The sequence below is a fragment of the Artemia sp. Qi Xiang Cuo genome, chromosome 18 (genome assembly GCF_049724085.1).
Source record: "Artemia sp. Qi Xiang Cuo chromosome 18, ASM4972408v1, whole genome shotgun sequence".
Lineage (NCBI taxonomy): Eukaryota > Metazoa > Arthropoda > Branchiopoda > Anostraca > Artemiidae > Artemia > Artemia sp. Qi Xiang Cuo.
In genome coordinates this window covers 44891682-44963770 of record NC_142811.1, presented here as the reverse complement: position 1 = coordinate 44963770, position 72089 = coordinate 44891682, and the positions used below count along the sequence as shown (strand labels likewise).

The 72089-nt window shown below is 36.3% G+C and overlaps 2 protein-coding genes across 2 annotated transcripts; both read right to left on the bottom strand.

The window, feature by feature from the left end:
* Positions 1-28744: 28744 nt before the first annotated feature.
* LOC148941542 (uncharacterized) lies at positions 28745-29233 on the bottom strand. Its single transcript, XM_089104194.1, has one exon. The coding sequence runs from the start codon at positions 29231-29233 to the stop codon at positions 28745-28747; it is 489 nt and encodes a 162-aa protein (XP_088960320.1).
* Positions 29234-32117: 2884 nt separating this feature from the next.
* Positions 32118-32789, bottom strand: LOC148941541 (protein CFDP2-like). The gene has a single exon (XM_089104193.1). It carries the CDS (start codon positions 32787-32789, stop codon positions 32118-32120), a length of 672 nt encoding a protein of 223 aa, XP_088960319.1.
* Positions 32790-72089: the final 39300 nt, after the last annotated feature.

Genomic DNA, 72089 nt, shown 5'->3' with positions numbered 1-72089 from the left:
GAAACTTCGAAAAGGGCTCATTCGATTGGAAATTGGAGTGGCTAGTGCCCTTTTTAATAGTCAAAAGTAATTGGAGGGCAACCAGCCCCCCCCCCCTCCCACATGCCCATCATTCCCCCAAACACATCGAATCAAAATTTTGAGATAGCCATTTTGTTCAGCATAGTTGATTTCCAGATCGAAATATGTTTTTGAGCAGGACACTTCCCCACAACCCTCAGGGCAAGGGTTTTAAGTTATGCCCTGGGGGCGTATAAGGTTTTTATAGAAGGCGTTGTCGTAGAAACTTCAAAGCAGGCTCATTCGATTGGAAATTCAAAGGGCTAGTGCCCTTTTTAATAGTCGAAAGGGATTGGAGGGCAACTAGCACCCCCCCACGCCCATCATTCCCCAAACACATCCAATCAAAATTTTGTGACAGCCATTTTGTTTAGCGTAGTTGATTTCAAGATAGAAAATTTGTTTTTGAGGAGGACACTCCCCCACAACCCTCAGGGCAAGGGTTTTAAGTTATGCCCTGGGGGCATATAAGGTTTTTATAGAAGGTGTTGTCATAGAAACTTCAAAAAAGGTTCATTCAATTGGAAATTCACAGGGCTAGTTCCCTTTTTAATAGTCAAAAGGGATTGGAGGGCAACTAGCCCCCACCCCCCGCCCATCTTTCCCCGAAACACATCCAATTAAAATTGTGGGATAGCCATTTTGTTCAAAGTAGTTGATTTCCAGAAAGAAAATAGTTTTTTGAGGAGGACACTCCCCCACAACCCTCAGGGCAAGGGTTTTAAGTTATGCCCTGGGGGCATATAAGGCTTTTTTTGAAGACGTTGTCATAGAAACTTCAAAACATGCTCATTAGATGTGAAATTCAAAGGGCTAGTGCCCTTTTTAATAGTCGAAAGTGATTGGAGGGATACTAGCAACCCCCCCCCCCTTCAAGCCCATTATTCCCCCAAACACATCCAATCAAAACTTTGAGATAGGCTTTTTGTCAGCGTAGCCGATTTGCAGATAGAAAATATCTTTTTGAGGAGGACTCTCCCCCACAACTCTCGCGGCGAGGGTTTTAAGTTATGCCCTGGGGGCATATAAGGTTTTTATAGACGATGTTGTCGTAGAAACTTCAAAAAAGGCTCATTCAATTGGAAATTCAAAGGGCTGGTGCCCTTTTTAATAGTCAAAAGTGATTGGAGGGCAACTAGCCCCCCCCCCCCCCTCCAACGCCCATCATTCCCAAAACACATCCAATCAATCTTTTGAGATAGCCATTTTTTTCAGCGTAGGCTAGTTGATTTCCAGATAGAAAATATGTTTTTGAGGGGACACTCCCCCGCAACCCTCAGGGCAAAGGTTTTAAGTTACGCCCTGGGGATATATAAGGTTTTTTATAGAAGATGTTGCCGTAGAAACTTCAAAACAAGCTCATTCGATTGGAAATTCAAAGGGCTAGTGGCCTTTTTAAAAATCGAAAGTGATCGAAGGGCAACTAGCCCACCCATACCCATCATTCCCCCAAACACATCGGATCAAAATTTTGAGATTGCCATTTAGATCAGCGTAGTTGATTTCCATATAGAAAATAAGTTTTTGAGGTTTATACTCCCCCAAAACCCTCAGGGCAAAGGTTTTAAGTAATGCCCTGTGGCATATAAGGTTTTTATAGAAGGCGTTGTCGTAGAAACTTCAAAACAAGCTCATTCAATTGGGAATTCAAAGGGCTAGTACCCTTTTTAATAGTCGAAAATGATTGGAGGGCGACTAGCCCCTCCCCCACGCCCATCATTCTCCCAAACACATCCAATTAAAATTTTGAGATAGCCATTTTGTTTAGCGTAGGCTAGTTGATTTCCAGATAAAAAATTAATTTCTGAGAAGGACATTCCCCCACAACCTTCAGGGCAAGGGTTTTAAGTTATGCCCAGGGGGCATATAATGTTTTTATAGAAGGGGTTGTCGTAGAAACTTCAAAAAAAGCTCATTCGATTGGAAATACAAAGGGCTAGAGTTCTTTTTAATAGTCGAAAGTGATTAGTACTATTTTTGTTGGTGTTTAGACCAGGGCACTTCGTATCGAAGGAGTTGTCGTGGGAACTTCGAAAGGGGCTCATTCGGTTGAAAATAGAAAGGGCTGATGCCCTTTTTAATAGTCAAAAGTGATGGGAGGGCAACTAATCCCCCTTGCAATCCCACCCTCTCATTTGCCCATTACGTTTAAAAACTAAATGTGGCCTTAAGATTAAATCAAAATACACTGTGATAATTCTAGTTCCTAATAAGGTATCTCAGCAGTATCCCAAGAACGACTGAGGGTATTACGTTCAAATTTTCGAAGCTACTTCTGCTCTTAAAATTTAACCAACTCAAAATAGTGTAGGTGTATCAAAGCTAACAAAGAAATTTAACGGATTTTTTTTGCGAATGGTATCTCGTTTTCCATTTCAGGTCAACTAGAGGAGGTATGAAACTAAGTTAAACAGTACTATTTGTGTCCAGATTTTTAAAATGGTGTATGTTGTTAAAGATTGCTGAAAATTTTTCTCAAGCATACAAATAGCAGGCCAAACTATAACGTCTTAAAAAACGAAAAGATTTAAAGTGTTATTTTCTTTTCCCCTGAAAAGACTATGTCAATATAAAACGAACAGAAATTACTTAAAAAACTTTTTCACAAAATAAATTTTTCAAAGAAAAGTAGAGAACTCCATTAAACAAAAAATGAGCAAAAATAAAATCAAATAATCTACCAAGCTCGAAACTACCACAAATCAGCATCGATAAATAAATGAAACCCAACACGAACAGAAATTAAAATAAATAACCGAGTCAAACTCAAAACGATCAGAAACTAACAAAAGTTGGGCGCAAAACCCCTATGCCTTCCCAAGGCCAGAAAAAAATTTGCACTCTACTGAAAAAAATATAAATGTTTTTACTTTTATAACTTTAATAAATCAAATGATTTTAACATTTTGATTACTAAATATCAGTATATGTATATTAAACTGACAATGCACATTCATTTGTATTTTTTCAGTACAGTGAAAATTTTTTTCTGGCCTTGGGAAGGCATAGGGGTTTTGCCCCCAACTTATGTTAATTTCTGCTCGTTTTGAGTTTGACTTTGTTATTTATTGTAATTTCTGTTCATTTTGGGTTTCATTTGTTTATTGATGCTGATTTGTGGTAGTTTCGAGCTTGGTAGATTATTTGATTTTATTTTTCTCATATTTTGTTTAATGGAGTTCTTTACTTTTCTTTGAAAAACTTATTTTGTGGAAAAAGTTTTTGTAACTAAAATAAATTAAAAATAAAAATAAATTATTATTATTAAACCAATTTAAATATCTATAAGGAGTAGTATCATTGAAAAGAATAGTGAGCCAAAAGCTACTTGTTTTTATTTACACATAATAGTTCATGGTTCATGGAACGAATAATAGTTTTCGAGTTTCCATAGTGTTTGCCTTATCTTAAGTTTTCAATATTTTTCATAGTGTTTGCCTTACCTTGAGGTTTGAATAGTTTTTATAGTGTTAGCCTTACCTTGAGTTTTCAATAGTTTTCCTAGTGTTTGCTTCACCTTGAGTTTTTCGATTTTTTCCCCAAATGAATTTTTCCGGATTTTTCCCAAAAATATTTTGTGACTTTTCACAAAGACTAGAGTCTTTTAGGCTAATTTCTTCAAATGTTCTAATTCTATCTACGCATAAATTATTAAAGAAAAGGAAACTGGTGGAAATTATAAAGTTTGGGAGAATTTTGAGGTGGTAACTTCTGTACATACGCCTAAGAATGTTATTCACTTATACTATTCCAAACTTTTTTAGTGAACAAACACATTTACGATTGTAGTAAATGATTATAATGAAAAAAGAAGCCATAACCCAAAACCTCGGGATTTCTGCGACTTCTTTTTAATTTAAATGAAATAACTTCCCATAAAATTTGCTGGTTTAGGAGTTTTTCTAAGTCCCAAAGCCTCATTATGTTGCGCCCTATTCCTTATCTTCTTCCGCTGCTACGAAATCCTATGTAAACTCTCGGTCAGACGTTACTTTTATTTTGATGATTTTACTTTTTTATATATAGGCTACATGTTTCTTTTTCATTTTCTTCTTTGATCGTTGCAAATTGTTCGGTGATCTTTTGACTAAGACTGCGTATACAATCTATTACTACTACTAACACCAACTCACCGCAGCAACTAGCCACCTGAGGCTAACATTTCTACGGACTCTCCTCCTCCATTCGAATATATCCAAAGTCTCTCTCTTTACATCTTCTAATGAAATTCCGATTTCCCTTGAATCTTTCCTTACGACATCATCCCACCCCAACCGAAAATAACCTGGTTTCCGTTTTGTCCTAGACGGTTGGCCGAAAAGGACACTTTTTTGCCATATGCCATTCCTTATCCACAGAACGTACCCTAGCTGTCTCAACCTTTCTCTCACTATAGCCATAGAAAACGAGATTGAACCACACTTTTCGTTCAGCCTGTTATTTGAAATACGGCCAGTTTGTCGGGTACCGATAAAAAGGTCCGTAGGCAATTTCTCCGGAAAACATCTAACAAATCTTCCTCCGTTTTTCGGAACACCCATGCTTTAGAACCATACTTCACCACTGTCATCACTGTAGCTTCCAATATTCGAATCTTGGCTTGCAGACATATCTTCCTGTTCTTCCAAACTTATTTCACGTATGAAAAAACACACTGCGCCTTGGCTATTCTACTTTTAAGATCTTCACTTTACACACCGTCTTTACTAATAATACTACCAAGGTAAGTGAAGCTATCCACTTGATTGATCTTTTCGTTGCCCAGTGTCACCTTTTCATTTTAACCTATTCCTAGTCTTCACGACATAGTCTTCTTAATATTAATTTTCAAACCTTTTCTAACACCCTGAACTCGCAAAACCTCTATAAGTTAGTTCATTTTTCTCGCACTATCACCTAGGATGCATAAAACCTACTTTTACAAAATATTACAAAACCCACTTAAGTGCCGTACAGGGGCATTTGAACCTGATCGTTCACTTTCTATGAGTTTTACACATTATCTGGAGATTTGCCTATGTTTCTTTCTTTTTCTTAATCAAAATACAAAAAAAAAGTAAGTTACAACACTAATCGAACTTACAAGAAAGAAAAAGTACAATAATACAAATTTGTGAATGATAAAAACCGAAAACCGACAAACAATGGAAAACCGACGACCGACATGTGCATGTCACAGGGGGCGTCAATTGGCCGTTGGACCAGGGAGGCATTTGTCCCTCTAAATTAAAAAAAAAAAAATTTGTATTCACTAAATATGCTGCTTTTGTCTTCTCACTGAAAAATTTAAGAAACGACAAGATTGCCTTCCTCATCTAAATTTTTAAAAACAAATTTGCCCCTCCCTCCTATATTTTCGCTAATTGACACCACTGCACTGATGCCCATAAGGCGATCAGTAGGGAAATTTAATACTTCTTATTAAATTAGTTAGTTTCTAATAAATTAATTTCTCATGCATTGTCAATATACGAATGTCTTCCTCTGCTCGAATGTACATTTTTATTAGTTGACGTCCTTTTTTTGATGACATCCTCTTTTTGACGTCCTCTCTTTTTGATGACAAAAGAGAGCGATGACAAAATGGGTAAATGCACTGGAAAGGAGCCTTATGGTACTTGTATATTAGGGGAATAATGTACTCACTCCTCTTGCCAAAACAAACCCCTTTCAGTGGCCCCCATCTATTGACAAAAAAAAAATACAACCGACATGAACTTCCAATTTAAACGAATTTAAATCTGTTTATTTGAATTCAAAACATTCCATCCAATCCATTTGGCATTTTGTTGAAGCCTCGCTTTAAAAGCAATAAAAACGACAGTGCCTTGAGAAAGGGATACATTATCCTTCATTACAATGCAAACCAGACTTGGAACTTTGAAACGTTTCCCTCTCTCCTGGGTACTTCCTTTTTCCTATTTTGTTAAAGATGAGCTAAAATGCTTTGCTTTCTTAATTGAATGGATTAATGAGATGTAGCGAGTTAAGCCAATCTACCGTGACTTTTGTGTTTCAATTGACTTAAAAATATGTTAAACATGTAATAAATTACAATTTAAAAAGATAATATAAATTTTAAAAATTTTAATAGGAAAGCAAGAAAAAAAATAGCTTCAACGAAGAATTGAAAAATACAAAAATAGTCTGCACAAAAAACAGTAAATATCAAAAATAGCGTTTAGTTTAGTACGTTAGTAGTAGTAGTATATGTTAAATAAATATAATACATTATATTATTAATGGTAACACGCCTAAACCTGTTCTAGGAAAAAAAAAACTTCACCGAGCAATTGAAGAATACGAATATAAAATTTACATTAATGTCGAAAGTCTAAAAAGGCAGTAGAATAACATAAACAATTTTTACTTTTCTATGGTTTTGAAGAGTAGCCTATGTTGAGCTATATGGTAAGGCTATGAATTGGGACATTTGTTCAACATTTTGAAAAAAATAGTTGGCATCAAGAAGGACGAGAAAATTGTTTAAATCATTTTCCCATTTTCCCAATATGTAATCTCCGAAGCAGGTAGAAACCATAACATAAAACATAAACACAAAACATTCACATAAAATATAAACATAGAATATCTGTTAAGCTTCCCATGCTTCATGGATTACATGATCCTAACAAAATGATATTCTGTTATCCTATAGGGTATGACTGAGTCACGGATTCAAATCCAATGAGTCAAATTTTCTAAATAAAAGATAACAAAAAATAGTAATAAAAAAGAGCCGTTATAAACGAGGAAAAAGAGCAAAATAGGCCGAATACATTTTTGGGGGATGTATTAATAAAGGTGATTAATTATTTCCTTAATTAAAATATCTACAAATAAAGGCTGTTTGTCTATATCCATGCCCATAGTACATTCAATTATGTATGCTCGACTTAAAAGTGCTGAGCCAAAGCCTTTAACATAAAGAAACATTTAAAAGAAGTAAAATAAGATAAAGTAGAAAAACATTAAATGTAATTCAGCTTAAAAATGTTGCACTGGAGCTAATTTCTAAATTATATTCTGCAAATATACATAGAGGTAAAAACTCTTTAAGCCGCGCTGATCAGCCTTGACAAAAGTGTCAATGGGAAGATTTTCCACGGGTAGAATTTTCTGTGGAAGGGAGGTTTTCGGGGTTAACTTTCCAGGGTAAATTTAACAAGGGAGGATTTTACACAGTTCCAGCACGAAATTCACTTTATCTGTCTTACCTCTTCTTTGGCGACTAAATTATACCTGTGGAGATGTTCCAGAGGAACTACCTGGAGAAATTTTCAGTAGGGTTGGAATTGACGGGAGATTTTTCCAAAGGGAATTTTTCGTGGGAGAAATTCTCCATAGGGGAGTTTACACGTTAGAAATTTTCTAATGGGGGGGGATAATATCCGAGAAGGATTTTCAATGGAGGGATGACTTCCGGCATGAGTTGAAAAACGATAAAAAATTAAATAAAAAACAAGTCTCTTTAAACGAAAGTATGCCAAGGAGAATTTTTCTGGCAGAATCGTCCACAAGCAACTTTTGTCGGGGGGGGGGGGGAATAAATTCTCAGTGAAGATAGGATTGTTCGGATAAATTTTCCGGAGGGTGGATTTTAAGCAGGAGGAACTTTCCATAAAGGAACTTTTCTTTGGGGGGGGGGGAGGTTTCAATAGAAGGGGGCAAATTTTTCGGCATTATCTTAAAAACGATCAGAAATCAAATAAAAGAAACAAGTTTTTTCAACTGAAAATAAGAAGCAACATTAAAACCTAAAACCACTGTATATATATATATATATATATATATATATATATATATATATATATATATATATATATATATATATATATATATATATATATATATATATATATATATATATATATATATATATATATATATATATATATATATATATATATATATATATATAACAGTACGATCACGACTTATGATTTTTGGCTACTAAATTCTTGGCACGTACAAACAACTCCTCTCATTAAATCTATCATCGGTGGTCCAGTGTACATTACCCTGGAACGCGTATTTTCGCAGAAACTTTCCCAAAATACCTTTGAAACCAACTCGAGACTTCGGAGCCTACTTGTAATTCCTATGAACATCTAATAATAAAATTGCACTACTAATTACCAATTTTCATATATGTATTGGAATAAATAAATTTAAAATTACATTCTTTAAAATTTTGTGTTACAAAGGTGAAGCCAAGTTTCGCGTTCAGGAGAAATCTGACTTGTCTACCCGTGAAAAAATCTAATGTCGCTTACGTTTATACTTGTTAAAATGTTCTCCGGAGTACTTGCACCTCGGTCCGGCTTAGTATAAACATTAAAAAAAAAACAAGTTTTTTACACTGAAAGTAAGGAGCGACATTAAAACTTAAAACGAACAGAAATTATTCCGTACATGAAAGGGGCTGTTCCCTCCTCAACGCCTCGCTCTTTACGCTAAAGTTTTTTATTGTTTAAAAAAATAAAGTTGTGAGACAGAGTCAAACTTTAGCGTAAAAAGCGAGGCGTTGAGGAAGGGACATCACCTTTCATATACGGAATAATTTCTGTTCGTTTTAAGTTTTAATGTCGCTCCTTACTTTCAGTTTAACATACTTGTTTTTTTTATTTAATTTCTGATCGTTTTTTAGTTAATGCAGCTGTTATTTTGGCTCACCGTCATTGAATAAGTAAACAAAATTTGCATAGAATTTTTAATTTCATTTTGCTAAATGGCTGCCTCTTAATTTGGTTCTGACGTAATTTACAAATTAACTTACATAACGAATTTCTATATTCGTATATTTTTCTTCTGGTAAAAAATACAAAGTTGCAGATTTTTGCAGATATGAGCTTGAAACCTATGTAATAGAGTTTTCTGATACGCTGAATCTAACGGTGTGATTTTCATTAAAATTCTTTCACTTGTAGGGGATGTTTCCCCCCCCTTTTAAAAAATCAGCTAAATTTTCTCAGGCTCGTAGCGTGTGATGAATAATACTAAACTTAATAAAATTTATTGAGCCGTAGCGCTTGTTTTTTTTTTATTATTGTTTTTTTAGTACGTATATGTTATTATGTATATGAGGGGGTTCTCCCCTTAGTCAATACCACGCTCTTTACGTTAAAAGTTAAAAAAAATTTTAATTCACAAACCCCTGAATCACAAAGGCCGTTTAATTAGAATAGATAGCTCTTTTGAAAGCATAAAAAAAAGAACTGTAGCGTAAAGAGCGAGGTATTGACTTGGAGGAGAACCCCCTCATATACGTAATAATTTCTGTTCGTTTTAAGTTCTAATGTTGCTTCTTAATTTCAGTTGAAAAAATTTGTTTTTTTTAATTTAATTTCTGATCGTTTTTTAAATAATCCTTGGAAATCTGGCGCCCCCTTCCTAGAAATGCCCCTTACCCCAAAGAAACATCCGCCACAGAAAGATTCTCCCGAGTAACCCCCTCCTCCAGCCCCTCCCCCCACCAGAAAAAATCATTTTCAAAAATGTCTGTATACTTCCCAATAACCAATACAATATGTAAGCAATGGGCAAAGTTCATAATTTGCTGCCCTTTCCCTGGGAACTGTGGGGGATTAAGTCATCCTAAAAGACATATTTATTAGATTTTCAACTATGCTGAACAAAATGGTTATCTCTAAATTTTAATTAGGTGATTTTGAGAAAAAATGAGCGTGGGAGGGGGCCTAGTTGCCCTCAATTTTTTCGGTCACTTAAAAAGGGCACTAGAACTTTTAATTTTCGTTCCAATGAGCCCTCCTGCGATATTCTAGGACCACTGGGTCAATACGATTACCCCTGGGGAAAAGAAAAATAAAACAAAAAAAACAAATAAACACGCACCCGTGATCTTTCTTCTGGCAAAAAATTCAAAATTCCACATTTTTGTAGATAGGAGTTTGAAACCTCTACAGTAGGGTTCTCTGATACGCTGAATATGATGGTGTAATTTTCATTAAGGTTCTATAATTTTTAGGGGGTCTTTCCCCCTTTTTTCGAAATTAGCCAAATTTTCTCAGGCACGTAACTTTTGATGGTAGAATTAAACTTGATGAAACTAATATATTTGAAATCAGAATTAAAATTTGATTCTTTTGATGTATGTATTGGTATCAAAATTTCAATTTTTTAGAGTTTCGGTTACCATTGAGCCGGGTCGCTCCTTACTTACAGTTCGTTACCACGAACTGTTTGATAAATTATTTCGTATTTGAAGGAGGCTACCCCCTCCTCAATACCCCGCTATTTACGATAAAATTTGACTTTTTTTCTTAATTCTTTAAGGATGACTCCTGAAACACTAGGGTCGTTTAATTAGAATCAGCTTTAATTAAAAGGGCTTAAAAAAAACTTTAGCGTGAAGAATGGGTTATTGAGGATCGGGCAGTCCCCTCGTATACGGAATAATTTCGTTTGTTTTAAGCTTTAATGTCAATCCCTACTTCAGTTGAATAAAACTCTTTCATTTAGTGCTTTATAGATTGGACCAAAGCAATTCTGTTATATTTGTGGTAATTCATTTTTTTGGTTTTTAAGTTGAACATTGATTAATTACTGATCTTTTTAAATCTGTCATTTTCTCTTTTGTTTTTAGTTTTTCACTTTTAATTTTTTTAGGTTACGTTTTACAGATTAAGGGTGATAGGTTGCGAGATACACTTTTTGGCTACTTAAGGCGAAATAAAAAAGCAGGACGTCCTTGAATATGCCGAAAAGGAAATTAGAACTTAATGAGAAGGATTAAACAGTGAAGCTTTAAACTTGTTGGGTAAAAGAGGACTCTGTGTAGCTGTGATGTGCCTGGTGATACAATAAGGTATTAGTAGTAGTAGTGTCAATTCCGTTGTTTTAATTTTTGTTAATTTTTGCCTCCTTCAACTACTACCCTGTATGCTCAGGTTTTGGTTGTGATTTCCCAAAATCTTTTTTTGAACGCAAAAATGTGACCGGAGGGTAATTCCATGTTTCTACCAATTTCTTATCCAAAAATTTAAATCGAGAAATTTATTTTTAAAACAGAAAGGATATGATGAGCCTTATAATTCAAAAAGTATATGAAAAGAAGAAAAAAATTAATATTTATTACAATGCTCTTATATCTAAGCATTAATTCCATGAGTTTTTGGATATTGGAAACTTCAATAATTTATTATTAAATTATTTAGTTTCTAATAATTTAATTTCTCATGCATTGTCAATCCTAGCTAGTTCGAATTTCGCTATTTGATATTGGTTTTTGTAGATTTGTGGTTTTAGCAGTGGTTTTATATTTCATTTTATTTCTATTTCATTTTCATTTATTTTCTATTTTAGAACTCAATAGTTGTTTATGTCACTTTTTTCATTGGCTTTTCGAAATGTGAATTTTGTTGCATAAGAAAATGAAACTCAAGGATATCTTTCATTCTCGAAGTGTTGTGGAAGAGCTTTTATCCCATTTGCTTTTTTAGTTTTCGTTGTTTTACTTTTGTAACTCCTTCTTCGCTATTGCTACCCTCAACTTCTGCCCTTCACGCAGCAGCGTCAGTTCATGGGAATTAGGGGAGGAGGGTGATTATTTTTTCATTTTTTTTCTGCAAAAATAAACGAAAAAACATTTGTCAATGAAAACACAAAAAAGGATATGATAAAAGTGTAGAATAGCGACTTATCAGAAGGAGACGTGCTAGAAAAAAACGAGACAATTTTAGGTTGCTAATTTTATGCTTATTTTTATAGTTTTGTTCACGTTTTTGAACATTTACAACAAATGCAGCAGATAAGTAATGGCTAGGGCTCTATTTATCGACTTCCTTTCAAATATTCGAACTAAAATTTAGAATTTATTCTGCATTCTTCCTGCTGAACAAAAATAGGCGTGTTGCGTCCTCTGCTTCTGTTCTCATTTTATAAAAATTCTCCCTGTAGACTACCCATCATCTAAAACCATCGGGAGTCTGTCGTTTGACTATGAAAACTGATTGAAAAAATAACGAAATTTTACGTATTTTTCGGCAAGCTTGTCAATCAAAATGTGTAGCACCACCAGGAACTCCCAAAGCAGCCACGTTGCTCAAGTGATATTTCCTTTGAGCTGATTTTTAGTGTTTTTTAATCAAGAATGCTAGAACATTTTCAGGGACTGGATTCTGATTAATAATTCTTCTGGTTTTTGTTTGTTTTGGTGTTTTTTTTCTTCCTAGCTAAGTTACCCATCACGGGCTATCTCCCCAGTATAGTATAATATTTGTGAACATAAATATATAAGAGTTAGAGGTAATAGACTTGAGATTTTTTGTGCATGACGTCAACTCTTTTTGATTGAAGAGCATTGCCAAGTTAGGAAAATGATGTTGATATCAATATTGTTTGTGCATGTTTGTGCATGTTTGTGCATTGTTTGTGCATGTTTGTGATTGTTTGTGCATGACGTCAACTCTTTTTGATTGAAGAGCATTGCCAAGTTAGGAAAATGATGTTGATATCAATATTGTTTGTGCATGTTTGTGCATTGTTTGTGCATGTTTGTGATTGTTTGTGCATGACGTCAACTCTTTTTGATTGAAGAGCATTGCCAAGTTAGGAAAATGATGTTGATATCAATATTGTTTGTGCATGTTTGTGCATGTTTGTGCATTGTTTGTGCATGTTTGTGATTGTTTGTGCATGACGTCAACTCTTTTTGATTGAAGAGCATTGCCAAGTTAGGAAAATGATGTTGATATCAATATGGGCCCAAGATTTTACAAACCTTCTATTGAACTGGAGGTCCCAGGGACTCGTTCCTTTCCAGTGCTAAACCAGTATAAGCGCTTCGTGTAAACTTGAGAATATGTACTAGCTCCTGACCGGCACTGGTGGGACCTATTACTCTCCCCTGAAAAAGTCTGTATACTTCCCAATAACCAGTACTATATGTAAACATTGGGCAAAGTTCATAACTTGCAGCCCGTCCCCAAAGGACTTTGGTGGATTAAGTCATCCTCAAAGACATAGTTATTATATTTTTCGACCATGCTGAACAAAATGGCTATCTCAAAACTTTTGATCGGGTGACTTTGGGAGAAAGTGAGCATGGGAGGGGGCCTTGTTGGCCTCGATTCTTTGGTCACTTAAAAAGGGCACTAGAACTTTTAATTTGTGTTCGAATGAGCCCTCCTAAGATATTCTAGGACCACTGGGTCAATACGATCACCCCTGGAAAAAAACAACAAATAAACACGCATCCGGGATCTTTCTTCAAGCAAAAAATACAAAATTCCACATTTTTGCAGATAGGAGCTTTAAACCTGTACAGTAAGGTTCTCTGATACGCTGAATCTGATGATGTGATTTTTATGAAGGTTCTGTGACTTTTAAGGGGTGTTTATCCCTTTTTTTAAAATGAGGCAAATTTTCTCAGGCAAGTAACTTTTGATGGGTAAGGCTAAATTTGATGAAACCTATATACTTGAAATCAGCATAAAAATTTGATTCTTTTGATATATCTATCGGTATTAAAATTCAATTTTTTAGAGTTTCGATTACTATTGAGCCGGGTCGCTCCTTACTTAGAGTTCGTTACCACGAACTGTTTGATGAAAGGCATATCTTAGAACCTTTGTTTATTAAAACTGTTCAGGTGGTGGGACGAAAACTTTTCTTTTGCCTCGGCTTGTCTTTTATCATTATGAAAGACATATGGCAGAACATTTGTTTCTTTTAATTGTTCAGGTGGTGGGACAAAAACTTCTATATATATATATATATATATATATATATATATATATATATATATATATATATATATATATATATATATATATATATATATATATATATATATATCTATATATATATATATATATATATATATATATATATATATATATATATATATATATATATATATATATATATATATATATATATATCTGATAAAGACGTTGATATCGAATTTATTCACTCTGATACTTAGATTTTGTCAATTTTATCCGATGTATCTGACAAAAGATGTTGATAAAATAAATTTATTCACTTTGTATCTGAGAAAAGGATGTTGATATAGAATTTAATCACTCTGATACTTAGATTTTGATAATGTTATCCGACGTATCCAGCAAAGGATGTTGATAAAGAATTTATTCACCCTGTCACTTACATTTTGTCAATGTTATCCTCTGTATCCGACAAATGATGTTGATATAGAATTTAAACACTCTAATGCTTAGATTTTGATAAAGTTATCCGATGTATCCAGCATAGGATGTTTATAAAGAATTTGTTCAGTCTGAGGCTTCGATTTTGTCAATGTTATCCTATGTATCCGACAAAGGATGTTGATATTGAATTTAATCACTCTGATACTTAGATTTTTATAATGTTATCCTACATATGCAGTATAGGATGTTGATCAACAATTTCTTCACTCTGATACTTAGATTTTGTCAATTTTATCTGACGTATCCGACAAAAGATGTTGATAAAGAATTCATTCATTCTAATATATTGTTTTTGTCAATGTTATCCGACGTATCCGACAAATGATGTCGATAAAAAAATGTTAATAAAGAATTTATTCACTCTTGCACTTAGATTTTGTCAACTTTATTAAAAGTATCTTTCAAAAGACATTGGTAAAGAATTTATTCACTCTGATGCTTAGATTTTGTGAATGTTATCCGACGTATCCAACAAAAGAACTTGATAAAGAATTTATTCACTCTGATTCTTTGATTTTGACAATGTTATCCGACATATCTGACAAACGATGCTGATAAAGAATTTATTCAATCCTATACTCAGATTTTATCAATTTTATTCGGATAACTGATGTATCCAGCATAGGATCCTGATAAAGAATTTATTCACTCTGATACTTAAATTTTGTCGATTTTATCCGACATATCCGACAAAAGAAGATAAGGAATTCATTCATTCAGATACTTAAATTTTGTAAATTTTATACGATGTATCTGACAAAGATGTTTATAAAAAAATTATTCACTCTGATACTTGTATTTTCTCAATGATATCCTGTGTATCCGTCAATAGATGCTGATAAGGCATTTAATCACTCTTATACACTCTGATACTTAGATTTTGTCAATGTTAACCGACGTATCCAACAAAGGATGTAGATTAAGAATTTATTCAATCTGATGCTTAGATTTTACCTATTTTCTCCGATGTATCTGACAAAAAAGATGATGATAAAAATTATTCACTCTGATACTTAGATTTTGTCAATATTATCCAATGTATCTGATAAAGAATGTTGATAAGGAATTTATTCAATCTGATACTTAGATTTTTTCAATTCTATACTATGCATCTGAGAAAGGATTGTTGATAAGGAATTTATTCACACTGATACTTATAATTTGTCGATTTTTTCGACGTATCCGAAAATGGATATTGATAAATAAATTATTCATTATAGTACATAGATTTTGTCAATTTTATTCGACGTATCCGACAAATGATGTTGATTAAGAATGTTAATAAAGATTACATTCCCTCTGATACTTAGATTTTGTCAATGTTATCAAACGTATCCGTCAAAGGACATTGATAAAGAATTTTTTCACTCTGATGCTTAGATTTTCTTAATTTTATCAAGCGTATCAGACAAAGGACGATGATAAAGAATTTATTCACTCCAATACTTAGATTATGTGAAAGTTATCTGATGTAACCGACAAAAGAAATTGATAAAGGAATTTATCATTTTAAAACGACAAAAAATCGTTGAAAAAAACAAACGACAGCACTGGATTACCGCTAGGACCCTGTCAATAGCCGGTGAGCAAAGACAAAAGATGAGCGGCCCTAAAGAAGAAACAAAAGAGCTGCGCAGACAGGTAAAACGCTCGGTTCGTCTGGACCGCCACCAAATGTGGGAAGATGCTACCGTGTCGTTAGAGAAAGCAGCACGCTCACATGATACCCGCAAGCTTTACCAGATCCTGAAAAAGTCCGTTGGTAAGAAAGCTGCTGTCTCAGAAATTGTCAAAGACAGATCAGGAAAAATCATCAGTTGTCAGAAGGAGTGCTTAGCAAGATGGAAGGATCACTTTCAGATCCTCCTAAACCCATCCTCATCATCCGCTTCTGATGCTTTCCCACCTGCCGTTTCTAAAGAACCCTGCGATGTCGAGCTGGATACACCGACCAGAGCCGAAATACTAAAAGCGATCAAGACCCTGAAGAACCACAAAGCCCCAGGTGAAAACGGCCTCCCCCCGGAAGTGTACAAACAATGCCCTAAGGTCACTGCTGAACAGCTCCATGGCATTCTCGAAGAAGTGTGGAGGACCAATTCTTTCCCAAAAGATTGGAAGACATCAGTCATTCTCCCTTTCTATAAGAAAGGAGATAAAACCGAATGCAAAAATTACCGCGGAATAAGTCTTATAGAAATTGCCGTCAAAATATTCGGGATCATACTCTTGAACCGCTTCAAAGGGACAAGGGAGGACAGAACCCGAGGAAATCAAGCCGGCTTTCGGCCAGGTAGAGGCTGTACTGATAATATCTTAGTTTTTTGCCTCATTATCCAGCAGTTTGAAAGGTACAATCTACCCCTAATCTTGATGTTCCTGGACTTCATTGCCGCCTTCGACTCTTTCACTCGCCAGAAACTTTGGAAGATCCTAGGGAATGACGGAATGCCGCTGAAGTTTGTTGAACTTATGAAGGCATTCTATGACGCGTCAGTGAGCCGAGTTCGAGTCTATGGTGAAGAAACTGAAAAATTCCTTGTTGAGTTCGGAGTAAAACAAGGGTGTGTCCTCTCTCCGACTCTGTTCAATTATTGCGTCGATTGGGTACTTGAAAATGCAATGTCGTCCTATCCAGGAGTTCAGATTGGACAGAATCTTTCACTGACTGATCTCGATTATGTGGATGATGTTGGCCTCCTGTCAGACCCCGTAGAAGCTCGAAACATGCTTGACAACGTGGTGGCCTGGGCAGACCTGATCGGCTTGAAAGTCAGCACAGAGAAAACGAAATTCATGGCTATTAACCACGACACAGGACCATTCACACTAACTGTCAATCAAGTTCAGCTGGAAAAAGTCAACTGTTTTACATACTTAGGCTCCCAAATATGTATTGACGGATCTTCCGACGCTGACATCCAACAGAGAATACAGAAAGCGCAGACAGTCTTTGCCTCCCTTCGGAAACCCTTCTGGAATCGCCGCGAAGTCAGTGTCCGAACGAAAGTTCAAATCTACATGGCACTAGTGAGCACCATTCTCCTTTACGGATGCGAAACATGGTCGGTAAAACTACAGCATGAGAATACATTGAAGGTGTTTGAGCATACCTGTCTGCGAAGAATTCTAAGAATACAGCTGCGTGACCGTATCTCCAGCGCGGATCTACGTCGAATGTGCAATATTCAGAGAGATGTTGCGCTCACTATTAAAGAACACCGTTTGAAATGGTTGGGCCATGTATTACGGAAGCCGCCAGAATAGTTGCCTCGCCAAATACTTCTAGTCGAGCCTATTAGCTCCTGGAAGAGACGCCAAGGTGGACAGAGGAAGAACTGGTGGAACCTGGCCAAATCAGACCTTGAACCTATCGGGCGGTTCAGAAAGTTCGGACACAGATGGTCAACTCAGTGGCTCGCTTTTGCAGAGCAGCTGGCAGAAGATCGCTCAACATGGTCCAAGAAGGTCTCCAAGATCATCGATGCCGGGCGAGGTGGAAACGCCTGATTCCCGCCACAAGTAAGTAAGTAAGTAAGTAATGAATTTATTCAATCTGACAGTTCGATTTTGCCAAATTTATCCAATGTAACAGTCAGAGATGTTGTTAGAAAACATTTATTCTCTCAAATGCTTAGATTTGGTCGATGTTATCCTATGTACCCTAGAATAGATGTTGATATAGAATTTAATCACTCTGGTAGTAAGATTTTGATACTGTTAACCGACTTATGCAGCAAATGATGCTGATAAAGACTTTATTCACTATTATACTTAAATTTTCTCAATTTTATCCTACGTATCTGACAAAGGATGATGAAAAGAATCTATTCATTCTCATACATAGATTTTGTCGATGTTATCCGACGTATCCGACAAATGATATGGATAAATAGTGTTTATAAAGAATTTGTTCACTCTGATACTTAAACTTTGTCAGTGTTATCAAACGTATCTGTCCAAAGACATTGATAATGAATTTATTCACTCTGATACTTATATCTTCTCAATTTTATTAGGGATATCTGACAAAGAATGATGAAAAAGAGTTGATTCACTCTGATGCTTTGTTTTAGTGAATTATATTTGGTATATCTGATAAAAGAAGTTGATATAGAATTTATTCACTATTATATTTAGACTTGGTCAATGTTATCAAACATATCTTTCAAAAGACATTTACAAAGAATTTATTCGCTCTGTTGCTTAGATTTTCTCAATTTTATCTAACATATCTGACAAAAGACGATGATAAAGTATTTATTCACTCTGATGCTTAGATTTTGTAAATGTTATCTAATTTATCAGACAAAAGACCTTGACAAAGAATTTATTCACTCTGATACTAAGATTTTGACCATGTTATCCAACGTATCCGACAAAAGATGTTGATAAAGAATTTATTCAATCTGATACTTAGATTTGGTCAATTTTATCCGATTTATCTGACAAAGATGATGATAGAAAAAATTTAATCACTCTAATGCTTAGATTTTGTTAATGTTATCCCTTGTATCTGACAGTAGATGTTGATACAGAATTTAATCACTCTGAGACTTAGGTTTTGATAATATTTACCGACACATCCGGCAAAGGATGTTGATAAAGAATCTATTCGCTGTGAGACTTAGATTTTATCAATTTTACCCCAACCTATCTGACAAAAGATGTTGATAAAGAATTTATTCATTCTAATACATAAATTTTGTCAATGTTATCCGACGTACTCGAATGGGCTATGAATATAGATCAGGTGTTGATACTGACGGTGAATGAACTTCTGCAGTGACCCAGGAGTATCATCTAGTTGGAAAATTAAATCATGAGATATTTAATATATCCTAATGGTTACCTCCCAATGTGAAGATTGACATAAAGTTACAACTAGCTCCATCAAGTTTCATTTTGAGAAAAACACTTGCTGCAGCACCTAATGCAAATGTCATTATCACTTCAGCAATTGATTGAATGATTGAATTGAATTTATTTATAACCCGTTGAAATACAATGATGAACGGAGTATAAAAAAAGAAAAAAAAAAGAAGAAAAGAAAAAGCAAAAGAAAAAGACGGATAATGACAAATAAAACGAAATTAAAACTCATATAGAAAAATCGCACAAGCTTTGTAATAAACCAGAAAATGACAGCACAAGCCAATGTAACAAGCAAATAGACAAGCAGGAATAAAACAAGGATATAACTTATGGAACCAGCACACAAGTATAATAATAATCCGAACAATTATACAGTATATATAACAAAAACAGTAAACGTATATATATATATATATATATATATATATATATATATATATATATATATATATATATATATATATATATATATATATATATATATAGGGGCGAAAGCTTCCCTCATATGGCGGAAGTAATCGTTCATTTTGCATAATTATGCTTTATTTCGAAAAGCAAATACACTAAATATGATCACTTCCCAGAAATTTTGCTGTGCAAAAATTAAATTTTAAAACTGTTCGTGGTTACGAACTGTAAGTAAAGAGCGACCCGGCTGAAAAGTAACCGAAACTCTAAAAAAAGAAATTTTTATACCATTATATACATAAAAAGAATCACATTTTTATGCTTATTTCAAATATATATGTTTCATCAAGTTTAGTCCTACCCATCAAAAGTTACGCGCCTTAGAAAATTTGCCTTATTTTCGAAAAAAGGGGGGAAAAACCCCTAAAAGTCATGGAACTTTAATGAAAAACACACCATCAGATTCAACGTATCAGAGAGCCCTACTATAGAAATTTTAAGCTCCTACCTGCAAAAATGTGGATTTTTGTATTTTTTTTGCCAGAAGAAAGATATCGGATGCGTTTTTGTTTGTTTGTTTTTTTTTTTTTTTTTATTATTTTCTCAGGGGTGATCTTATCGAACCAGTAATCCTAGAATATAGCGAGAGGGTTCATTTGAACGGAAATTAAAATTTCTAGGGCCCTTTTTAAGTGATCACAAAAATTGGAGGGCAACTGGACCCCCTCCCACGCTCATTTTTTCCCGAAGTCAGCCAATCAAAATTTTGAGATAGCCATTTTGTTCAGCATAGTCAAAAATCTAATTAATATGTCTTTGAGGATGACTTAATCCCCCACAGTTCCCAGCTGTCAGTTATAAACTTTGTCCATTGTTTACATATAGTAAGTAGTGTGTCATCTATATATTTGAGGGGGGTTGCATAATGCGAACAAACACGCTATATTTTGGAATTATAACGTGACCAAACATACTATATTTTGGAACTAGATATTCAGGGACGAGATGCTATAATGCAACCAGACAGGTTTCCGAGTCAACGCCCATTCTCATGGACCAATCAGCGACAATGGATACGGAGGGTACTCAATATATGGTGACTCAATCAGCATGGCTATGATGCAATAGCAATCTATAGCAATAAGATCCAATATAAGGATTGATTTTTATTGTAGTTCATATTAGTAAGGGAATTGAATTCAGAGAGAGAGCAGTTTATTTTTTGTGCTCTATTATTTGACCAGATAGAAAATTAGTGCTATGTTTACACTACTGGAGCTTGATGGTGGAGCAGATAGCAACAATGATACAAAGGCGAGAGTACCAAACGTAACAGCGGAAATTTTACGAGGATGTCGACTAAGCCTTGAATGGGATGATATGGTTGCAAGATATATGATATCATTGAGAAAATCTAAATTGGAGGAGCAATTATGCCTTGCTGAGAAAACTAAATATAGTACACATAAATAGACTTCAAGCTGGTTTAGATACACTGGTGAAATATATTGAGGAAAATAAATTGTATCAGTGATTACTAATATTGTTGTAACTATATTAAATAAGAATTTTTCTAAATCAAAGATATTTTTTCTATAGTTGGTTAGCATATATTTTTAAAGTAGAAAAATAATCTTGGATAGTCTGAAGTTGGTTGTGAGAGTTTTAGGACTCTAAAAAATGTATAGATTTGAGAAAGACAAAATTATAGGGAATCTTATGTTTATGGAATAATATTTGATTCTGGATGACGATTTTCTGGAGTTATCTCTTCAAAGAAAGATATTTTCTCAGAGAATGCTTGTCGATATAATGAAAACTGATTCTCCATCATTAGACTATTGTATGAAGCTTTTACGTCGTGGTCCAAACGTATTTACACAATTTATTGACCTATTAATCACGACAAGACAAAATGATATTGTGCATTTGCTTTTAAACACACTAGCTTAGAAATTGAAGACTATGATTTTTTTTCACAAGAAAGGTGTTGTTCAAAGAGGATTTACTCTTATCTCTCTCCCACTGAAGTTGTTGATCGTAGCTCAGTTTTATTTCGGTGGTGACAGTGTCAACACATGAAAAAATGTTCCATACATGTCCACTATGCATGCATACACTGGACAGCTGTTCATCATGTGAGAATTATACAATGATTGGTAAGTATGATGAAAAGTGTAGATTATGCAACCCATGTAAATTGTATGGAGGATATACCGTACAAATTAGAGGTTGGAATTCTTGTCTTGAAGATATGTGTGACTCTCACCCTAGAGAACACCTTTGCTGTAATTGTCACTACGATAAATGTAATCAGATGGAGAGTACTTATCCTGGTATGACTGGAAAGAATCCTAAACGTGATTTTAGTCTACTGCTAAGAGACTGGTATCGTCGTGGCTTTAAATTGTTTTGGGAGGAGGAGCCAGGTCTAAGATGCAACTGTTAAAATAACAAAAGAATTTGGTTTCTATGTCATCGTTGTGAAGACAATGGCTAATATGATTATAAGCCTGCGGATTTTTATTTGGCTGTTACAGAATGTGATTCACCATTTGAGGACATTGTATGTGACACTGCTTCAAATAAGCAAATTGAAACACGCAAATTTTACAAAATGAATGAAAATAATATCATTGACTATACAAAGAGATATGATAAGAGTGAAGTTATATTATAGTGTAGAAAATGTGATCCAGACAATGCAGCACTTTAGGATCAGTATAAAGTGAATTCAGATGATCTACCCGCATTACTTGTTCTCGAAAAATACCTATGCGTAGTAGAAGAAAAAATCTAAAGAGTAGAAAAGTCGTTTTTATCATATATATACATACACAGTCATAGTGAGAGAGACATGCAAAAAGTTAGGTTAATTTAGGTTCACTTAGAGTGAACATAACGCACCACTCTAAGTGAACCTAAATCAACCTAACTTTATGCATGTCTCTCTTACTATGACTGTGTTTCTGAGTGGGTATGCTGCCACCAGTCTAACCTAAATTCAACACAACAATGCATAAAGTCCAAATTAAAAAAAATAGATTTTATGAGCGTTATCTGATCTATCTGATAAAGACGTTGATATCGAATTTATTCACTCTGATACTTAGATTTTGTCAATTTTATCCGATGTATCTGACAAAAGATGTTGATAAAATAAATTTATTCACTTTGTATCTGAGAAAGATGTTGATATAGAATTTAATCACTCTGATACTTAGATTTTGATAATGTTATCCGACTTATCCAGCAAAGGATGTTGATAAAGAATTTATTCACTCTGACACTTACATTTTGTCAATGTTATCCTATGTATCCGAAAAAGGGTGTTGATATAGAATTTAAACACTCTAATGCTTAGATTTTGATAAAGTTATCCGATGTATCCAGCATAGGATGTTTATAAAGAATTTGTTCAGTCTGAGGCTTCGATTTTGTCAATGTTATCCTATGTATCCGACAGAGGATGTTGATATTGAATTTAATCACTCTGATACTTAGATTTTTATAATGTTATCCTGCATATGCAGTATAGGATGTTGATCAACAATTTCTTCACTCTGATACTTAGATTTTGTCAATTTTATCTGATATATCTGACAAAAGATGTTGATAAAGAATTTATTCATTCTAATACATATATTTTGTCAATGTTATCCGACGTATCCGACAAATGATGTCGATAAAAAAATGTTAATAAAGAATTTATTCACTCTTACACTTAGATTTTGTCAATTTTATTAAAAGCATCTTTCAAAAGACATTGATAAAGAATTTATTCACTCTGATGCTTAAATTTTGTGAATGTTATCCGACGTATCCAACAAAAGAACTTGATAAAGAATTTATTCACTTTGATGCTTTGATTTTGACAATGTTATCCGACATATCTGACAAACGATGCTGATAAAGAATTTATTCAATCCTATACTCAGATTTTGTCAATTTTATTCGGATAACCGATGTATCCAGCATAGGATCCTGATAAAGAATTTATTCACTCTGATACTTAGATTTTGTCGATTTTATCCGACATATCCGACAAAAGAAGATAAGGAATTCATTCATTCAGATACTTAAATTTTGTAAATTTTATACGATGTATCTGACAAAGATGTTTATAAAAAAATTATTCACTCTGATACTTGTATTTTCTCAATGTTATCCTATGTATCCGTCAATAGATGCTGATAAGGCATTTAATCACTCTTATACACTCTGATACTTAGATTTTGTCAATGTTAACCGACGTATCCAACAAAGGATGTCGATTAAGAATTTATTCAATCTGATGCTTAGATTTTAATTATTTTCTCCGATGTATCTGACAAAAAAGATGATGATAAAAATTATTCACTCTGATACTTAGATTTTGTCAATATTATCCAATGTATCTGATAAAGGATGTTGATAAGGAATTTATTCAATCTGATACTTAGATTTTTTCAATTCTATACTATGCATCTGAGAAAGGATTGTTGATAAGGAATTTATTCACACTGATACTTATAATTTGTCGATTTTTTCGACGTATCCGAAAATGGATATTGATAAATAAATTATTCATTATAGTACATAGATTTTGTCAATTTTATTCGACGTATCCGACAAATGATGTTGATTAAGAATGTTAATAAAGATTACATTCCCTCTAATACTTAGATTTTGTACATTGTGATCAAACGTATCCGTCAAAGGACATTGATAAAGAATTTGTTTACTCTGATGCTTAGATTTTCTTAATCTTATCAAGCGTATCTGACAAAAGACTATGATAAAGAATTTATTTACTCCAATACTTAGATTATGTGAAAGTTATCTGATGTAACCGACAAAAGAAATTGATAAAGGAATGTATCAATTTCAAACGACAAAAAATCGTTGAAAAAATCAAACGACAGCACTGGATTACCGCTAGGACCCTGTCAATAGTCGGTGAGCGAAGACAAAAAATGAGCGGCCCTAAAGAAGAAACAAAAGAGCTGCACACACAGGTAAAACGCTCTTATCGTCTGGACCGCCGCCAAATGTGGGAAGATGCTACCGTGTCGTTAGAGAAAGCAGCACGCTCACATGATACCCGAAAGCTTTACCAGATCCTGAAAGAGTCCGTTGGTAAGAAAGCTGCTGTCTCAGAAATAGTCAAAGACAGATCAGGAAAAATCATCAGTTGTCAGAAAGAGCGCTTAGCAAGATGGAAGGATCACTTTCAGATCCTCCTAAACCCATCCCCATCATCCGCTCCTGATGCTTTCCCACCTGCCGTTCCTAAAGAATCCTACGACGTCGAGCTGGATACACCGACCAGAGCTGAAATACATAAAGCGATCAAGACCCTGAAGAACCACAAAGCCCCAGGTGAAGACGGCCTCCCCCCGGATGTGTAAAAACAATGCCCTAAGGTCACTGCTGAACAGCTCCATGGAATTCTCGAAGAAGTGTGGAGCACCAATTCTTTCCCAAAACATGGGAAAGAATTGGTCCAATTCAAGTCATTCTCCCTTTCTATAAGAAAGGAGATAAAACCGAATGCAAAAATTACCGCGGGATAAGTCTTATAGACATTGCGGTCAAAATATTCGGGATCATACTCTTGAACAGCTTCAAAGAGGCAAGGGAGGAAAGAACCCGAGGAAATCAAACCGGTTTTCGGCCAGGTAGAGGCTGTACTGATACTATCTTTGTTTTTCGCCTCATTATCCAGCAGTTTGAAAGGTACAATCTACCCCTAATCTTGATGTTCCTGGACTTCATTGCCACCTTCGACTCTGTCACTCGCCAGAAACTTTGGAAGATCCTAGGGAATGACGGAATGCCGCTGAAGTTTGTTGAACTGATGAAGGCATACTATGACGCGTCAGTAGGCCGAGTTCGAGTCTATGGTGAAGAAACTGAAAAATTCCTTGTTGAGTTCGGAGTAAAACAAGGGCGTGTCCTCTCTCCGACTCTGTTCAATTATTGCGTCGATTGGGTACTTGAAAATGCACTGTTGTCCTATCCAGGAGTTCAGATCGGACAGAATCTTTCACTGACTGATCTCGATGATGCGGTTGATGTTGGCCTCCTGTCAGACCCCGTAGAAGCTCAAAACATGCTTGACAACGTGGTGGCCTGGGCAGACCTGATCGGCTTGAAAGTCAGCACAGAGAAAACGAAATTCATGGCTATTAACCACGACACAGGACCATTCACACTAACTGTCAATCAAGTTCAGCTGGAAAAAATCAACTGTTTTACATACTTAGGCTCCCAAATATGCATTGACGGATCTTCCGATGCTGATATCCAACAGAGAATACAGAAAGCGCAGACAGTCTTTGCCTCCCTTCGGAAACCCTTCTGGAATCGCCGCGAAGTCAGTGTCCGAACGAAAGTTCGAATCTACATGGCACTAGTGCGCACCGTTTTCCTTTACGGATGCGAAACATGGTCGGTAAAACTACAGCATGAGAATACAACGAAGGTGTTTGAGCATACCTGTCTGCGAAGAATTCTCAGAATACAGCTGCGTGACCGTATCTCCAGCGCGGATCTACGTCGAATGTGCAATATTCAGAGAGATTTTGCGCTCACTATTAAAGAACGCCGTTTGAAATGATTGGGCCATGTATTACGGAAGCCGCCAGAATAGTTGCCTCGCCAAATACTTCTAGTCGAGCCTATTAGCTCCTGGAAGAGACGCCAAGGAGGACAGAGGAAGAACTGGTGGAACCTGGCCAAATCAGACCTTGAACCTATCGGGCGGTTCAGAAAGTTCGGACACAGATTGTCAACTCAGTGGCACGCTTTTTCAGAGCAGCTGGCAGAAGATCGCTCAACATGGTCCAAGAAGGTCTCCAAGATCATCGATGCCGGGCGAGGTGGAAACGCCTGATTCCCGCCACAAGTAAGTAAGTAAGTAAGTAATGAATTTATTCAATCTGACAGTTCGATTTTGCCAAATTTATCCAATGTAACAGTCAGAGATGTTGATAGAAAACATTTATTCTCTCAAATGCTTAGATTTTGTCGATGTTATCCTATGTACCCTAGAATAGATGTTGATATAGAATTTAATCACTCTGATAGTAAGATATTAATACTGTTAACCGACTTATGCAGCAAATGATGCTGATAAAGACTTTATTCACTATTATACTTAAATTTTCTCAATTTTATCCTACGTATCTGACAAAGGATGATGAAAAGAATCTATTCATTCTAATACATAGATTTTGTCAATGTTATCCAACGTATCCGACAAATGATATGGATAAATAGTGTTTATAAGGAATTTGTTCACTCTGATACATAAACTTTGTCAGTGTTATCAAACGTATCTGTCCAAAGACATTGATAATGAATTTATTCAATCTGATACATAGATTTTCTCAATTTTATCAAGCATATCTGACAAAGGACGATGATAAAGAATTTATTCACTCCGATACTTAGATTTAGTGAGTGTTATCTGATGTATCCGACAAAGGAAGTTGATAAGGAATTTATTCACTATGATACTTATATTTGGTCAGTGTTATCAAACGTATCTGTCAAAAGACATTGACAAAGAATTTATTCACTCTGATACTTAGATTTTCTCTATTTTATTAATCATATCTGACAAAAGACGATGATAAAGTATTTATTCACTCTGATGCTTAGATTTTGTAAATATTATCTAATTTATCAGACAAAAGACCTTGACAAAGAATTTAATCACTCTGATACTTAGATTTTGACAATGTTATCCGAAGCATCCGACAAAAGATGTTGATGAAGAATTTATTCAATCTGATACTTAGATTTGTCAATTTTATCCGACGTATCCGACAGAGATGCTAATAGAAAAAATTTAATCACTCTGATGCTTAGATTTTGTTAATCTTATCCCTTGTATCTGACAGTAGATGTTGATACAGAATTTAATCACTCTGAGACTTAGGTTTTGATAATGTTTACCGACACATCCGGCAAAGGATGTTGATAAGGAATCTATTCGCTGGGAGACTTAGATTTTATCAATTTTACCCCAACCTATCTGACAAAAGATGTTGATAAAGAATTTATTCATTCTAATACATAAATTTTGTCAATGTTATCCGACTTACTCGAATGGGCTATGAATATAGATCAGGTGTTGATACTGACGGTGATTTAACTGCTGCAGTTACCCAGGAGTATCATCTAGTTGGAAAATTAAATCATGAGACATTTAATATATCCCAATGGTTACCTCCCAATGTCAAGATTGACATAAAGTTACAACTAGCTCCATCGAGTTTCATCTTGAGAAAAACACTTGCTGCAGCACCTAATGCAAATGTCATTATCACTTCAGCAATTGATTGAATGATTGAATTGAATTTATTTATAACCCGTTGAAATACAATGATGAACGGAGTATAAAAAAAGAAAAAAAAAAGAAAAGAAAAAGCAAAAGAAAAAGACGGATAATGACAAATAAAACGAAATTAAAACTCATATAGAAAAATCGAACAAGCTTTGTAATAAACCAGAAAATGACAGCACAAGCCAATGTAACAATCAAATAGACAAGCAGGAATAAAACAAGGATATAACTTATGGAACCAGCACACAAGTATAATAATAATCCGAACAATTATACAGTATATATAACAAACACAAAAACAGTAAACGTGAAAGACCTATTGTTTTAAAATGGAACACCATGGGTGTCCATTTATTCCCCTATTGTAAGCTGCAATGCATCTGCCGATGGCATCATTGGGGTCAATTAGACCGTATTTTCTAGTGGTCCAAGATTTACTTGCCCAGGGGGGGGGGGGGAGGCGAAGAAGATATTTAGCATACCAGTAATAAATTTGTCGGAGTTGCTGTTATTCCGTTGTCGAAAAGGTACGCCAAAAAGGAGCAAGGTATAAAAAATTCGGGAGCGCACATGAGTTATAAAATTTAGCTAACAGCTGGCGACTAAAACGAATTTTATTGTAAACTATGCCACCGTAGGCACTGGACGTCCGGGGCTGGAAATGATGAATGAGAAGCTTTTTAGTTGCTTTAAGGGAGTTCCCGATTGGGAGGCCAAGATAATTCATTTCAAATTTAGGAGTAACCAATACTCCATTAAGATCAACGTTCAATCCTTCGGGAACTGGGCCCCAGTTGAATAGCACCACTTCTGACTTTTCAATGTTAAATTTAAGATTTAGTTTTGAATACTCTCGACTCAAAATGGAAAATTTTTACTCAAATGCCATTACCGTTCGGCTGGGGTTAAAGACATCGTCCTTATAAGCAATAAGAGCCACATCTATCCCTTCTAAAATACAGGAAGAAACTACTTGAGATTGTGCGTCGAGAATACAGTTATTAAACACAGTTGGGGATGTAAGGGCGCCTTGCCTTACTCCGCGACGAACAGGTATGGTTATCTTTGTAATTATTCCATAAGGCAGATTAACGATGACATTTAAATGATTATACATATCATACAAAGCACGAAAAATACAGGTACTGACCCCGAGTTTATACAATTCAGTGAGGATATGCACGTGAACTATCGAATCAAAAGCACGACTGACATCATGGCTCCCCAGAATAAGCGGCTCTCCAGATTTATCAGCATCAATCAAGACCGACGACAGTGCCATCAGTGCATGAGCGCACCCTATTCCTTTCTGGAAACCAAATTGGTGTGTGGGCATATAGCATTTATCAACCAGCTCAGGCATTATCAACTTTTCAAAAATTTTACAAAAAGTTTTAGCTACCGTTATTGGCCAATGTGATGAGCACTCATTTAGGGGTTTATTTTTTTAGGGACAGGAGTAAGACGGCCAGTTGAAAACAAGGCAGGAACTATTCCTTTTGTAAACACCATTTGGAAAAGTAGGGCAAAATGGGAAAAAAGAAAATTGGTTCCATATAGGAGGTGTTTGGTGCAAATTTGATCTGTACCTCTCGAAATAGGTTTCTTAATTTTACGAATTAGATTAAAACATCAAAAACTGATATAGTAAACATTGATTTGTCCCCTATCGAAAGTATCTTTTCGAGTGTAATTTTGGAGGGATTTTCTATTAGTGGGTCTGGTTCTGAAAACTATCTGGAGAGATGTTGTTCCCATAGTTTGGGAGGAATATTAAATGACTGGTTTGGCTTTTGTTTTTGTTTATGTGTAAAATTTTTCCACAAAAGTCCTGGGTTATTAATCTTTTCAGAAAAATTAGAACGAATAGTAGCTCTATGTTTATCTAGTTCTTTTGAAAAACGGCGTTTGGCGGATAAACAGATCTGGTTTACGATACCAGGTCTGGGACGGTCGCAATCTATCCTGATACTTAGCCAGAATTCGGCCCTATTACAAGCCTCAACAAGTAAAGAATTCTGGGACCAGCCCTTCACTTAACATTCGACTCATACTTTAGTGCGAGGGACAAGCTGCTTTTCTGCTTGTAATAAAGCATGTGAAATAAGTGACGCACATATATTTAACTTAATTCGATTTTCATTAATTGAAGACGGAACCGAATTCTGGAGAAGCTCAACTGGTATTTTTATCTTTGCGAGAATATTATCATTACAATTCTGGTACTTGCTTACTTACTTACTTAAGTCCCATCCATCCTCATGGGACGTCTTGGGGCCACTCCTTTCAAAGAAATCTGATGTACTAGGGCTCGATATGCTGTTGTGTCAAGTGCGGTTCGGGATAGTTGGGCAATGCGTTGTCGGTCAAAGTTTTCGATCCACCTTTTGCGCTGTCTTCCCCGTGGTCTAAGTTTTTCAGTTGTCCCTTCAAGTGCGATCTTAGGTAGGCGTTCGGGATTCATTCGTTTTACGTAACTGAACCAGCGCAGCTGCTATTTTCGAATTATGTTCAGGATAGTGTCTTGCGACTTCACCCTTCTTCGGACTTCTTCGTTTGTGATATGGTCAGTATATTTGATCTTGGCTATCCGGCGCAGATATCTCATTTCGAACGCAAGGAGGTTGCGCTCGTTTTCATCTTTTAATGTCCAGGTTTCACACCCATATGGAGCAATGGGTATGATCAGACTGTTGAATAGATGCACTTTCAGATGACTCGAAAGGTGGTTAGATTTCCAGATTTTTGATAGTCTTTTGAAGCTAGAGCTAGCAAGACCGAGGCGGCGTTTAATGTGGACAGTGTGGCAGTTGTTAGCTGTTAAGAGACTACCGAGGTAAAGGAATTGATCGACTCTTACCACTTGCTCACCGTCTATTACTATCGAGGGGAGGTTTGTTATCTCCTGTCGTGATGTGAGCATGATTTTGGTCTTGTTTGCGTTAATCTGCATACCAAACGGCTTTGTTGTTTGGGAGATACATTCAGCCTATCTCTGGAGTTCTTGGGTGGTAGTAGACATCTGGACGATATCATTCGCATATGCTAGTTTGTCAATTAAAATTCCTCCTATTCTGACTCCATATGTGACGGGTATAAGAGAGAGGATGGCATGCAGAAACAGATTAAACAAGTGCGGCGAGAGGATCCACCCTTGCAGGGCCCCGGAAGTTGTTGGGAATTCACCAGAGAGCCCATCAGTGGTCAGTATTTGACTTTTAAATTGGTTGTACATGTCCTCAGTGATTCTGACTATTTCATCTGGGACACCGTAGTGTCCTAGAATATGCCACAAGTCTTTCCTCCATATTAGGTCAAAGGCTTGTCGGAAGTCAATAAAGAGCTGATAGAGGTCTCTTTGAAACTCGATGAACCGTTCCATAAGCTGAGGCACAGTAAAGATTAGGTCAATATGTTAATCGTCCCAGTCGAAAGCCCGCTTGATACTCTCCAAGAACAGACGTGGTGATTGTTTGAATTCTGCGAAGCAGGATCTTAGTCAGGATTCTGGTTTTGGTGGCTTGTGAGGCTGATGGGCCGGTAGTTGTCACATTCTTTCTTCGAGCCTTTTTTGTGTATTGGGACTATTGCTGCCTTGCACCACTGCTGCGGGACGTGTCCAGTAGACCAGGTGGCTGATATAAGACTGTGGTTTAGGTCGACAACGTCTTCTGAACCTATCAGTTCAGTTCAGCAGTGACACCGTCTGACCCCGGAGCTTTGCCTCGCTTTAGGGATTCTATAGCCGCTTTGGTCTCGCTTCTAAGCGGAAGTGGAGGGGGATTTCGATCTATGATTGGGAAAGAGTTTATAACATTTGGGTCAGTCATTACTTCAGGGTTCAGTTTCTCCTCAAAGTATTCCTTCCAGCGTTCGAGCTTCATCTTGGCATCACTGATGTCGTTATCCTGTTCGTCTAGGATTACGGAAGTTTAGGGATCTTTTTTGGAGGATAGCTCGCTGACTATTTTGAAGAGCTTGTGGCTGTTGCCTTTCTTGAACTGGGTTTCACAGTCCTTGCACTTTTTGGCGATATGCCTGTAAAATGCCTTCCTCATTTCACGGTCAACTTTTTATTTGAGATGTTTATAGGTGTCTCGGCTGCTTTGATCGGATTTGTTGCTATGTAGGTGTTTCTGGTCGCATAATCAAATTGTTTCTTCAGTGATCCAAGGCTTTTCAACTTTGGCTTTTCTAACAAGGATGTCGCTTGCAGTCTCGAGGATTACAGAGGTGGCATGTTCAGTCTAGCAATCAATCTCTTCGGGAGTTGCGAGTGGATCGGATTTACTCAGGATGTCACGGAATTTTGTAGACAGGCCAGAGTTATACGTGGCTTTTTTGGTGGGGTCTCGGAGGAGTTCCGTTCGGAATCTTGGGATTTTTGTGGTTTTTAGGGGGCGTTTTAACCTCAACTTGATTTTGGACATCAGGAGTGTGTGGTCCGAGTCAAAATCTCCACCGGGTAGTGAGACAGTGTCCATTAGAGACGACTTCCAACGTTTGGATATCAGGACGTAGTCGATCATATTTTCGGCAACTCCATCAGGGGATCTCCATGTTACCTTTCGGCGGTGTCTGTGCTTAAAAGTGGTATTAATGATGTAGAGTTCATTCTCCCTGCAGAAGTCAATAAGCCGTTCCCCCCTTGCATTAAGACGGCCATGTCCGTGTGGGCCCATGACATTTTTTCGACCAGCATAGCAACTGCTAACTATCGCATTAAAGTCACCCAACACGATAAGTATATCATTTTTGGGGATCTGGTCAGTAACGCTTTGTAGCTGAAAGTAGAATTGGTCGCACTCCTCTTTACTACGGGTTGAATCTGGGGCATATATCTGGACGACTGAGAGATTTTTAATGGGCCCTTTTAGACGGATGGTTGCTATTCCCTCCGATACAGGAGTGAAAGTCATTAGTGACCTTTTGGCGGCCGAAGAGAGGATGAAACCGACACCCTGCCGGTGGGCACCATCAGGACGTCCCGACAGTAAGAAAGTGGTTCCAATGATGTTTTCTTCTCCGATTCAAGGAAGGTGCGTCTCAGACATACCGACTATATCCCAATTGTATCTATCAATCTCTTTCAACACCAGATTCATTTTGCCAGGTTTAGCTAAAGTCCGGGTATTTAGTATAGCAACATTAAGAGTATTTTTCGCCGATATTAAACTCTCATCTCGTCTGGGAGTCGTCCTAGGCCTATGATGGTCGTCGGATTCGCCGTACGTAGTAGCAAATTCATCATCATTCTTATTCCTTGTGAGCATCAAATCACAAGGGTCTTCAGTTTCCAAGGACACGGTACCACTTTTTAGTTTGATCTTTTGAGCCTTTGTTCATAATTTGAAAAGATATAGTTTCTTAGCTGATATATTGACGGCAGCAAGCCACTCCTCTCCGTCAACTTGCAGTGGCCGTTGTCGAGGTCTGGATCTTCTGCCCTTTCGCTGTTGTCCTCCTGGAGAGGATCCTCCCACGATGGTATCCTGCTGTACCATACAATTTAACCCATAGCTGGAAAAAATTTCGCAACTAGCGGGACGTGTCCACACGCCGATGGGCCCTGCTCAGTGTGCATCAGAGGGGCCTTCTTCCTCCTCCGCCTGTATTTATGACCCCCGGGTGAGGTTACCCCAGTTTCAATTATGGACCCACAGGGGCTAGGTCCCCCTTGGTCCGCGCATCCCTATATTGAGGTACCCTACATATCTGTAGGACGTTACCCTATCCGCAACCTGGGGACGCGCTGAGTGGCATGGGGAGGGCCCCTACTGAGAAGGTGACTCAGTACTGAGAAGGTGTACTGGGGTATATCAATCTTATTCCATTTTACCACTGTACGCCACTTAGAATCTTGGATTACCCGTGCACGGTTAAATGGAGCCATAATACTGAAAGACAACGGGAAATGGTCAGATACTACAAAATCATTAAGTACGCTTACAAGTATTGCACGACTGGCAATACTACCGAAAACAAGCACATGATCAAGGTTTGACACTGATCCTGAGCTGTGTATATGTGTGAAATCAGTAGATTTTGGTAAGAGAGCACTTTCATTGGGAATCAGGCTAAGAAGCAGAGCCTTTAGTGGATTATCACTTTTCAATAGGTCACAATTAAAGTCCCCCAACAGAACCCAATGGAAGTGCGAGGTTCTGATTTTACTCAAACATTTACCCAATTTTTGCATGCTAGAGCAAACTTCGTTTCAGAATTTTCGTCTCTAGAGTCCTTCGGCAGGTATACATTAACAATGGCAGTATCATCCACTTTAACTGCAAGGAAATGGTCAGATTTTGCAAACAGTTCGGAGTTAGTATGTCTATCTATTATTGTAGCAAGTCCACCTGAGGGGTGACCTTGTTTTCTGGGCCTTTTAGCGGCTAGAAAGTTGAGCATATGTGATGACACTATATCCAGTAGTTTCATATTATCAGCTGAGAGAAAATCTTCGTGTAAGCATATGATTTCGTTAGTAAGGCAAAGTTGTTCCACCCCGGTGATTTTTGCACTGAGACTACCATTTACGTTCCATGACAAGACGCTCTTTCTACTATAGGGCTCAACCATTTCGAACAGATTGGCTTTTGGCTTCAAAGTCTTGTTCAAGGGGCATTAACTTGGTAGCACGTGTGTTTGGTGCTTTGACAATTCAAACAGCAGATCGGGTTCTGGTATGGGCTTTCTTTCGTCGCACCGTGGTAATTTTGGGCGCAACGGCCGCATTTCTTAGTATTTTTGCACTGTGTTGACATATTGCCGATTTCATGGCAATTAAAACAACGTTTCGGGAGAAAAATAAATTCTTGGATTTTGAAACGCTCGAAGTCAATTTTAATTGTCATTTGTGCGGCGGTATCAAAAGCATCTCTACTTGAAAAATACAGCTTGAAGGTGCGTGATTTCCCATATTGTTCGGTTTTCTCACAGCCGACTATTAATCTTTGTAAATCCTCAGCACTAAGAGACTCGGGAATCTCTTTAACTATATCGATGTGTGAGGGGGTTCTGATGTGTGAGGGGGCGCTGGAACCCTGGTTTTGATTATTAATCCCAAATACCAATTTCTCCGCAGTAGTCTTCTGCGCAATGGCCACCCGCCACCCATTTTTTCCTGGTCTGAGCTCAACCTTAGAAGCATCAAGGGATTCACCACACGCAGATTCTATAAACGCTTTCCGCTCCGATGGGGTTTTCAGTGGCGGAGGGTTTGTAACAACTACAGAGTAAAACAGCTTTGTGGGGGCATTTGGTTGAGTAGGGAAACTAGTTCGAGTAAAAAGATTTAAGTCACCTTTATTCATTCGTTCCATGAAGCCTTTAAAACGACGGTACGTATCATTTACTTTGGTAGTTACGCATGCACTTATCTCTTCTCCGCATGCAGGTACCTCGGTTGGCTCAAAAATGAAGAATATAGAAAGTTGACGCTTTTCTTTAGCTGATTTGGCAAAGAATTTCACAATCTCCAGGACATTTTCTTCATCTTTAACTGATTTACGGAAGGGGTCCGGTAGGCCAGATTTTTGTAGGATCAATTCTTTCGCACTCAATATATTCCGGCTAGCATTGCTCTTGAAACAAAATTTAACACCGCATTCCAAATGATGTTTTCCATATCTATATTTTATAATCATTAATCACGAACATATATCCAAAAATCCATCTTTAGGTTGATTTTTCATCAACCTTAATTACTACATTAAGTCAGTCCAAAAAATATAAGCAGTACCAGATTGCGTCAGAATGAAAAGTCACTTAATACTTTTAATCCCTTTGACATGCAAACAATTCACATAGGTGTTTTCGCTTTAAAATCTAGTTTAATACTGATTCTTCATGTTCGAAAACAACAGGTTATGAGCTCTGTTGCATTGGCAGCGGAAAAGCTGAGAGCAGCTGGTAACAATATCAAACTTCTCCCCCATACGATTACCAATCAACGTCACATTGCCACTGGCTCTCGCAGTTATACCGATTCATCATTTACCAATGGAGAAATACCATCATAACTCGCTTTGGCCTTTGTGAAGAGTGCTAGTGCCGTTGGATCCTGTACTGCATCTCCCATGATTTTAATTTTTTGGTCGATCTAGCCTTGTGTGCAAAGTAATTCCACTGTACACTCTATCATTTGATAAAAAAAATCCTAAAGAACTCTGTATGAGTCGACCATACAATCCCTATATCATGACTCACAACTATTTGAAAATAGTATAACCGACTTAATGTTTTCAAAAAATCATGGTGTAATTGTTTTGGACTTGTCTGGCACTCATGATATGAGCATAGTACAAACGGGGAATGCACGTTTAGAGTGCAAATTTGCTGATGCTTTTGACTGACAATATCACATTAATATCACTGAGTCAATTAACAACCTATTGGGATATCACACCCGACGGTGCTGTTCTGCTAGACCTTGCATCTTGAACACAAACCAAGTAATCAGCGTAATTAGTATGGATTTATACATGTCCCAATATAAGTCCTATTGTATACCATCGGACTTCATTAAAAAAATTCCAAATGTTAGCAATACCCTAATCATTGTTAATAGCAGTCCATCGAGTTTGAAGAAAGGTCATTGGCTATGCATCTTTCAAATAGCGAAGAATATCGAATTTTTTTATCCTCTTGGCCCATCATACAAATTCTACAGTCCACAAATCAACAACTTTATTGAAAGCAGTGAGAAAACTATTATTCAAAATCAAAGGAGAGAACAGGATTTAATGACTAATACATGTAGCTTTTATGCACTACTCTTTTTCATGTTCAGATGTCGTGGCTATACCTACAAGCAGTTTCTCAGCATTTACGTTGACTTTCCTCGTCTGAACGTCTTCCTAGTGGAAAATGTACTTTCAAGCGTGTTTAATATTGATTTTAGTGCCCTACAAATAAAATGTTCTAAATATCTATGTAAAATTGTTTATTAATAAAAAAAAATGTATATACATGATAAAAACGACTTTTCTACTCTTTACATATCTTCTTCTACTACGTATAGGTATTTGTCGAGAACAACTAATGCGGGTAGATCATCTGAATTCACTGTATACTGATCCTGATGTGCTGCAATGTCAGGGTCACATTTTCTACAGTATAATGTACTTCACTCTTATCATGTCTCTTTGTATAGTTAATGATACTATTTTCATTCATATTGTAAAATTCGCGTGTTTCAATTTGCTTATTTGAATCAATGTCACAAACAGTGTCCTCAAGTGGTGAATCACATTCTGTAACAGTCAAATAAAATCAGTAGGCTTGTAATAATAGTAGCCATTGTCTTCACAACGATGATGTAGAAACCAAATTCTTTTGTTGTTCCAACAGTTGAATCCTAGACCTGGTTCCTCTTCCCAAAACAATTTAAAGCCACGATGATACCAGTCTCTTAGCCATAAACTAAAATCACGTTTAGGATTCTTTCCAATCATACCAGGATATGTATTCTCCCATAGATTACATTTGTTATAAAGACAATTAAAACATAGATGTCCTTTAGGGTGAGAGTCACACATCTCTTCAAGACATGAATTACAACCTTTAATTTGTACAACATATCCTCTATGCAATTTACACGGGTTGCATAATCTACACTTTTCATCATATTCATCAATCATTGAACAATTCTCACATGATGACCATCTGCCCAGTGTATACATGCATAGTGGACATGTATGGAACATTTTTTCATGTGTTGACACCCTCACCGCCAAAATGAAATTGATCTACGATCAAAAAATTGAGCGGGAGATAGAGAGGAGTAAATTCTCTTTGAACAACATCTTTCTTGTGAAAAAAATCATAGTCTTAAATTTCAAAGCTAGTGTGTTTAAAAGCAAATGCACAATATCATTTTGTCCTGTCGTGATTAATATGTCAATAAATGGTGTAAATGCCTTTGGGCCACGACGTAAAAGCTTCATACAATAGTCTAATGATGTAGAATCAGTTTTTATTATATCGACAAGCATTCCCTGAGAAAATATCTTCCTTTGAAGATATGACTACAGAAAATCATCGTCTAGAATCGAACGTTTTTCATAAACACAAGATTCCCTAAAATTTTCTCTATCTTAAATCTATCCAGTTTTTAGTCCTAACGCTCTCACAACCAGCTTCAGACTAGCTAAGATTCTTTTTCTATTTAAAAAATATACGCTAACCTTCTATAGAAAAATTTTCCTGGATTTAGAAACAATTTTACTAAATATAATTACAACAATAATAATCACTGATACAATTTATTTTCCTCGATATATTTCACAAGTGTATCTAAAGCAGCTTGAAGTCTATTTATATGCACTATATTTAGTTTCGCAGCGTAGCACAATTGCTCCTTCAATTTAAGTTTGCTCAATGATATCACATATCTTGCATACATATCGTCCCATTCAAGGCTTAGTCGACATCCTCGTAAAATTTCCACTGCTACGTTTTATACTCTCGCCTTTGTATCATTGCTGCTACCTGCTCCACCATCAAGCTCCAATAGTGTAAACATACCACTCATTTTCTATGCTACTATCTTGTCAAATAATAGAGTACAAAAGATAAACTGCTCTCTCTCTGAATTCAATTCTCTTACTAATATGAACTACAATAAAAATCACTCCTTATATTGGATCTGATTGCTATAGATTGCTTGCTATAGCATCATAGCTATGCTGATTGAGTCACCATATATTGAGTACCCTCCGTATCCATTGTCGCTGATTGGTCCTGAGAATGGGTATTGACTCAGAAACCTGTCTGGTTGCATTATAGCATCTCGTCCCTGAATATCTAGTTCGAAAATATAGCGAGTTTGGTCGCTTTATAGTTCCAAAATATAGCGTTATTGGTCGCATTATGCAATCCCCCCTCAAATATATAGATGGGCCACTACTATAGTATTGGTTATTCGGAAGTATACAGGCGTTTTGAGGAGGATTTTTTTTCTGGTGGAGGGGGTTCGGAGTAGGGGATACGGGGGAGAATCTGTCCATATAGGATGTTTCCTTGGGGGAAAGGACATTTCTATGAAGGGGGTGCCAGATTTCTGAGCATTATTTAAAAAACGATCAGAAATTAAATAAAAAAACAAGTTTGTTTAAACTGAAAGTAAGGAGCCACATAAAAAATTAAAACGAACAGAAATGATTACGTATATGAAGGGGTTCGCCCCCCGGTCAATACCTCGCTCTTTACGCTAAAGTTTTTTTTAGTACTTTCAAAAGAGCTATCTATTCTAATTAACCGCCTTTGTGATTCAGGGGTTTGTGATTCGAACAAAATTCAAACTTTAGCGTAAAGAGCGAGGTATTGAATAAAGGGCGAACTCCCTAATATACGTAATAAAAACATACGAATATATAAATTCGTTACGTAGGTTCATTCATAAGTTACGTCAGAACAAAATTTCGAGAAAGCCATTTAGCCAAAAAAGGAAAAATTAATTTGCGAATTTCGTTTTAATTATTCATGGACGGTGAGCCAAAATCAAAGCTGCATTAATTCAAAAAAGTTCAGAAATTAATAAAAAAACAAGTTTTTTTTAACTGAAAGTAAGGAGCGACATTAAAACTTAAAACGAACAGAAATTATTCCGTTTATGAAAGAGGCTGTCCCCTCCTCAACTCCTCGCTCTTTATGCTAAAGTTTGACTTTGTCTTATAACTTTATTTTTTAAAACAATAAAAAATATTAGCGTAAAGATCGAGGCGTTGGGGAGGGAACAGCCCCTTTCATATACGGAATAATTTCTGTTTGTTTTAAGTTTTAATGTCGCTCCTTACTTTCAATTAAAAAAAACTTGTTTTTTTTATTTAATCATTTAAAAAGTTGGATTTGAAGGGACAGTATTCCTCCTCGTATTTGGGCTGTCCTGGATTTATTATTAAAAACTAACAGAAATGAAATAAAAAACATTTTTTCATTGACAATTAAAGAGTGACTTTGAAACTTTGAACGAACAGAAATTATTCCGTACACGAGGGGGACTGCCCCCTCCTCAACCCCTCATTCTTTACGCTAAAGCTTGACTATTTGTCCTAAATATATAAGAACAACTGCAAAAATACAACGGCATTTGAATTGGAACAAGAAGTATTCTAAAGCAATAGAAAACTTCAGCGCAAAGAACGGGTGCTTGAAGAGGATGAATGAGATCCCCTCATTTCAACCCTAGTCCTGTCAAACAATGAATATTAAAAAAAAAATAGGTCATAGCATTTCGTAGTACCGGAAAACAAATTATACCTTCCCGCAAAAATAAAATAGCAAGTACCATTAACCCCCCCCCCCCAAAAAAAAAAACTTTTACCGGAAGTTTTGAGTTGATGCCCAACCGATGCTTCCCGACCATTTAATAAAAGCTACTGATTATGTTAAGTATCTTCAATACTCATGTAATAATTGCTTGCCTTTATACCTCCGGCATATCCCCCCCCCCGGCCCCCTAAACTCATCTGATAATTGAAAATCTACTGATTCTGGTTAAAAATTCACTCCAAAAAATAAGTACATTAGTTAATAATATTTCGTGAATGTTTTCAGATTATTGACTTGCTGGGTGTTGGCTTGTATAGTCCCAGCTCCTGAGCTCAATTACTGCATTGATTAAGTAATGGTACTAGTAATAATGATGGTTATTCCCAATAGAATTGTAATTTGAACCATAAATGGTAATTGGTAGGGGCTTGAGGACCGAGTAACTGACCAATAATAAATTGACAATTAATTAATTTGAATTATAACATTTTTAACAAGTATTGAGGTATTTCATTTTAATTAAAGAAAAGAAAATTATTGTGATTTTAAGTGATTGTTGAGCTTGATAAGGCTTTCCAGCCAATATAATTTATTCCAGCAAAAATGATTTTTTCCCACTGACAAATAGGATTAAAAAAGCATTTATTCATATACGTGAAGCAAGTTGGTGGCATGTAATAAGATTCCTATTATTTTAGCCTGGACGTGCTTCAGTCCCAAATCCTGAGCTCAATGGTTTTAATACTCGAATAATGGCCAGATTAATGTGACAGGGGACACGATAAATGCTTTGATTTGGGCGCTAAGTTTTTCGTCTTTTAAATCTTCCAGAGAATGTGGCAGATTTGTCAACCATGGAACAGGTTTTTTTTTGTGACATAAACGGAAAACTCAGGATGAGTATGTATTGTTCAATACTTTTTTAGCTTTGGAATGACACAACTTAAACTTTATTTCAGTTTACGTGGTATCGAGGGTAAGGTTCCCAAATTACAAGTTCTCAACACGCGTCAACTGGACCAACAAGGTGATTTCGGCCTTGATTTTAATTATAGTTGGTGTCAGAGAACGAAAGAAGTATTTAACAATATGTCAAGGCCTTGACAATATTGGTTAAAGGCTTGATAAGCCTCAAACTTTTTTATAAGCAGTTTGGTATTTAAGTGTAGCATTTTTAGTTGTTATTTAGTGAAGTATCGAAGGTTAGCTTATCTATCCATTTCTTGTCATAACTAAGGTTCACCTGAAGTAACGAGATTGTCAATAAATAGCCTTAACTTATGTAACTAGTAGGAGCCCGTAACTACTAGGCAATCACTAATCTGAAAACAACCACGTGAAGCCTATCAATGGATGTCTGAATCCAGTACTTCGCGGGAGAACTTTTTTATTAATTCAGTTGGTTTCCACTTTTCCTAGGAATGGTATGTTTTTATGCTTGAAGTCTAAAATTAAGCGAGTATTTCTAACTATAAAAGTTACGTAAGTCAGTAGGTCTTAAAAAAATGAAAAATTTTATGAATAGTTTGGTAAATATACCTTTTTTGTGTCACAGCTGTGAGATTGAGTGGTAAGTATCCAGAAAGGGATTGACGGATAACATTTAAAGGGACTTATAATTCTGTGTTTGCGGAAAATGGAGCTAAACATTTTTGTCTCGGTCTACAAAAAAATTAAAGTCATTGCAGTTTATTTTTTCAAGTTTATGCCTATCTGACGACAGACCCTCCAGATAGTATAAAATAGAGCTTAAGATATAGAGGTTGGCCAAACACTTAAATCAATACAAAAAAAATAATACTATGAAATATATAAAACAAAACTTAACGAAATGAATAGGGCAATCAAAATGTTGGATCAATAGGAATCAAAATATAAAAAAAATAAATTTCATACAAAAAACAAACTCAAATATATGGTCAAATATATTGAAAGTATAAGATGTTTGCGTCAGTATTTTTTTTCTAAAGTTGATTGGATCCATGCCCGTCTTCAGGGACAATATAATTTATTGTAGGGAGGTAATATTTCGGAAGAAGATTAAAACTAGAAAAAAAAACAGTAAACCTATACTGAAAAATTCCGAGAAAATATCGAAAAAAAGACTTGCGCTATTTTTATAAAGCCGAGAAATTGCTATCAATAAAAATGTTATTTTTCTGCATTGTGTTACACAAATCAATAATTTGGGTCGAAACTGGACCAAATTGCAAATAATAAAAGATGATTAGATAGCCACACAGTCAAAAATGTGTTTATAGCTGCATTATGAGCTCTTTCATTCTTCAGCGACAAACTCGCATTTCGGGGTGTCACATTTTGAACAGCAATTATTACGTATATGAGTGGGGTTGTTTCTTCCTCTTTACCTCACTCTTTACGCTAAAGTTTGACTTTTTGTCCCAGTTCTTTAAGAACGGCTCCTAAAACCGTTTAATTAGAAATAAGCCATTTTAAAAGCTCTTAAATATCTTTAGCGTAAAGAGTGAGGCATTGAGGAGGGGGTACCCCCCTCCCCATATAAGTAATAATTTCTGTTCGTTTTAAGTTTTGATGTTGCTCCTTACTTTTAGTTGAAAAACTTATTTTATTTATTTAATTTCTGATCTTGTTTAATTAACGCCGGGAAATCTGGCGTCTCCTCAATGAAAAATTCTTTCCCCCCACGACAAATGCCTCCATGGAAAGCTCTTCAGACACAAAATATCCCCTTTATCTGGAAAATTATCCCAGACCATTCTTTGCTAGTTGAAAATTTCCCCCAGAAAATTTCTTGCGGACGATTCCGGCTGTAAATTTTTTCTTAACACACTATCATTCGAAAAAGACTTTAATTCCTGATTGTTTTCCAAACCGTGCCGGAAATACACCCTCCGCAGAAAATTCCCTAAAGGCATTATTACTGGGTTTTTCAAATATACTGGAAAAAATGGCTATCTCAAAGTTTTGACTTTGAAAAAAAAACGGGGTGGGAGGGGAGATAGTTGTCATCCAATCTTTTTGGTCACGTCCTAGGACTATTAGTTTGATAGAATCACCCCTGGGGAAAACATACCAAAAAAGAATAAAGAAACACACGTCCCTGATCTTTTTTCTGGCAAAATAAATAAAATTCCATATTGATGCAGATGGGAGGTTGAACATTTTATAATAGCGTTTTCGGATCTGTTGAAACTGATGGTGTGATTCTCATTAAGATTCGTTGACTTTTAGAGGATTTCCTCCCCCCTTTTTCAAAATCAGGCAAATTTTCTCTGACTCGTAGCTTTTAATGTGTAACACAAAATTTAATAAATCTTATATATTCGGAGTCGGCATTTTTTAAAGTTTCTTAGAGTTTCGGTTACTATTGAGTAACTTCGCACTTCTTGCTTAAAGTTCGTTAATACCAAACTGTTTGATTTACTCCTAAGTCATTATTCATATTGCCGACTTCGGTATGAGTAAGTGGGGTGTTTTTCGAACTTTTAAGTTTTTTGGGTGTATGCATTTAAGTGTTTAATGAATTAACATGCTCAACCAACCAAATAGGGAATAACATACCATGTTTTGAGTAAAGCGTAGTATTAATTATTTAATTTCTGTTCAAATATGATAAAAGCAAATAGGTAAATGGCGCACTTACATTAGCCAATTGACTGATTTTCATTAGACAATAGAAACTAAAAAGCTTTTCAAGCATGCAGAAAGGCAACAGGTATATGACACGGTTGCAATTACCGTCTAACTTTTCAGTTGTATTATAACAAATTTTTAGTCAATCGTGAATCAAATTTTTACGAAAGGAAAATTGAAAAAGAGTAACCCATTTTTCACTTAACACAATTTCACTTTTTAGTTTTAAAGTTGTTAAGAGGGTTTTGACCTCCGTAACATGAGTGATTTCTGTTCGTTTTTAAATTTTAACCAACTTCTTTGATCTTTTTAGATTACAATTTATAAGAATCAAAATATTACTAATTTATTTTGCTTTTTAGGATGTAATTATTGACTGGCAATCTTGTAATATCTAGAGAACACAGGTACTGTTTATGAGAGCTCACCTTTCATTGTTTTCCTTGGATTCCACTTAGCTGCCAAAGAAAGCTGCTGTGAAAAGAATTACCAATATGCTCTCTCATTATTCTCGGCTAATGCATATCCACAATAGGTTTCTATAGGAAGGATAACGGAAAAGGAAACAGATAGGAAAGGCGTTTGATCAGGAAAACAATCATTCCTACTTGTGCTGTATACTCTGGTTATACTTCCGTTGGAGATCAGTCTTTCTTGTTTGGTCACGTGTATATTTCTTTGTAGTATTGAGAGGACATCCAGATTTGATCATTTTCTGATGGAATTGGGCAAATTCCCTTCACGTATAAAGCTACTAATACTAAAACATACTTGATCGATTTCCAATTGCATAATAATGACAACCTGTTTTGGCAATCGGGAGCAAAAATCAAGGGAAACCTTGGCATAGAGAAGGTGGTATAATGTGTTGGGAATGAAATTTTTCAAGAAAAAAAAAAAAACAGAACCAAAACCAAGATGTTTTGACCCTTTATTCAGTTGCTGTCATGAACAGAGGAGAACTTAAGAACAAGATCCCTGATGTACTTTAAATAGTACAACCGACTACAGTTTGTCAAATAGAATGAAACATCAACTTACATTAACGGATCAAAGAATGTTAGTCTTAGTTCTTCTGCGTAACTACTTATCAGAGCTGTTTTCAGTCAGCCAATCAGATCGTTTAAAATTTTTGCTCTTGTGAATCGTCTTAGTCAACTCCCTTGTTACCGTCTTAGTAACAACCCTCTTCTAACATTTATGCTTACTTAAAAATTAATGCAAAGATAGTTGAACATGTCAAATGTCCTTTTGCGTCAAGTGCACTTGCTCCTCTATCAACAAAGTCACTTCTGTGCCGCTTTCAGACTTAGGTTTTTTATTCTTATTTTATCTTTTATTGATAGCGGTCAATCACTATCCGGCCCAAGTATGCAGTTCTCACTTTAATTAGATTTGGGCTCCATTCACAAGCTCTTGCATATATTGGCTCCAAATATATAAGGTGGTCAATAGAAGAAGCAATCACTAGAACTGATATTTGTACCTACATTGTTTAAAAATAAAGAAAATTTCAATTGCACGATGAAAAAGTTTACGACAAAACGAGCAAATAAAGCCAAATATTCCGGAAAGCGGGAAAGCTGTGAATTTGAAGGTTGAGGTTGTATCCAGGGCATCTCATCGAACAGTTATTTCAAAAAAAATTTTTTTTTTTCTGGGGGCACCATGCTGTGTGATGCGTCTGATGGACGGTGTGTCATCAGGTTTGGACGATCTTTAAGGATAAGAATTTCTGAGCGTCATGAGTGTCACCGAGCTACGTCAGAGCGTCATGGTCAATCTTTGACAGCCAATGAGGTTTATAAAAAGTGATTAGTGCCATCTCCTGGCTCGACCTATCGTACAATAGTATGGAAGAAACATGTTCAACAGGCTGACACCACCCATGTTCTTACTGTAATTTGCGATAATTCTAGGTAGTCAGATTTCAATTTACTATTTTTTTACTTGAAAATACCCAGCAACTTTACGATTTGGCTTGATTTCATCGAAGTATGTAGCTAAAGCCACATTTTTGTTGAGCTTCCTCCTCACTAACAAGGCCTTATAAAAAATTTTCAACAAGAAATAAAATACCGTAAAATTGAAGTTGCATAGAAGAGTCCAAACATAGTTTGAAAGCCTTCGTACTAAAGAAATGTACTTCTCTAAAGGAAATAACGTATGCATTGAAATTTTCCTTTCATGCAAAATTCTAATTGAGAATTTTTGGCATTTTTCTTTTTTTTAAATGCTGATGACCAAACGTTTCATATTCAAATTTCAATCAACATTTCCCTAAATTCTCTGGGCAAATATAATTTTCTATCAACAAAAGACTTTCCCATCCAAGGTGTCCTAACTCTGAATAGAAAGCCTTGATTCTATCCCTCACTTCACATAAGGCTATAATACAGCCCTATTGAGTCTGACGATTGGATATGAATAGGACCACTGACTCAATATAAACCTCTATGTGTATACAGTCTCCTTGTATGTTGACAAAATACGTTTACTTAATTGAGTTAGTCGTAATTTTAGATTGAATTAGAATTGTTTTAAGCTTTCCCATTTTATTGTTATCAAGTTGAAGCAGGGTCGTGAGGTTTGACTTTGTACACAAAGGCTGAATGTTTCTAGGAAAATACTAGCCCTAAATATTAATCATATCTACTGTTTTCCTAGTCCTAATGCAGCTTATAACTTTTCAACAAATAATACTAGAAGCTACTTTAGAAAACTATAAATTAAACTCTTTTGATAAATTGAAATCTAGCAAATATTAGGAGTACTGGTGAATTAGATCTAACCCAGCGCTATAGACTGTATAAGGAAACCAGACATGGAGACCCATTGGGTATATGCTATCTAAACTGATTGCAAGGCCTGATTTCTCATTGCGTTTTCAATATTTTGGGTTAAGGGGGCGGAGGTACCTAGGTTAAGTTACGTATTTAATATATGCTATGCTACACCCCCGCCCCCCTAATGTGCAAATATATAGCCCAAATTTGTTTCTAATCTATTACATATTCATCCTATTTTATTTTAATTCATTAGCATTAACCAAACTTGACTTCTTTCGTGTATAGCGGTGGGTTAGATATAATGCACCAGTACCATATTAAGTGATTCACCATTGGCACATATAATTCAATAAGCAAATCAATCCAGAAAAAAAATTAGATGAGAAAATAATAATTTGGTAAACCACGGTTTTTGGCTCACGCACTTATTTTGCGAAAGATTCTACTTTAACTCTAAACACCACAATACTAAAACGAATAAAGAATCAAACAAGTCATAGAATAAATTACAAAAAGAAATTGAAGTAATTAACCGAATCATTCTTAAAAAGTAAAGTATTGGGGGACCTTAAGGTCTGTTTTACTGTTTGGTTACTTTTCCAATTCTATTTTGTGTTTCTCTGTCACATCTACTTTTGTGTTTCCCTGTTCTATTTTGTGTTTCCCCTGATTGGATGCTGTTATAAACTCCGGTTAAGTCAGGGGTAAAGTTTTCTTTGTTTGTAAGAGCATTTGAGCCTGGTTTGAAAAAAACGAAACAATACATAGCTAAAATTTTAATAGTACAAATGGCATAATAGCCATGGAACTTTTATTGGACAGTAAATTTTGAAATAAACATTTTATTTTTGAAATTTGAAAAAAGGAAACGAAAACATCAGAAACCATTTAATTTGAGCTGAGATTTAATAATTATTTTACTGATGCGAAATTCTTTGCAGTAAGACTGTTGGTCGAAGAGACAACTTCCAGGCTATTTGTGAGCACCTTTTGCACCAACGTCTTTATGTTGCAGTTGCCTGTTGTGATAATGCAGGGCATGACCTTAGCATTAACATTTTCCGAAATACTTTAAGAAGGATTTGACTCTTTTGGATTGGTTGATTGTGAGAAGCTGTGTATTCTACTTGTTCAATCTACGAACAAGCTTGGTGCAGTATTTGTACATTTTGATATTCTTATAGCAGAGTTAATTGCCAGAACCTTAATGGTACCTTAAGGGGCACCACATTCGCTCCACAAATTCCTGTAACATCTTTCGAAATCAAAATGATTCTGGGATCGAAGATATGCCTGGGCTGGTATTCTTTCATGGCTCATGGGGTATTTAGCCCTAGGTTGTCAAAATAAAGTATATTTATTGACAGTTTGACCAGACAGTAAACTTTATTACATATTAAATAACAAAACAAGTTTTTTCAACTGAAAGTAAGGAGCAACATTAAAACTTAAAATAAAAACAAATTATTACGTAGGCATATATGAGGGGCTTCGTTCCCCTACTTAATACCTCGCCCTTTACGCTAAAGTTTTCTTTTAGTATTTTTAAAAGAGCTATTTATTCTAATTAAACGGCTTTTGTGATTTAGGGGTCATTCTTAAAGACATGGAACAAAATTCAAACTTTAGCGTAAAAAGCGTGGTATTGAAAAAGGGGCGAACCCTCTCATATTCGTAATAATTTCTCTCCGTTTTATGTTCTAATGTTGCTCCTTACTTTCAGTTGAAAAACTTGTTTTTTTTTATATTTAATTTCTGATAGTTTTTTTAAATAATGCTGGGAAATCCGACACCCACCTCATATAAAATTCCCTTCCCCCATGGAAAGAACCTCCCACGTAACCTCCTCCTTCCGAGCCCCCTCCCCCCCCCCCCCACTAGAAGAAATCCCCCCCTGAAAAGGTCTGTATACTTCCGCATAACTAATACTATTTGTAAACAATGGGCAAAGTTCATAACTTGCAGCCCTTCCCCCGGGGACTGTGGGTGATTATGTCATCCTCAAAGACATAGTTATTAATTTTTTCGACTGTGCTGAAAAAAACGGCTATCACAAATTTTGGATCGGATGACTCCGGGGAAAAATGAGCGCGGGAAGGAGTCTAGCTGCCCTCTAATTTTTTTGGTCACCTAAAAGGGCACTAAATTCTGTTTAAAATGAGCCCTCTTTCCATATTCTAGAACTACTGGGTCGATACGACCACCCCTGGCAAAAAAAAACAACAAATAAACACGCATCTGTCTGATACGCTGAATCTGGTGGTTTGATTTTCATTACGACTATATGACTTTTATGGGATGTTCCCTCCTTAGTTCAAAAATCAGGCAAATTTTCTCAGGCTCATAACTTTCGATTGGTAATGCCAAACTTGGTGACACTTATATATATATATATATATATACTTATACTTATATATATATATACTTATATATATATATATATATATACTTATATATATATACTTATATATATATATACTTATATATATATATATATATATATATATATATATATATATATATATATATATATATATATATATATATATATATATATATATATATATATATATATATATATATATATATATATATATATATATATATATATATATATATATATATATATATATATATATATATATATATATGCATGTGTGTGTGTATATATATATATATATATATATATATATATATATATATATATATATATATATATATATATATATATATATATATACGTATATATATATATATATATATAAAGAACTTGAGGCGTCACTTGGGGGGAACCCCCCTTGGATTTTTCACACGCATCTCTTAGATTTGGAAAAATACCTTTAATAGGGTATTTTCATTGAGAATGAATGTTTTGGTAATTTTATTGAAGAATTGAAAAAACAACAAATTTGCCCCCCCCTGTAGATTTTGAAAATACATGTTGCCCTTCCCCTAAATTTTTATGAAATTAAGGTGGAGGTCAATGAAGTGAATGCCAAATACGAATAAAAACATAATTTATCTTAAATTAAAATAACTTTTATAGCTTTCCTCAACTTTCTAAATTTAATAATGTATCACGAAAAAAATAGAAAAGAAATGTGTATATATGTAAATGACGATTGATTGTGGTAAACATTGATTTTAATAGAATGCAAAACGACATATGTTGTTTCCATAATGCCAACACTTAATATATGTCACAACATATGACAACATATGTTACTGCTAAAGATTTTTGTCTTTCACAGTTATATACGTGTTTAAAAACATATCAAGATTATGTAGCTAAAGTGGGTAAAAATACACCAGCATTAGCCACCAATGGTATATATATATATATATATATATATATATATATATATATATATATATATATATATATATATATATATATATATATATATATATATATATATATATATATATATATATATATATATATATATATATATATATATATATATGTATATATATATATATATATATATATATATATATATATATATATATATATATATATATATATATATATATATATATATATATATATATATATATATATATATATATATATATATATATATATATATATATATATATATGCTAGCAGCGACTACTTAAATACAGCAAACCTTCACCAACGCTGAAAATCACCGGAAAATATTAAAATTATGAAGATTGCAGTCTTTCACCGTTGCATATTCCTTGATTTAGTTTAAAATAACCATCACAAAGCAACGTTGCCAACGCGCCTGTTAGAATGCGGCACTTTTGGAAATTTACAAATTTCCCTGTACATTTTGGTTTTACTTGTCCTTTCTTACTCGGATATCTGTTCAAGTTTTATTTTATTGAATATTTTCTTTTTACAATGGCAAGTTTTTAACCTGCTGTTCAGATGGTTCAAATTATCCTCCCACGGTACAATTTTACTCGTAAAACTAGTACAGTGTACTTAAAATCGTTGGCAACGCTGCCACGAAGCATTATTCTAATATATGGCTAGCGTTATGCGGCCTTTTCAAGATTTAATAGAGATAGTAGGATAGTAGAGTTCATTTAGCACAAAAAACCGCAGAAGGATAAAAAAAAAGAAAACAACATACAAAGATCATTAAAGGAATCAATTAAACAAAACAATTAAGACAAGAAAAAACATAAAAAAATACTGATAGAGACATTAAACTCATAGAACACCCTTCCGTGGGGTCATAAGAAAAGGCAAAGGTAAAGGATTTGCCAATAGAGCCTTAAAGTCCAAACCGGCGGTGCTGATCTCCGTCTGAAGGCCCTTCAGCCAGTAAGTGCAATGGAAGGGGGGATAAGGATCAGCCATCCTGTGCTTTCGTATACCCATCCTGCTTACCTTCCCCAGATTTTTACAAGCACCCATTTACAGCCGGGTCGACTCTGGCTGAGGTTACAGAGTCACGCCAGTGACCCCTGTCCCAAACCAAATAATTGGATACACCTGGATTCGAACCCTTGCCCTTCGGAAAGAAGGATTCAAAATCCAGCGCACCAACCACTCGGCTAGGACGACTCGACTAGGGGTCATACACACGTGAATAAACCGCGCCAGATTTCTAGTACTATTAAACATCAATTCCCCAACAATTTTGTAACAACTGAAAAAAATCTCTTCTTCGCAGTTCCCCCAAAACTGCAATAAAATTTCCACTCGCTCTCGACGCGTCGGACAACTACAAGAATACTCTTCATTCTAACCCTTCCCATATGTCTTCATGTTTTCGCAAGTGGCTTAAAATCACCTCTACAAAAAAATACCGTTTTTTAGAGTTTCGGTTACTATTGAGACAAGTCGCTCTTACTATACAGTTCGTTACCACGAACTGTTTGATTACCTATTTAATATCAACCCTAGACCTTCCAACTCTAAAATAAACCTTCTCTTTTCAAGTCTCTTTAATCCTAAAACATAAACCAAAAGAACTAGAGAATTGGATGTGACACATACACTTCTGAATTTCCTAGTCAAATAAAATTAAATGTATCTGCTTAAAAACCTCCCTTATACCAACCATAACCCTTATTTCAGTTGCCTGGTATTCAGTATGTCGCCAGTGGGCTCCTCCTTATATGGGGATAAAAGAGAATGAATTAGCAGATGCAGTTGTAGTTGGGGCTGTTTACTGTAGTGAGGCATTCCATCACTGGAATTTCCGCTAGGATTACATTTACAAGTCCAAATAACAGAATTACATCTCAGCCAAGACTAAAGGTGTGGAGCTAAAATACTCAATGTGCTTCTACAAAACATGTCACTCCTCCTCAAGGAGGAGGACAAGAAACACTTGACTCTGAAGCATCACAACACACAACTAAAGGGTGACAAGTGAAGAAAGCTTTACTCTAAAGCGTCATAACTGATTTAGAGGTCGATTAAACAGTTTGTTTTTCCTTCGAACAAATCCATAATTGACCTCTAAGGACTTAGTTGGTGTAAAATGAAGTTAAAAAACGCTCTAAGCCAACGACACTTGTATTTGGGAGGTTGCTTTGCAGAGAAGGAAGTCTTCAAGAGCTCTTTGAACTAATTTCGGGGATTTTTAGATTTACTCTTCGTAAAAAGGCATTTTATAATTGCATTTTTATGAAGTAAGAAGATAGTAGGATTTTAGACTTCTTTTAGGATTTTAGATACCCAAAAGTAAAGCTGCTTATCTGTTATGGTGCCTACGTTAAGTTGTTCATCCATTGACGGACTGTAGAACCTGTTTTTTCGTTAGTGTCTTTCAGCTTAGCGTGAGACAAGACAAAGAGAAGTGCCAGAATAAATGAGAAATATATAATTTGAGCAATATGTTTGCACATTAGGGGGGGGGGGTAAAGTGTTTGGACAGCGTGGAGTTAGAAAACAATTCTTACTTCATAATATGCAGAATAATTGTACCTAACATATTTTGCATGCAGACCCAATATACTTTTAGGATATAGTCTAGGATATAGTAGAATATAGGATAGGATATAGTCTAATATCCTTAATCTTTAGTTTGTTTATTTTCCTCATTTTTGTAACGCAATAGAAGAATGTATTTTTCACTTATAATTTCAGTTTTTAATATAATATTATAAAACGAGATATTTAAGAAATGCAGAAATTATTCCTTTTAACTTAAATGATTGATGAATCGACCTCAGCATTTGAGCATGAGATAACAAAACAAAAAAAATGACCAAAGTACAGTAGAAACAATAATACAGTCAGTCAAAGTAATGTTGGCTCTAGTCTTTCTAAGTTTATTTTTTGTAGATTTTAGAATACAGAAGATAAATGATAGTATCTCTATTACCCCTAAAAAAAAATACTAGTCATTGTACTTATAAGCATATGAATTCATACTTTCCCACGATAAATATTTACCCTATTCACTGCCTTACCTTTTGAGCTATTGTTACAATCTGAACAGAAGATAATAATTCTTAAATTCAAGGTGTCATATAGATATTATTTATTTTTCACGGCTCTATTGAATAGCAGACAATGCTTCATTAGAAACTGTCACTTCCTTACAAGATGTCTTGTGTGTATTTTTATTTTTATTTTCTGTAAAGAGAAAACAGATGAATGAATTGTAATATTGCACTATCATTCTCCTGTCTGGACTTGCCCTAAAAAGGAAATCAAGAAACAATTGTCACTTAAAAAAAACTGCTAGTTAAAAAATTAAAAAAAATTTACTCTTAGACTGATAAGTGAGGTCGCTTATTTAGCCAAAAATATAAACCTGTTGCCCAATAAGCTCAAAGGTTTAGAAAAGAAACCATATTTCTATTTTATAGAGGATCTATGATATTTGGAAATAAGGATTATTGGAGGTGGGGAGCCAACTAAAGGACTAGCCAACTAGAGGGAGTCAAAATATTTTAAAATATTTCCTAGACATTGAGCCAAACAAGGATTTCTCTGAGTTTTTTAGGGACCGCCATGGGCCCTGCTCACAAATTTTGTTATTTTTTCATTTATTGCTATTTTTAATCTAATCATAAAATATTCTTTATGATTTTGTTATTTCACCCCCCCCCGCCCCAAATAAGTTTCTATGTCCGTCATCAATAAATACATTAATGACTGAAATTACACCTATTCCTTCCGTTTGATTTTTAAACATCCACCACCGGTGCACAGTGCCTCCAATGGAAGAGGGGAGGCACCCACAGAAAAACAGATGTTAATTGATGCCCGTGAAAAATCTTATCCACTGAAAATCCACTCAAAAAGGCAATTTTAAAAAATGTCAAAATTAAGAAAACTCAAGCAAGAATAGTGTTTGTAATAAGCATCCATTTACCATCTACCTAAAATGTAACTTATGCAGCCTCAAATGTGACTGGACGCAACCTCGGAAAAATTCAATTTAGACGGAACTATGTCAGGAAAAACAAATGAACCCGTGTCAAGTTTGTCACATGTTCAAGTTCAAGTTGAAAACGACTTAAAAAGTTAGCTTTTGTTGAGTTTCAAGACAGGGACGTTTAAGGGAGAAAATTTCCGAAGAGAAGGGTAAAGAGATTTTTCAGAAATTAGGGGACCCGTTTTGTTATTTTTTCAATAGAAATATCCCGAAAAAAAAAATTCAAAAAAATACGAAACAAAAATGTGTTTTTCAAAATCTAGGGGGAAGGCCATTGGTTGCATTTGAAGGACAGAAATGAAAACTTCCTTGGCTAATCCATAAAAGAACAAATTTAGGCACGCAATCTTAGAGTCGGTTTTTAACAACTGGAGAGATATAAATACAAGAATTTTAATTTATAGCACAGAAAAACATGTCATTCTCAATGGTGGTAAAAACAAAAGAAAACCATGTTTAGTCATTTTGAATCGCTTGGTTTTCATTATCCCTCATAATTGGTTTTTTCTAAAGCACAAAACATAATTATAACCAATTTACTGGGTTATTTTCTCACTAGAGGTTATTAAATATGTTTCAAACTTAATGGTAATATAATTGAAAAGTTTCTGTCTTGTGGTATTTTTATTTTTCTTAGAGACTTTGGAGTGCCAAGGTTATCGTAGTAGACGTAGTAAGAAGACAAGTGGTAGGAGCAGTAGCAAACATGGCTGGACCATTCATAGGGTAAGAATAGTATGGGACGTAGTTGTAGGCCATTAAAGGTTACGGTAGGAGTAATTCTGGTAAGATTGATCGTGGTAGGAGTGGTCATGAGAGAAACATTTGTGGTTACAGGAGCAACAATATTCGTGGTCATAATAGCGGTAGTCTTGGCAAAATTAGTCATGGAAAGAGTAGAAGAATTTGAAATATTATGATAGAAAAAGTACTGGAGTATTTGTAGATGATTCAGTAGTAGCAGCGCTAAAAATAGCAGCTATATTAGAGGTATCATAGGTCCTAGTAGGGTTGGTAGTGACGAGGTTATTTATGGTAATAGTAACCTTACTAGGAGAAGTAGCGGTAAAAGCAGCCAAGGCTGGGGCAGTAGCAGCACAGAAACTCATATCCGGCAAAATATGTGTGACTTCATTCATTTGAAAATGATTTTTTTTTCTCCAAAGTTATGACCCTAAAAGAATTTTACAAAGTCGTGATCTATCTAGATCACTTTTTCACACCAGAAAAGGGTTGTCTTGGCAACTTTGAGACAAAAAATTATAGTACCATTTTTGATAAAATTTATCCAGAACAAACAAATATACAATTACTTTTTGCTTAGTAAAATAATAATCAATTATTATAGCAATAATCAAGGAGCGTTATAAACCTTGTTTTTTTTTGCTAATTAAACTACTTAAATACAATATATATCGTTCTATATTTAGTGACATTTTCGGGCTTTTAGATCAGCAGGCAAGTCCGCCATTCCAAATTAATCTAACCTTTATTCTTGACCTTAATAATTGTAATCTTTTCGCTTGAAAATATTCTATAATGTAACTTAAATAAAAGATATTTTAAAGTTTTCCCCGTCATTATTTTATGGTTCCAAAAATCATTGCCGACCAGCTACTGTTTATTACTATATTTTTTTTTTTTTTTTTTTTACATTCCTATATTCACAGCGCCAGGCACTTAATGGTATCTCATATGCCGCTAATCATTTACCTCGTTCCAAAACCAGGAGTTTTTAAATATCTGTTGAACCTTCTTTTGATGGAGTCAGAAAGATTTGCAGGAATATTATTCCCAGGAAGATCGTTCCAGATAGAAGTGCAACACCAGATTAAGCTGCTTCTCAAGTGCTCGGTTCTCGGCGTGTCCTCCTTTAGACAATTGGACAGAGCTGGGTGCCTTCGTATCCGCCTTGACGGCTGGACAAAGGGGAACACAATACGAGAGAGCTCTTCTGAGGGACGCGAATTCATGTATTTTTAGAAAACAGCCATCGACGCAATATCAAACCTTCATTTAGAGGCTGGAGCGAGTCATGTGTAGAGGCAAAGCCCGCCCTATTTGCCCTATTCTGGATTATCTGGAATGTTGCAAACAGCGTTCTGGGAGCACCAACACATAGCTGGTATCTATATCCAGCTGGGGGTCTGATGCAGGACTTGTAGAGTGAGATAATCGAGCTGGATGGAAGAAAGTTTTTGCAGCGAAGAGTATCTCCCGGCTTTCTTGCGCAGGAGGTCCTCATCCAATCAAGGTGGTTATTCCAAGAGAAATCGGTGAAGAAATGAATCCCAGTTGAGGAAGCTCGTCAAATCTCTTTATAGTTTCATTTTTGAAAATGAAACTGGGGTGTTCATGTGGCACCTTTGATCAGGTAATAAGCAGCTCCTTTGTTTTCGATGCATTTAAGTTGACCATCCTCGCATCGGAGCACTCTTTGATTTTAAAAGATCCATCTGTAGGGAAATATCTGTAGGGACTCTTTGATTTTAAAAGATCCATCTGTAGGGAAATAGAGGCTTGTGTTGGGTCTTTGGGTTTTGGGATGGCGGAATGTGTCGTGGTATCGTCGGCAAAGCGATGCAGAGGACTTGCGAGGTTTTCTCTGATGTCGTTTATGTAGGTGAGGAAAAGCATAGATCCCAAGACATTCCCCCGGGCAACCCCTGCTTTCACTGAATATTCTCAGGAAGTAAAACCGTCGAGGACAACCCGCAGTGAACTATCAGAAAGAAAGCTCTCAATAACGTTTAACAGACACCCACAAACACCGTACGCATCGAGTTTTTTTTAGCAGACCACGGTTCCCTACTCTGTCTAAAACTTCAGCAATGTCGAATGACAATAGCCTAATCTTATACCCCACTGCCATAAGTTTGGTCCACTCCTGATGCTGGGCTACCAGGCAGTCTAATGTTGCATGTTTCCGGTGGAATCCATTTTAGCAATCGCCTAGATGGTTGTTTGATTCCAGTAACTGTTAGAATGTTTTATTGGAGACGCTGTTATAGACTTTGCCAACTCAAGAGAGGAGGCTAATAGACCTATGCGAGCCCACAATTGTTGGATTACCACCTGGCCTTAGGATGGGTATAACATGGGTGGACTTTTATGTTTGTGGGAAGGTTTCAAAGCGAAAGCATGCCCGGAAAAGCATTAAAAAGCACCAGCTAGTTCGGCACTACAGAATTTGAGCACAGTATTTGGTAAGTCCTCAGGACCTCTGGCTTTGGTCACATCAAGATGCCGCAAAATGGAAAGGATCTTAGAAGCATAAGAATGCACATGATCCAGGACAGTATTGGTTCGGTTGGAGAAATTTGGAACTTCTCAACCATCGTCGTCCAGATTCAAGAATTTGGCAAGAGCCTTAGCAAGAGCTTCAGCCTTTGCCTGTGGATCTTGCACCACAGTCCCATTAATCTGCAGGATAGAAATTGAAATCCCCTTGGACAACATTAAAGCCTCCTTGACAATTTTCCGCCAACTCTTTGCCGAAGCATGTTGAAGCTTGGTGGTGATTTTCACCTTATATTAAAATTGGGACTGTCGAGCCACATGAACTGCATCTTTGTGGTTTTTGATGAATGCAATTCTATCCTCTTCGCTATTTACAAGTAGCCATTGCCAGTGAGCCTTTTACTTTGCTCGGATAGTCTTCTTACACTGGGCGCTGAACCAAGGTTTGTCCTTACTGAACACCTGGATCCGCTTTGAAGGGATATATTTTTAAACGGAGTCAACTATGGCCTGCTGGTACTACTCTGCAGCTTTCTCTGGACCTTCAACGAGAAAGGCTCTCCGCTGTTGAGTACAAAGAGTGTTTTTCAAACCGTCTCAATCACCTCTTTTGTATTGCCAGATTGTTAGCTCATGCTTTATTGAAGGTGAAATACGAAGGTCCACGCACAATGACGGGAACATGGTCACTTGTAAACGCATGAACATTTACCTTAAAGAAGTTAGGGTGATCTGCAAGGAAACAGACAAGACGAGATGATCTGTTTGGGCCGTGATACGTATCTAAATTGACAGCAATCGTAAGCCTCTCGTACAAGAACCTGGTCAAATATTGTAGCCACTGTGAAATTTTGGTCAAAACAGTAAAACAAAACAAACGAAAATGTCTATCCAAATGGACTTTAACTCTTTAAAAGCACAACAGTATTTATTAGCTGCTCATCTATTAAAAATTTCGCTGCAATACAATATACCCTTATGTCCTGATTTATCATACTTTTGCAGCATCCTCTTTAAATTTCTGTGTACTGATGTAACTAAACACTTTTCTGGCCTCATATATAACTGTAATCCGATGTTCCATTCTGGTAAAAGCGGTTATGAAAAAAAATAGGACGTTCTGCTTCTTCCACATCGACGTCGAGCCAATTAAGGAATCTGAGAAGTAGAACTAGGGCATTAACTGTTATTTCTGACTTAATTTTGGGTGAGAAGCAACAGCCTCTATAAGTAAATGGCTAGAATTTCTAGAATTTTGGTAAATGGCTTCCTCTTCTTCCAGCATATTTTGGACTAGTGCCAGACAATCAATAAGAAAACTGTGACATTAAGCATTAGCTCGCTTCCATTATGGTTGACATATAACAATCTCTTCTGATAGAAGGCTTGATGAAAAAAGTCTAAGGACCCCTTCCACCAGAGAAGCGGGTTCGTCTTTTTGTCATCAAAACACAGTTTAAAGATACGCTTTCGCTCCCTACCAGGCTTTTTTGAAGACTAACGATCCTGTATTTTGTAACTATAAGACATAGCCCCTCCAAATTCTTTATTTTTCACAGAAATGAAGTCTATCTGGGCCCCAGAAAACCGCAAGAAGGACGCGTTTTATATATATCTGACAATCTATTGTAGTTGATGCCAGATTGTCAGTGATAATAAAAATGGAGAAACACCATCCTTCCACGAAGTTTTACGTATTATTATAAATATAAAAATACAACACAGATGGAGTGATAAAGAAAGAAAAGAAAAAAAAAACTTCTGACAAATACAAACAACACAAAGAAGAACTAATGAGAGAAAAAATATAAATAAGGGCAGTCATACATTGAAACAAACGCATGATCAACGAAGAACAATTTCAAAGGTGCTTTCACTAATAATCTGCCTCCAATATCTCTCGTTTCTTTTCTGCACCGCGGACGGTGGACTAGCAACTCCGTACCGCGAGGATAGGGAGGTGATAATGTGTATACGCCCTTTCGAGAATTCGAAAATGTATCTCAACTCTAAAAGCTGTTCTACTAATATCAACGATGTCATCCGCATAGGTAGCTAGCGAAACATCAATACCTTTAAATATACATGGGGTTAGAACTTACTGTTGCAGCACAATGCCAGTATTATTAAACAGGAACGGTGAAGTAACATCACCCTATTAATACCCCTTTTTTTACTGGAATTAAAGCAGTAAGTTCCACCATACCAGGTAAGATGGTGACCCTTACTCTGAAACTTAGCTTTTTTATGCATATCACGTATTGCTTTAATGGTGGAACTATTTACTCCACGCTTAGAAGCAGTCAATAAGATATACGAATGTACACCCGAGTCGAAGGCTCCAGATACGTCTAGCCCAGCGAAATATAATACCTCATTATTTTCATGAGCATGTAGAAGTAGATTAGCAATCAAATGGTGAGCATGATCGTGGCCTACTCATTTCTTGAAGCCGAATTTGTTATCCGGTGTATAACACTCTTAAGATATCTCATCAATAATTAATAATTCATAAACTTTGCACTAAACCAGTTACACCGTAATTGGCTTAAAAGAAGAACATTGGTCCGAGGGTTTTCCCCTTTTTAATACCGGCGTTATTACTCCAGTACAGAAATAAACAGGAACTATACCACAAAAGAATATCATCTGAAAGAGTAAGGTCATATGCTCAATCAGGAAAGGGAACCCACACCTTAGATGCTTTGCATAGAGGCCACCAACACCACGAAAAGTTTCCTTTTGTAGCTTTGAAATACACTCGGTAACCGCAGATCGAGTAATAATAAAACTGATCTGGTCAATTGACTGGCCCAAGCAATCATCAAGCTCCCTTTCATATTGATTTGACAACGATGGATCAGGCTCGAAAAAACTCACTTTTAAAATAATCATACCACTGGTCAATGGTAATTTTGACAGCATTATAGGCTTTTGAATTATCTTTTTTGAACACTTTCCATATGAAATTAGGATCACTTGTGGCTTTACTGGATAATTCAGCTACTGATTTAGCTTGGTGTTGCCTAAGCACTTTCGTGAAATGCCCCTTTGTTTTTAGACGAATTTCATTTACCGAACTTTCAAACAGCTTACCGCACTCCTTCCAGACATGAAACCAGAATTTTGATTTAGCGCAAGAATCAACGAGGTCAGGACTACATGATCAATTAAACTTCTCATTTCGGAGACGTACTCTTCTGATGGGAACACTAGCACGCTCAGCAGCACGTAGAACGTAAACAATCTCAGCGTAGTATATATTCAGCAAGGTTTGCTTCTCTGCAAAATTTAACCGGTTTTGATCTTTCCCAAAATAGAATCACAGACAGCCTGGAACGCAAACATATCTACACAAGCTCATTCGGTGGTATCATGCCATTTACTATCCTTGTCTGGACTTGGATCACCGGGCAAAATAAATTGAACAGGGAATATGTTACTGATAGGCATATGGTATAAGGTTTGAAAAGTCGAGATAATTTACGATCCGGAGTCTGGTTTCACATTCGGGAAACATATGAAAAAGTACAGAGACAAGGTACTGCAGGAGCTTTGGATATATATGAAACCTTGAGCATTCTCGACCTCCACGAGCTGAGGGTACATTCTACTCAGAATATTTGCACGACCGCTACTGTTTTCAGAAAGGTTACAGTACATTAGACGAGCAAGGATTACTGCTAGGTTTCTCACTTCACAATCTAACACGAGGGAGCTGAATAGGTGACAGGCTTGATCAAATTGTTTTTCTGATAGAGCATTATGGTAATCGGTGGGATGGGTAGACACTGACACCACGACAGAATCCTGAATTTTGACTGCCATAAAATAGTCACAGATGCGAAAGTGTTCGGGCATGAGGACACTTCTAGCAAGAATAGCAGTACCTCCACTCGGCCGACTTACCCAAGAGTATTTAGCGGCACGACTTATTACGAAAGTAGAAGCAACCGTGTTCAACAAACTTAGACTGTCGGCAGTGAGAAGGTGCTCTTAAAGGCAAAGTGTGTCATTTGCGTTACATAGAATTTGGATTATAGGTAATTTCACTGAGACACCTCCACTAATATTCCCTGATGTAACTCACAGACCAGTGTTCATTTTTAGGGATTTATAAGTTTCTCTGCGACATGGCATTTGTAGCCGTAACAAGGGTGATCAGTCTGGTTGCACACGGCTAACTGTATTTTATTTTGACAGGGGGTTTCCAGCTTATTTGAATGTCCAGTCTGCGCGCGGCGCGAACAGCAAGTAAGAGCTTTACAGTTCTGAGCAATGTGTCCATAAGCTTGGCAGTTGTAGCAGCGAGGAGGGAGAGGGAGAAACTCCTCGACGTGGATTCGCTCATACTCAATTATCACTGGCGAGGAAATGGTCACTATTAAGTCTACTCGACGAGAAAACCGAAGCTTGTAGGACCGAGTTTGCCGATTCGGGAGGCTTCGGTACAGTTAGTTATCAAGTTCTGCAACTTAACGTCAGTAACACTGTCAGGAACGAATTGGGCGATTCCGTAATACACTGGAACTTTTAGCTGTGGTCTTAGTGATTGGTCCTTAGATTTGATAGCATCAGCGACAGCAGTAGCCTCATTTTTATCACTTAAGACGAGGCGCCGAGTGTCTTTTCCTGGTCTAAGCTCAGCTACCTGCGAGTTAGAGTCACCATACAAGTTATCAATCAATATTTTGCGGCCCTTGGGGTCGTTGAGCTCTTCAGGAGGATTCTTTTATATGACGGCAAAAGAGGGTTTGGATGACTGTGTGGGGGCTTGAGACAAAGCAGGTAGCGGGTTGCGCATCGACAGGACGTAATTACAGAATTTGAGACATAGTTCGTTAACTTTACGAGTAAGTGTGGCACTTGATTCCCCTGTGACAATTGGTGCTTCAACAGGCTCGTACAGCACGAAATGCTAAGAAAGTAAGCTAAAACGTTGTTGTTAAAAAAATGTCCCCACCAGTTTTTGCAATATCCGCACGAACATTCCTGTATAAAAATTTCAAGACCGGAGACAATACAAGCAGCTGACTCTCCATTGTCTGTGCTATAAAACAGTTGAAAAAGCCCATGGGAACTGCCGGTACCCCAAACACCTTTCCTCAGCAGTTCAAGGATCAATATCCGGCCGGTACCGATGGGGCGCTCGTGTTTGTTCCTTGTCTGTTCTGCACAGGCTGTTACTGAATTAGCGACTATTTGGCTAATAAAGTATTTTCTAAATTTCAAACTAGAAAATCTTTGACACAAAAACGTCGGAACTGTTGGTGTTACCGTTTGAATGTGGGCGTAACTTAGAGCCTAGCCCCGAAAAAGAAAATATCCTTTGTCTGGGGTGTGCAGTCGTCGCACATTGAATGAAGACCATGCCAACGTCATCTACAACAGTTTTCAATTTTGTGGGCTTGAAAACTTGGGTCTATAAAATGAAGCTGAGACGATAAATAAAACAATGTAAATTATTTTCAAGGGCAAGATTATAATTTTCTGATACTTTTAGTGTAGAATACCACACAGAAACAACTCTGTCAAACTTAGTAAATTTATCAATCCTTTGAATCAGTATTTGCGGAGAAAGGACACTGGGAATACCGATTCTTGCTTGCAACTATAGAGTGTGATTGGGGCCCGATTACTAACACCTGTTGAGGTGCTGATGACGGTTCTTATTAAGGCTTTATTCAAATTTGAAATTTTTTTAAAATTTGATGAAAGCGAAAATTTCTTGTACAGACCAAAGAGCCCAAATATGGGATTTTCACGTTTACCTTACAAGAGCACGAGATGCTCCATGTTCGATCTCAAGTCTAATGTTACATGACCCCTATAAAGTTTGTTTTTAAGGCTACAAAATTTATGTTTCATATCTTGTTTATGTTATTGAATAGGCTAGAAAAAAAATTTCCATCTTGTGCTACAAAACTACAGACAATTTGAAGATTATAGAAGACTTTTTCTCCGTTGCTCGATCTTCATTAGAAAAAAAAAAAAATTCGTCTCTTGCTGTAATAAATAAAACAAAAACAAGTTTTTTAAACTGAAAGTAAGGAGCGACATTAAAACTTAAAACGAACAGAAATTATTCCGTATATGAAAGGGGCTGTCCCCTCCTCAACGCTTCGCTTTTTACGCTAAAGTTTTTTTTGTCTTAAAAAATAAAGTTGTGAGACAGAGTCAAACTTCAGCGCAAAGAGCGAGGCGTTGAGGAGGGGACAGCCCTTTCATATACGGAATAATTTCTGTTTGTTTTAAGTTTTAATGTCGCTCCTTACTTTTAGTTGAAAAAACTTGTTTTATTTTTATTTAATTTCTGATCGTTTTTTAGTTAATGCAGCTTTTATTTGCATAAAAATTTTACTTTTCTTTTGCTAAATGGATGTCTTTACAAATTAACTTACGTAACTAACTTCTATATTCGTATATTTTTCTTCTGGCAAAAAATACAAAGTTGCAGATTTTTGCAGATATGAGCATGAAACCTATGTAATAGGGTTTTCTGATACGCTGAATCTGACGGTGTGATTTTCATTAAAATTCTTTCACATTAAAATTCATTAAAATTCTTTCCTCCCTCTTTAAAAAATCAGGTACATTTTCTCAGGCTCGTAGCCTTTGATGAGTAATACTAAACTTAATAAAATTTATATATTTAGAATCAGCATTATAAACACATTCTTTTGATACATTTATTGACATCAAAATTCCGTTTTTAAAAGTTTCGATTACTATTGAGCCGTATCGCTTGTTTTTTTATTGTTTTCTTTCATTACGTATATGTTATTACGTATATGTTATTACGTATATGAGGGGGTTCTCCCCTTAGTCAATACCACGCTCTTTACATTAAAAGTTAAAAAAAAAATTGATTCACAAGCCCCAGAATCACAAAGGCCGTTTAATTAGAATAGATAGCTCTTTTGAAAGCACTAAAAAAAAACTGTAGCGTAAAGAGCGAGGTATTGACTTGGGGGAGAACACCCTCATATACGTAATAATTTCTGTTCGTTTTAAGTTCTAATATTCCTTCTTACATTTCAGTTGAAAAAACTTTTTCTTTTTTTTTATTTAATTTCTGATCGTTTTTTAATTAATGCTTGGAAATCCGGCGCCCCTTTCATAGAAATGTCCCTTACCCCAAAGAAACATCCTCCACAGAAATATTCTCCAGAGTAACCCCCTCCTCTAGCCCCCCCCCTTCCAGAAAAAATCCTTCCTGAAAATGGTTGTATACTTCCCAATAACCAATAAATAATGCTGGCAAGTCCGGCGCCCCCTTCATGGCAATTTCCCTTCCCCCATGAAAACTTCCTTCATGAACAGATCCTCCACCATAACCCCGACCCATCTTTCCCTCCCACTACCAGAAAAAAAACCTCCTGAAAACTTCTGTATACTTCCCAATAACCAATACTATATGTTAACATTGGGTAAAGTTCATAACTTTTAGCCCTCCCTCTGGGAACTTCGGGGGATTAAGTCATCCTAAAAGACATATTTATCATATTTTCGACCATGCTGAACAAAATGGCTATCTCAAAATTTTGATCGGGTGACTTTGGCAAAAACATAAGCGTGGGAGGGGGCCTAGTTGCCCTCCATTTTTTTTGGTCACTTAAAAAGGGCACTAGAACTTTTAATTTCCGTTCCAATGAGCCCTCCCATGATATTCTAGGACCACTGGGTCTATACGATCACCCCTGGGAAAAAAAAAAAAAACAAACAAACAAATAAACACGCTCCCGTGATCTTTCTTCTGGCAAAAAAAGTAAAATTCCACATTTTTGTAGATACGATCTTGAAACCTCTACAGTAGGGTTTTCTGATACGCTGAATCTCATGGTGTGATTTTCATGAAGATTTTATCGCTTTTAGTGGGTCTTTTCCCCTTTTTTTGAAAATCAGCCAAATTTTCTCAGGCGCGTAACTTTTGATGGGTAGCACTAAACTTGATAAAAGTTATATATTTGAAATCAGAATTGTAATCTGATTCTTTTGATATATCTATTGGTATCAAAAACCCGTTTTCTAGAGTTTCGGTTACCATTGAGCCGGGTTGCTCCTTACTTACAGTTCGTTACCACGAACTGTTTGACCGAACCACAAACGTCTCATAGCGATTTAATAATTATCGAGATACTACTGCCGATCTAAAACACAGTTGAATATTTCAGTTTCAATTTATTCAATCAAAATAATATTCATTATCTTTAATTAAAAAAGTTTTATCCCTTTTTTGACTTCCAAGAAAACTAAAATAAAAATTTAATAATCAAGCTCAGAAAAATTAAGATGTTTTCCTTGAGCATGTTCGGAGGATGGTATATGGTAGCTGGTTATGTCGTAATTAGGAGCTATAAAACAACTGATATTGTAAATAGCAGTAAGGTGATAATACTGAAAATCATATTTCTGTTTTAGAAAGTGGACGAATCTTTAGTAACTCTGAACATTACACAAAGCTGTTTTAATATAATTAATTAAAAAAACTTTTACCACAAACTAAGTTTTTCAAAGAATAGTAAAGAACTCCATTAAACGAAAATTAACAGATTTTAAATTAACTCCATTAAACAAATTTTTTTGCGAATGGTATCAAGTTTTCCATCTCAGGTCAACTAGACGAGGTATGAAACTAAATTAAACACTTCTATTTGTGTACAGATTTTTAAGAGGTTATATGTTGTTAAAAATTAATGAAAATTTTTCTTCAGCATACAAATAGCAGGCCAAACAATAAATCTTTAAAAAACGATAAGATTTAAAGTATTATTTTCTTTTTCTCAGAAAAAACTATGTCATTATAAAACGAACAGAGATTAATTAAAAAAAAAATTTCCGCAAAATAAGTTTTTCAAAGAAAAGTAAAGAACTCCATTAAACAAAAATGAGCAAAAATAAAATCAAATAATCTACTAAGCATGAAACTACCACAAATCAGCATCGATAAATAAATGAAACCCAAAACGAACAGAAATTACAATCAATAACCGAGTCAAACTCAAAACGAGCAGAAATTAACATAAGTTGAGCTCAAAACCCTTATGCCTTCCCAAGGCCAGAACTGAATTTGCACTTTACAGAGAAAATATAATTTTTTTTACTTTTTTAACTTTAATAAATCAAATAATATTAACATTTTGATTACTAAATATCAGTATATGTATATTAAACTGACAATAAACATTCATTTGTATTTTTTTTCAGTAAAGTGCAAATTATATTTTTGCCTTGGAAAGGCATAGTCGTTTTGTGTTTGACTCGGTTATTTATTTTAATTTCTGTTCGTTTTAGGTTTCATTTATTTATCGATGGTGGTTCGTGGTAGTTTCAAGCTTGGTAGATTATTTGATTTTATTTTTGCTCATTTTTGTTTAATAGAGTTCTTTACTTTTCTTTGAAAAACTTATTTTGCGGAATTTTTTTTTTAATTAATCTCTGTTCGTTTTATATTGACATAGTTTTTCTGAGAAAAAGAAAATAATACTTTAAATCTTATCGTTTTTTAAAGATTTATTGTTTGGCCTGCTATTTGTATGCTGAAGAAAAATTTTCATTAATTTTTAACAACATACAACCTCTTAAAAACCTGGACACAAATAGAAGTGTTTAATTTAGTTTCATATCTCGTCTAGTTGACCTGAGATGGAAAACTTGATACCATTCGCAAAAAAATCTGTTTACTTTCTTTGATAGCTTAGATACACTTACGCTATTTTGATTTGGTTAAATCTTAAGAGAAGAAGCAGCCCCAAAAGTTTGAACATAAGAACCTCAGTCGTTCTTGGGATACTACTGAGATGGCTTATTGGGAATTAGCATTAACACAGTGCATTTTGATTTAATCTTATGGCAACATTTAGTTTTTAAACATAAAGTCAAATGGGAGGATGGGGTTGGGAGGAGGATTAGTTTTCCTCCAATCATTTTCTACTATTAAAAAGGGCATCAGCCCTTTCTATTTTAAATTGAATGAGCCGTTTTCAGAGTTACTACGACAACTCCTTCGATACAAAGTTCCCTGGTCTAAACAACAACAACAACAAAAAAATAATACATTATACCCAAATCGATCTTTACTATAAAGATGTCAAGACTTCCAATCACTTTCGACTATTAAAAAGGCCACTAACCCTTTCAATTTCCAACCGAGTGAACCCTTTTTGAGTTTCTACGACAACACTTCGTATAAACACCTTGTATACCCCCAGGGCATAAATTACAACTCTTACCCTAAGGGCTGTGAGGGTGATTGTCATCCTCTAAGAACTAATTTCCAGAACTTTCAACTATGTTAAACAGAATGGCTATCTCAAAATTTTGATTTGATGAGTCTGGGAAAATTGTGGGCGTGAGAGGGGCGTTAGTCTTTCTCCAATTACTTTCAACTATTAAAAAAAGACACTAGCCCTTTCAATTTCCAATCAAATAAGCCCATTTGAAGTTTCTACGACAAAGCTTTCAATAAAAACCTTATATATCCCCAGGGCATAACTTACAACCCTCTCCCTGAGGGCTGGGGGGGGGTGTCATTCTCAGAGACCAGAACTTTCTACTACGTTGAACAAAATGGCTATCTGAAAATTTTGATTGGATGTGTTTGGGAGAATGGTGGGCGTGAGAAAGGGGTTAGTTACCGTCCAATCACTTTCAACTATTAAAAAGGGCACTAGCCCTCTCAATTTGAAATTGAATGAGCCCCTTTTGAAGTTTTTACGACAACTCTATCATTAAAAACTTTATATACCCAAAGGGCATAACTTACAACCTTCGCCCTGGGGACTCTGGGGGGTTTGTCAACCTTAAATACCTAATTTTCAGAACTTTCAACTACGTTGAACAAAATGGCTATCTCTAAACTTTGATTGAATGTGTTTGGGGAAATAGAGGGCGTAAGAGGGGGGTTAATTACTCTCCACTCACTTTCGACTATCAAAAAGGGCAATTTCAATTTCCAATCAAATGAGCCCCTTTTGAAATTCCTGCAACAACTTTCTATATAAACCTTATATGCCCCCAGGGCATAACTTACAACCTTTGTACAAAAAGCTTTAAGGTGATTACCATCATAAAATACACAATGTTCAGAAATTTCAACTGTGTTGAACTGCATGGACGACTAAATATTTTGATATTATATATGTTTGAACATAGTGGGCGCGTGAGGGGTGTTACTAGCTCAACAATTAGTGATGAATCTTAAAAGTATAATAGCCCTTTCAATTTTCAACTGAGTGAGCCCTTTTGGATGATTATACAACATCGCTTTCAATAAAAACCTTGCATGCTCCCAGGGTATAACTTAAAACCCTTGCCCCGAGGGTTGTGGGGTGGATGGGTTGTCATTCTTAAAGACCTAATTTTCAAAACTTTCAACTGCGTTGAATAAAATGGCTATTTACAAATGTTGATTGGATGTGTTTGGGGAAAAGGTGCGCTTGAGAGGGGGTTAGGCGGTCCTAAATTAATTACAACTCTTGAAATAAGCACAAGCTCTTACATTTTATACTTGAATATGCCGCGTTTGAAGTTTCTGCGAAACAGATATCAACAGAAACCTTATAAGCCCCCAGGGCATAACTTAAAACCCTTGCCCTGAAGATTGTGGGGGTAGTGTCCTGCTTAAAGTAACTTCCTGAACTTTAAACTGTGTGGAACAAAATGGCTATCTAAAAATTTTGATTGGATATGTTTGGGGAAATGGTGGGCGAAGAAGGGGTGTTGGTTGCCTTCCAATCACTTTCGACTATTAAAAAGAGCCCGAGCCATTTCAATTTCCAATCGAATGAGCCTTTTTTGAAGTTTTTACGACAACGCGTACTATAAAAACCTTATATGCCCCCAGGGCATAACTTACAACCCTTGCCCTGAGGGCTGTGGGGGAGTGTACTCCTAAAAAACAAAATTTCTATCTGAAAATCCAAAACACTGAACAAAATGGTTATCTAAAAATTTTGATTCCATGTGTTTGGGGAGAAAGTGAGTGACAGAGGGGGGCTAGTTGCCCTCAAATCGCTTTCGACTATTAAATAGGGTCCTAGACCTTGGAATTTCAAATCGAATGAGCACTGTTTCAAGTTTCTACGACAAAGATTTCAATAAAAACTTATATGCCCCCAGGGCATAACTTATAACTCTTGCTCTGAAGACTGTGAGGGGAGTGTCCTGTTCAAAGGTATAATTACCTGAACTTTAACTGCGTGGAATAAAATGGCTATTTCAAAATTTTGATTGGATGTGTTTGGGGAAATGGTGGGCGTGGAAGGGGTGTTAGTTGACTTTCAATTGCTTTCGACTATTAGAAATGACACTAGCCATTTCAGTTTCCAATCGAATGAGCCCTTTTTAAAGTTTCTACAACAACGCGTTCAATAAAAACTCGTTCTATGCCCCCAGGGCATAACTTACAATCCTTCTCCTGAAGGCTGTGAGGGGGTTGTCATCCTCAAAGACCTAATTTCCAGAACTTTGAACTGCGTTTAACAAAATGGCTATCTCAAAATTTTGATTGGATGTGTTTGGGGAAAAGGTGGGCGTGAGAGGGGGGTTAGTTACCGTTCAATCACTTCTAACTATTAAAAAAGGCACTAGCCCTTATAATTTCCAATCGAATGAGTCTTTTTTGAAGTTTCTATGACAAAGCCTTCTATAAAAACCTTATATGCCCCCCGGGCATAGCTTACAACCTTTCCCCCGAGGGTTGTGGGGGAGTGTCCTCCTCAAAAACATATTTTCTATCCGGAAATCAAATACGCTGAACAAAATGGCTATTTCAAAATTTTGATTAGATGTGTGTGGGGGAATGATGGGCGTGGGGGGGCTAGTTGCCCTCTAATCACTTTCGACTATTAAAAAGGGCACTAGCCCTTTCCAATCGAATGAGCCTTTCTTGAAGTTTCTACGGCAACGCCTTCTATAAAAACCTTGTATAACCCCAGGGTATAAATTAAAACCTTTGCCCCAAGGGTTGTAGGGGAGTGTCCTCCTCAAAAACATATTTTCTATCTGGAAATCAACTACGCTGAACAAAAATGGCTGTCTCAAAATTTTGATTGGATTTTTTTGGGGGAATAGTGGGTGCGGGGGGGGGATAGTTGCCCTCTAATCACTTTCGACTATTAAAAAGGGCACTAGCCCTTTGAATTTCCAATCGAATGAGCCTTTCTTGAAGTTTCTACGGCAACGCCTTCTATAAAAACCTTGTATAACCCCAGGGTATAAATTAAAACCTTTGCCCCAAGGGTTGTAGGGGAGTGTCCTCCTCAAAAACATATTTTCTATCTGGAAATCAACTACGCTAGTAGAAGGGCCTTATTGACTCCCACGATGACCACGTGGTTTATGGTTTTCTCAGTGAGAATGAAAAAACAGATGAAATTCTCACTTGAAAAACCATGAATTTTGAAGCAATTAGTTAATTATAAATTTTAATACCAAGACTTTTTACTAATTTATGGGTTGTGTGGTTGTTTTTCAAGTTATTATTTAATAATTTTGTCAAATTTCATGGATTTTAAAGTGAGAATTTCATAATTGTGACTTATTTCATGGTTTTTCAAGTGAGAATTTCATAAATGTGACAAAATTCATGGTTTTTCAAGTGAGAAAATTCATGGTTTTTCAAGTGAGAATTTCATAAATGTGACAAAATTCATGGTTTTTCAAGTGAGAATTTCATAAATGTGACAAAATTCATGTTTTTCCAAGTGAGAAAATTCCTGTTTTTTCATTCACACTGAGAAAACCATAAACCACGTGGTGCTGTCACGAGTCAGAACACCTGTGCTGTCGACCTCAATTCACCTATCGTGAATCAATAATTCCACTTAGAAACAACAAATTAATTTTCCCTTTCTTGACAGATCAATCAATCAATGACATCATCTGTCAGACTTTAAAAATTTTCGCCTAGGAACATTTCTCCAGGAATAGATCCAAAATCATTAATGTCTTTGCCTCGGGAACAGTTCTACTGGTCGAACTCCAAAGGATATTAATAACCACAGGCCATGGAAACAATTAGGCAAGAAACATCTTAGCGATGAATTGTTTTAGCGCGCGAAAAGGTTTCCAAATAATTTGAAATGCATTGACGCAGAGATGCCAATAACAAAGGAACACGCTGAATTTGCGTTTAGGGATTATTTGGGCGAAACCGTTTTAGACAGGTTATGGAACTATTTCGGTGAAACAGATAGAGACATTTTAAAAGAAGATTTTTGAAGAGATTTTGGAGGAGGTTTTGAGTGTGGTCGTTATAATACACAAGTTTCAATTGAACAGTGTTGTGAGGTCCTCTACCACAACCCCAAAGGTTACGATACCCCTACCACAACCCCGCAGGAAGCCCCCGGGCCGCAAAGGGTCTCTGGGCCTCCACAGGACCCCCCCCCCCGGACCCCCAAAGACCCTCACCCAGTTCCCCAAAGGTCCCCAGGCACCCAAAGGGCCCCAGACCCTAAACAGGCCAGACCCGAGCCCCAAAGGCCCTCCCCGGTCCCCAAAGGTCCACCAGACCCCCCAAAGCCCTCCCCCGGCCCCCAACGTACAACCGACCACCAAAAGCCCTCCCCCGGTCCCCCAACGCCCTCCTCCCGGCCCCCCAGGCCCTCACCCGTCTCCCCGGGCCCCCCCCGGGTCCCCAGGACTCTAACCATACACCCAACGCACCCTCCCGTCCTAAACTGTCCTCCAGACTCCCACCCGCCCTCTCCCCGCCCCCCAAGGTCCACCCGGCACCCAAAGGGCCCCCAGACCCGCACACTCCACGCCCCGCGCCCCCCCACGTCCGCCCTCAGTCCCAAAAGGCCCTCTCCCGGGCCCCCAGGGCCACCAGGCACCCCAAGGGCCCCAGACCCTAAAAAGACCATCCCCGAGCCCCCCAACGGCCCTCACCTGTACCCAAAGGCCCACCCGACCCCCC

Excerpts from the sequence above, each read along its gene's own strand:
- LOC148941541 (XM_089104193.1), bottom strand. The coding sequence starts at position 32,789 with ATGACTTTCACTCCTGTATCGGAGGGAATAGCAACCATCCGTCTAAAA.
- LOC148941542 (XM_089104194.1), bottom strand. The coding sequence starts at position 29,233 with ATGCCTGAGCTGGTTGATAAATGCTATATGCCCACACACCAATTTGGT.